At 43.1% G+C, this 72089-nt stretch overlaps 1 protein-coding gene across 1 annotated transcript; it reads left to right on the top strand.

Annotated features, from left to right (window-relative positions):
- Window positions 1–30373: 30373 nt before the first annotated feature.
- Window positions 30374–67884, top strand: NXT2 (nuclear transport factor 2 like export factor 2). The gene is made up of 4 exons (XM_069211523.1): window positions 30374–30510; window positions 48567–48653; window positions 51718–51862; window positions 66994–67884. Exons 1-4 carry the CDS (start codon window positions 30499–30501, stop codon window positions 67170–67172), a joined length of 423 nt encoding a protein of 140 aa, XP_069067624.1. The 5' UTR covers window positions 30374–30498; the 3' UTR covers window positions 67173–67884.
- Window positions 67885–72089: the final 4205 nt, after the last annotated feature.

Genomic DNA, 72089 nt, shown 5'->3' with positions numbered 1-72089 from the left:
TTTTTAGGATTAGTTGACTACTGTTGTCAGTGAATTTCAAATTTTCCCTTTTTGCAAAGCCTTTACTCAGGCTCACTCAGCGACATTCCATTTGTTAGCAAGTGAATGAAAGCCTTCTGAGAGCTCAGAGAAAGTTTTCATAGTGCACAGCCTCTCAGAGTGCCTGATTATTACAAGGAGTTTTACCTGGAGTCTTACTGTCATAAAAAAGAAGAAGAGTGTGCTTTATAAGTATTTGTTCAGTAGCACTGTGAGATAAAGTGACATGCTTCTTACTTCTCTACTACGTTAGATCCATTAGACATAGCTTTTGCTGGTTGTTTGAAATCAGTTGCAGCTATTTGTCTTGCACTTGAACAGGAGTGAACTGTCAGGGGTCATAGACTCATTGTGTTAGCCCCTCATTCAATTGAAATTCTGCTGACTCATACTCAAACTCAGCATTTGTCAAACACCCATCTTACTAAGTATGAGCAAACAATATTAGCAGCTGAAAATGCTTCAGTCAAGAGATGCAATATTTTAAATCCTGCAACGTTGCTGTAGAGTCAAAATGATAATAAAGATGATGATGAAGATCCCGACCATAATTTCATTATTGTGACGGATTTGTGTGCCAAACCAATACCAGGTATTAAGAATGATCCCCTTGAAATGGCTAATTTGACTTTGTGTATCATTTTTGTTTAGCATACTTTTAGCACAAGTAGCAAGGCTAATCACCCTAACAAGAGCCTATTGCTTTGCTGATGAATTTAGGGTGACAGTCCATATAGGCAGTCAATATGGATTTGGAGTGGTAGGCGATTTTGGGCAGTTATGTTATAAAAACGCCTCATGACATCTTTGAGTACTCTATATTGGATCATATACTGTATTTTGGAATTATTGAAAGCTATTCAACAGCCTAGAGAGATATTGGTTGTAAAGTATATTGTTCACAGGTCTGGAGATGACATGGTCACATTTGGCAATCACTATGTGTAGAAGGCTGGCCTGGCTTGTAGTGGGTACCAAAGGTCCTTACACCTTGTGCCAGGTCCAGTTATCCCTTATTAGTAGAGAAGAGGTGTTTCTAGCAGCTTAGACTGATAGAAGGTAGCTATGGCAAAGCAGCTTAGGCTGAACTAGGAGACATGCAAAGCTCCTACTATACCACTTATATCATATGCACAATATCATAAGAAAACACAAAACACAGAGTTACTAAACATAAAGGCACTTTATTTTTATGACAATATGCCAAAAGTATCTCAGTGAGTACCCTCAGTAAGAGGGTAAGTACTATATACAAGTTATATGTACACAAACCAAAATTAGGTAAGTAAGAGCAAGAAAAGTAATGCAAACAGTGTAGAATTACAATAGGTTGCAATAGGAGCACATAGGGATAGGGGCAACACAAACCATATACTCCAAAAGTGGAATGCGAACCACGAATGAACCCCAGACCTATGTGAGCTTGTAGAGAGTCGCTGGGACTGTAAGAAAACAGTGAGGGTTAGAAAAATACCCCACCCCAAGACCCTGAAAAGTAGGAGTAAAGTACACCTACTACCCCCAGAGAGCACATAAGTCGTGATAGGGGGATTCTGCAGGAAGAACAAACACCAGCAGTGCACTGACAACGGATTTCCGGACCTGAGTACCTGTAAGACAAGGGGACCAAGTCCAATAGTTGTGACAGTGTCCGGGGGGGGCAGGAGCCCAGGAAACCCCAGATGAAGGTGCAAGGAAGCTGCCACCAGTTGGAAGAAGCTTGGAGTTCTGCAAGAAAGAAGAGGACTAGGAACTTCTCCTTTGGGAGACGGATGTCCCACGTCGCGATGAAGTTTGTAGAGGTGTTCCCACGCAGAAAGACCGCAAACAAGCCTTGCTAGCTGCAAGGGTCGCAGTAGAGGTTTTTGGGTGCTGCTGAGGACCAGGAAGGACCAGGATATCGCCTTTTGGAGGAGGAGACAGAGGGGGTGCTCAGCAACTCAGAGAGCCCTCACAGAAGCAGGCAGCACCCGCAGAAGTACCCCAACAGGCACTTAGAAGAAGAGTGAACCAGAGTCCACACGAAGTTACAAAAGGGGGTCCCACGACGTCGGAGGACAACTCAGAAGGTTGTGCACTGCAGGACGGAGTGCTGGGGACCCAGGCTTGGCTGTGAACAAAGGAAATCCTGGAAGAGTGCACAGGAGCCAGAGCAGCTGCAAATCACGCTGTACACAGCTTTGCAGTCTAGCGTGGGGAGGCAAGGACTTACCTCCACCAAACTTGGACTGAAGAGTCACTGGACTGTGGGAGTCACTTGGACAGAGTTGCTGTGTTCCAGGGAGCACGCTCATCAGGATGAGAGGGGACCCAGAGGACCAGTGATGCAGTCTTTTGGTGCCTGCATTAGCAGGGAAAAGATTCTGTCGACCCACTGGAGATTTCTTCGGAGCTTCTGGTGCAGGGTGAAGGCAGGCTACCCCCAGAGCATGCACCACCTGGAAACAGTCGAGAAAGCCGGCAGGATTAGGCGCTACAATTTTGCTGGTAGTCGTTTTGCTACTTTGTTGCGGTTTTGCAGGCGTCCTGGAGCAGTCAGCGGTCGATCCTTGGTAGAAGGTGAAGAGGGAGATGCAGAGGAACTCTGGTGAGCTCTTGCATTCGTTATCTGAAGAATTCCCCAAAGCAGAGACCCTAAATAGCCAGAAAAGGAGGTTTGGCTACCAAGCTAGGAGGATTGGCTACCAAGAGAGAAAAGAGCCTATCAGAAGGAGCCTCTGACGTCACCTGCTGGTACTGGCCACTCAGAGCAGTCCAGTGTGCCCCCAACACCTCTGTTTCCAAGATGGCAGAGGTCTGGGACACACTGGAGGAGCTCTGGGCACCTTCCCTGGGAGGTACTGGTCAGCGGAGTGGTCACTCCCCTTTCCTTTGTCCAGTTTCGTTCCAGGGCAGGGGGATTCCTGAACCGATGTAGACTGGCTTATGCAGAGATGGGCACCATCTGTGCCCATAAAAGCATTTCCAGAGGCTGGGGGAGGCTACTCCTCCCCAGCCCTTCACACCTATTTCCAAAGGGAGAGGGTGTAACTCCCTCTCTCAGAGGAAATCCTTTGTTCTGCCTTCCTGGGCCAGGGCTGCCTGGACCCCAGGAGGGCAGAAACCTGTCTGAGGGGTTGGCAGCAGCAGCAGCTGCAGGGGAGACCCCGGAAAGGCAGTTTGGCAGTACCCGGGTTCTGTGCTAGAGACCCGGGGGATCATGGAATTGTCACCCCAATACCAGAATGGTATTGGGGTGACGATTCCATGATCTTAGACATGTTACATGGCCATGTTCGGAGTTACCATTGTGCCACTATACATAGGTAGTGGTGTCCCCGCACTCACAAAGTCCGGGAAATATACCCTGAACGATGTGGGGGCACCTTGGCTAGTGCCAGGGTGCCCACACACTAAGTAACTTTGCACCCAAACTTCACCAGGTGAAGGTTAGACATATAGGTGACTTATAAGTTACTTATGTGCAGTGGTAAATGGCTGTGAAATAACGTGGACGTTATTTCACACAGGCTGCAGTGGCAGGCCTGTGTAAGAATTGTCAGAGCTCCCTATGGGTGGCAAAAGAAATGCTGCAGCCCATAGGGATCTCCTGGAACCCCAATACCCTGGGTACCTCAGTACCATATACAAGGGAATTATATAGGTGTACCAGTATGCCAATGTGACTTGGTAAATTTTGTTACTAGCCTGTTAGTGACAAATTTGGAAAGCAGAGAGAGCATAACCACCGAGGTTCTGGTTAGCAGAGCCTCAGTGAGACAGTTAGGCATCACACAGGGAACACATACAGGGCACATACTTATGAGCACTGGGGCCCTGCCTGGCAGGGTCCCAGTGACACATAAACTAAAACAACATATATACAGTGAAATATGGGGGTAACATGCCAGGCAAGATGGTACTTTCCTACACAACCCCCTCCCCCAAACGAAGGACAATAAGACTAGCCATGACCTGATGAGTCTTCATTGTCTAAGTGGAAATTTCTGGAGAGTCCATCTGCATTGGAGTGGGTACTCCCAGGTCTATGTTCCACGGTATAGTCCATTCCCTGTAGAGATATGGCCCATCTCAACAATTTAGGGTTTTCACCTTTCATTTGTTTTAGCCAAAGTAGAGGTTTGTGGTCTGTCTGAACAATAAAGTGAGTGCCAAACAGGTATGGCCTCAACTTTTTCAGTGCCCAGACCACAGCAAAGGCCTCCTTCTCTATGGCAGACCAACACTTTTCTCTAGGGGTCAACCTTCTGCTGATAAAAGCAACTGGTTGATCCTGGCCCTCAGAATTCAGTTGTGATAAGACTACCCTACCCCTAATTCAGATGCATCAGTTTAAACAATGAATTTCTTGGTATAACATGGGCTTTTTAGGACAGGTGCAGGGCACATGGCCTGTTTGAGCTCCCCAAAAGCTTTCTGACAGCTAGCTGTCCATAATACCTTTTTAGGCATTTTCTTACTTGTAAGATCATTAAGAAGGGCTGCTATGGAGCCATAGTTTTTAATGAATCTCCTGTAATACCCTGTGAGGCCTAAAAAGACTCTCACCTGGGTCTGAGTAGTAGGGGGAACCCAATCCATGATTGTCTGGATTTTCCCCTGTAGTGGTGCAATCTGTTCTCCACCTACCAGGTGTCCCAGATAAACCACCTTACCCTGCCCAATCTGGCACTTTGAGGCCTTGATAGTGAGGCCTGCCTTTTGCAGGGCCTCCAAAACTTTCCAAAGGTGGACCGGGTGCTCATCCCAGGTGGAGCTAAAGACAGCAATATCATCAAGATATGCTGCCCTGAAAGCCTCCAACCCTTGCAGGACTGTGTTCACCAACCTCTGAAAAGTGGCAGGTGCATTTTTCAAACCAAAGGGCATCACTGTAAATTGGTAGTGCCCTCCTATAGTTGAAAATGCAGTCTTAGGTTTAGCATCTTCTGCCAATTTGATCTGCCAATAACCTGCAGTCAAATCAAAAGTGCTAAGATACTTGGCAGATGCCAGTGTATCAATGAGCTTATCTACCCTGGGTATAGGGTGAGCATCAGTTTTTGTTACCTGATTGAGACCTCTGTAGTCTACACAAAACCTCATCTCCCTCTTTCCATCTTTGGTGTGAGGTTTTGGTACAAGCACCACTGGGCTAGCCCATGGGCTTTCAGAAGGCTCAATCACTCCCAGATCCAACATTTTCTGCACCTCTTGTTTAATGCAGTCCCTGACATGGTCAGGTTGCCTATAAATTTTACTTTTGACGGGCAAGCTGTCTCCAGTATCAATTGTGTGTTCACACCAGGATGTTGTACCTGGCACAATTGAAAAGAGGTCAGAAAATTGTCCAAGGAGATTGATGCAGTTGTCTTTCTGTTCTGTAGTCAGACAATCTGCCAAAACTACTCCCTCCACTAAGGCATCTGGTTCAGTGGTGGAAAAGAGATCAGGGAGAGGGTCACTCTCTTCTTCCTGTCCCTCATCTGTTGCCATGAGCAGGGTGAGATCAGCCCTGTCATAGTAGGGTTTCAGGCGGTTGACATGAATCACCCTAAGGGGACTCCTGGCAGTGCCCAGGTCTACCAAATAGGTAACCTCACCCTTTTTCTCAACAATTAGATGGGGTCAACTCCATTTGTCTTGGAGTGCTCTTGGGGCCACAGGCTCCAATACCCACACCTTCTGTCCTGGTTGGTACTGGATCAGAACAGCCTTCTGGTCATGCCATTGCTTTTGCAGCTCCTGGCTGGCCTGGAGGTTTTTACTGGTCTTTTTCATGTAATCAGCCATTCTGGATCTTAGGCCAAGTACATAATCCACTATGTCCTGTTTAGGAGCTTTTAAAGGTTGTCCCAACCCTCCTTTACAAGAGTGAGTGGCCCTCTTGCAGGGTGTTCAAAGAGGAGTTCAAAGGGGCTGAAGCCCACTCCTTTCTGGGGTACCTCCCTGTAAGCACAAAGGAGGCAAGGTAACAGGACATCCCATCTCCTCCTGAGTTTTTCAGGGAGTCCCATTATCATAACTTTGAGAGTTGTATTAAACCTCTCTACCAGACCATTAGTCTGTGGATGGTAAGGAGTGGTGAACTTGTAGGTAACACTGCACTCCTTCCACATTGCTTTCAAGTATGCAGACATGAAGTTGCTACCTCTGTCTGATACTACCTCTTTAGGGAAACCCACCCTGGAAAAGATTCCCAGGAGGGCCTTTGCCACTGCAGGGGCTATAGTGGTTGTTAGAGGAATTGCTTCAGGATATCGTGTGGCATGGTCCACAACCACCAAGATAACCCTGTTGCCTGAAGCAGTAGGAGGGTCAAGGGGACCAACTATGTCAACCCCTAACCTTTCAAAGGGCACCCCAACCACAGGTAGTGGAATTAGGGGGGCCATTGGAGTGCCACCAGTCTTGCCACTGGCTTGGCAGGTCACACAAGACTTGCAAAAATCTTTAGTGTCCTCTGACATCCTAGGCCAGTGAAACAAGGGGACAAGTCTTTCCCATGTTTTGATCTGGCCCAAATGCCCAGCCAAACGAATGTCATGTGCCAGAGTTAGGAGGAACTCTCTGTACTGCAGGGGAATGACCAATCTCCTGGCTGCTCCAGGTTTTGGGTCCTTTGCCTCTGTGTACAAGAGGTTGTCCTCCCAGTAAACTCTATGGCTGTCACTGCCATCCCCATTTTGCTGTTTGACAGCTTGCTGTCTGAGACCCTCTAATGTGGGACAGGTTTGCTGTGTCACACTCAGCTCTTCCCTGGCAGGCCCCCCTCCACCCAAAAGCTCAGCAGTGTCTGCTGCCAGCTCATCTGGTGAAGGTTCTGCACAGGGAGGAAATTCTTCTTCCTCAGAAGGAGAATCATCTGTAGAGGGAGGGATATTGGGTAGGGATTTACCCTTGCTACCCCTAGCTTTAGGGAGCACTTGGTCCATTCTTCCAGGATCCAAGTTACCCTGTCCTTTTTGCTTTTTGGCCTGAGCCCTGGTTAAAGCAAAAATATGCCCAGGAATGCCCAGCATTGCTGCATGAGCCTCCAACTCCACTTCTGCCCAAGCTGATGTCTCTAAATCATTCCCTAGTAGACAGTCTACAGGTATATCTGAGGCAACCACAGCTTTCTTTGGACCAGTAACCCCCCCCCCACCCACCCCCAGTTGAGATTCACAACAGCCATGGGGTGGCTAAGAGTGTTGTTATGAGCGTCTGTCACTTGGTACTGCTGACCAAGTAGGTGTTGTTCAGGTTGGACCAGTTTTTCTATGACCATAGTTACACTGGCACCTGTGTCCCTGTAGGCCTGAGCCTCAACACCATTTATTAGGGGAAGTTGCTTGTACTTATCCATATTAAGGGGACAAGCAGCCAAGGTGGCCAAATCAATGGCACCTTCAGAGACTAAAACAGCCTCTGTGGTCTCCCTAACAAGACCAACTCCAACTACATTGCCAATAGTGAGCCCAGCTACACCCTTGGATTGGCTATTAGTAGGTTTCCCACCACCACTGCTATTACTAGGGGTACTAGAATTTGCAGCAGGGGTTGTGGTAGTGGGAAGTTTGGTGTTTTTCTTTGGACAACTGGAATCAGTTGCCCAATGGCCTCTGACTTAACACAAATAACACCAAGGCTTTTTAGGCTGATTATTGGAAGAGGATTTGGACCCACCACCCCCACCAGAGGATTTTTGTGGGCCTGATGAAGACTCAGTATTTTTACCTTTGTCCCCACCCTTGTCAGAAGACTTACCATCCTTCTTCTTGCCATCCTTGTCACCCCCTGTATGAACTTTTCAGTTCACCCTTGTTCTGACCCACTTGTCTGCCTTCTTTCCCAATTCTTTGGGAGAGGTCAGATCCGAGTCCACTAGGTATTGGTGCAACAAGTCAGACACACAGTTATTCAGAATATGCTCTCTCAGAATAAGATTATACAGGCTTTCATAGTCAGATACCTTACTGCCATGTAACCAACCTTCCAAGGCCTTCACTGAACAGTCCACAAAATCTGTCCAGTCTTGAGAGGACTCTTTTCTGGTGTCTCTGAACTTAATCCTGTATTGTTCAGTGGTTAAGCCAAATCCATTCAAGAGTGCATCCTTCAATACTGTGTAATTGTTAGCTTCACTTTCTCTAACAGTAAGGAGCCTATCCCTACCCTTTCTATTAAAAGATAGCCACAAAATAGCAGCCCACTGCCTTTGAGGGACCCCCTGTACCATACAGACCCTCTCAAGTGCAGCAAACCACTTGTTGATGTCAACCCCCTCCTTGTAAGGGGGGACTATCTTGCGCAGATTCCTGAAATCATGCTCTCTAACAGGATTACTATCAGGAATACTGCTGCTGCCACCCTGGGGTCCTAACCCCAACCTCTGTCTTTCCTTCTCAATGTCTAGGGATTCCCTATCTAAGGCCAGCTGTTGCTGTTTAAGCTTCAGTCTGGTCTCTTCAACCCTCAACTTTTTGAGTTCCCTTTCTAACAAGTTATCCTCAGGGTGGGTGGGTTGGGAATGCTTTGACACAGATGACAAATTGGAAACTTCAGAGGGGGACCTGTCCCTAACTGTCTGGACCCTGGTAACTTAGCATCTAAGAATAAAGGATGCCCTACTGTGATGGGAACCTCCATTACTACCAACATTACTGGGTGTCCTGCTAGGGGGCAGACCCTGTTCAGAACCCTCCCCAGCTTCCTCAGGGGGTTCCTCTGAATCAGACTGGGAAGCTTCTATTAACCTCTCATTGGATGGACCAGACTGGTTCTGGTCATTCACCATAAGCATGTTATACAGAAACTCTTTTGTAGGGTTCTTTCCTATAACTAAACCTCTATCTAAGCAGAGACTCCTCAAGCTCTTGTAATTCAAAATGTCATAAGTAGCATTGACAGTTTTGGGAGCAGAATCTACCACAGACATGATAGCAGAAGGTTTAGAGATAGTGAGAAGAGAGAAAAAGTTTCAGAACTTTTTAAAGAACAGAGAAAAAAACTTTTTCTAACTTTTAGAAAACTTTTAGAAGTTTTTAGGAAACTTTTCAGAACTTTGTAAAAGGTTTTAGAGAAGAAAAGCAAACGTTTTTTTTTTTTTAAAGTGTACATACACTGAACTGTTTGGTATATGATTCTCTTATGAAAAGTACAAAATGACTAAGTGGTAAGTAGTTACAAGTACTTATCCCACCGCTGCACAACCAATGTAGGAGGCTGGCCTGGCTTGTAGTGGGTACCAAAGGTACTTACACCTTGTGCCAGGTCCAGTTATCCCTTATTAGTAGAGAAGAGGTGTTTCTAGCAGCTTAGACTGATAGAAGGTAGCTATGGCAAAGCAGCTTAGGCTGAACTAGGAGACATGCAAAGCTCCTACTATACCACTTATATCATATGCACAATATCATAAGAAAACAAAAAACACAGAGTTACTAAAAATAAAGGTACTTTATTTTTATGACAATATGCCAAAAGTATCTCAGTGAATACCCTCAGTAAGAAGGTAAGTACTATACACAAGTTATATGTACACAAACCAAAATTAGGTAAGTAAGAGCAAGAAAAGTAATGCAAACAGTGTAGAATTACAATAGGTTGCGATAGGAGCACATAGGGATAGGTGCAACACAAACCATATACTCCAAAAGTGGAATGCGAACCACGAATGAACCCCAGACCTATGTGAGTTTGCAGAGGGTCACTAGGACTGTAAGAAAACAGTGAGGGTTAGAAAAATACCCCACCCCAAGACCCTGAAAAGTAGGAGTAAAGTACACCTACTACCCCCAGAGAGCACAGAAGTCGTGATAGGGAGATTCTGCAGGAAGAACAAACACCAGCAGTGCACTGACAACGGACTTCCGGACCTGAGTACCTGTAAGACAAGGGGACCAAGTCCAATAGTCGCGACAGTGTCCGGGGGGGGGCAGGAGCCCAGGAAACCCCAGATGAAGGTGCAAGGAAGTTGCAACCGGTTGGAAGAAGCTTGGAGTTCTGCAAGAAAGAAGAGGACTAGGAACTTCTCCTTTGGAAGACGGATGTCCCACGTCGCGATGAAGCTTGCAGAGGTGTTCCCACGCAGAAAGACCGCAAACAAGCCTTGCTAGCTGCAAGGGTCGCGGTAGAGGTTTTTGGGTGCTGCTGAGGACCAGGAAGGACCAGGATGTCGCCTTTTGGAGAAGGAGACAGAGGGGGCACTCCGCAACTCAGAGAGCCCTCACAGAAGCAGGCAGCACCTGCAGAAGTACCCCAACAGGCACTCAGAAGAAAAGTGAACGGAGTCCACGTGAAGTTACAAAAGGGGGTCCCATGACGTCGGAGGACAACTCAGAAGGTTGTGCACTGCAGGACGGAGTGCTGGGGACCCAGGATTGGCTGTGCATGAAGGAAATCCTGGAAGAGTGCACAGAAGCCGCAGCAGCTGCAAATCATGCGTTACACAGCTTTGCAGTCTAGCGTGGGGAGGCAAGGACTTACCTCCACCAAACTTGGACTGAAGAGTCACTGGACTGTGGGTGTCACTTGGACAGAGTTGCTGTGTTCCAGGGACCACGCTCATCAGGATGAGAGGGGACCCAGAGGACCAGTGATGCAGTCTTTTGGTGCCTGCGTTAGCAGGGGGAAGATTCCGTCGAACCACACGAGATTTTTTCGGAGTTTCTGGTGCAGGTGAAGGCAGGATACCCCCAGAGCATGCACCACCTGGAAACAGTCGAGAAAGCCGGCAGGATTAGGCGCTACAATGTTGCTGGTAGTCGTCTTGCTACTTTGTTGCGGTTTTGCAGGCGTCCTGGAGCAGTCAGCGGTCGATCCTTGGTAGAAGGTGAAGAGGGAGATGCAGAGGAACTCTGGTGATCTCTTGCATTCGTTACCTGAAGAATTCCCCAAAGCAGAGACCCTAATTAGCCAGAAAAGGAGGTTTGGCTACCAAGTTAGGAGGATTGGCTACCAAGAGAGGTAAGAGCCTATCAGAAGGAGCCTCTGAAGCCACCTTGTGGCACTGGCCACTCAGAGCAGTCCAGTGTGCCCCCAACACCTCTGTTTCCAAGATGGCAGAGGTCTGGGACACACTGGAGGAGCTCTGGGCACCTCCCCTGGGAGGTACTGGTCAGGGGAGTGGTCACTCCCCTTTCCTTTGTTCAGTTTCGCGCCAGAGCAGGGCTGGGGGATCCCTGAACCGGTGTAGACTGGCTTATGCAGAGATGGGCACCATCTGTGCCTATCAAAGCATTTCCAGAGGCTGGGGGAGGCTACTACTCCCCAGCCCTTCACAACTCTTTCCAAAGGGAGAGGGTGTAACACCCTCTCTCAGAGAGAATCCTTTGTTCTGCCTTCCTGGGCCAGGGCTGCCTGGACCCCAGGAGGGCAGAAACCTGTCTGAGGGGTTGGCAGCAGCAGCAGCTGCAGTGGAGACCCCGGAAAGGCAGATTGGCAGTACCTGGGTTTTGTGCTAGAGACCCAGGGGATCATGGAATTCATTGGGGGGTACAATTCCATGATCTTAGACATGTTACATGGCCATGTTCGGAGTTACCATTGTGACGCTGTACATAGGTAGTGACCTATGCACAGTGCACGCGTGTAATGGTGTCCCCGCACTCACAAAGTCCGGGGAATTTGCCCTGAACAATGTGGGGGCACCTTGGCTAGTGCCAGGGTGCCCACACACTAAGTAACTTTGCACCCAACCTTCACCAGGTGAAGGTTAGACATATAGGTCACTTATAAGTTACTTATGTGCAGTGGTAAATGGCTGTGAAATAACGTGGACGTTATTTTGCACAGGCTGCAGTGGCAGGCCTGTGTAAGAATTGTCAGAGCTCCCTATGGGTGGCAAAAGAAATGCTGCAGCCCATAGGGATCTCCTGGAACCCCAATACCCTGGGTACCTCAGTACCATATACAAGGGAATTATATGGGTGTACCAGTATGCCAATGTGGTTAGCAGAGCCTCAGTGAGACAGTTAGGCATCACACAGGGAACACCTACAGGGCACATACTTATGAGCACTGGGGCCCTGCCTGGCAGGGTCCCAGTGACACATAGACTAAAACAACATATATACAGTGAAATATGGGGGAAACATGCCAGGCAGGATCGTACTTTCCTACACTATGCCAATCAGGGTGTGAAATACTGTGCTCTTGAAAATTAAACAATCAAATCAGATTAACAAAAACAAACCCAAGAGTCAGAACAATGTGATTTTTATGTGAAAACTGATGATGTAAATAATTTGAACTGTTTTTTTTCTTAAAGGCAATACAGGCAACTCTGAATTAACTCCGAGAATTGCAGGATGAAGTCCCAGAGGATGAAAAGAAAAAAATGGGAATTAGCTGGTTGTAAGAGGGATTACACTGATCTCTGGGTACTGTCAGAGCATTGAACGTTTCCTCCAGATTCTATAATTCAGGGCATGTGAGATACTTGCACACATAGATTCACGTACGGTGACACAGTATGGCCAGAGCATTTAAGAACTATTGGCACAATACAAAATTCAGAAGTGTAGCAGAAGATTTATGTCAAAGATGTATTACTTGCCAGAAACGTAATCTAGGTAAATACACGTTGTTTACCCTGAGTCACATAGCAAATGTAAAGGTCCATTTAACAGACGACAGACAGACTTCATAGAGATGCCTGTGTACAACGGGTTCAGATATGTTCAAATGGCTGTCTGCCTGCACTCTAAATAGGGGGGTGGCTATCCAACCATGACAAGTGGCATCATGCATCTTATTGAGAGAATTAATAGCATGATCCAGCATCCCTACTTCTATTAAAACAGATCAATGGATTCATTTTAAATATTAGGTCCAAAAATTATTGAGCGCTGCCTTACCAATTGAGCAAAATTTCCACTGCAGTTACTGACCAGAGGTGTCAGGTGTGGTTAAGAAGATGAATGGCACTATCAAATCCAAACATGCCAAAGTGTGTGCCTCGACAAATTTGAGATGACTTAATGCTCTTCCGCCTATTCGCATGAGCATTAGACATACTTTACATTAAAAAGACTGGGCTTTCACCTCATGGAGCGCTCATGGGCAGAGCAATGTGAATCCCATATGTCCCGTCTGCAGGAATTGTGTCAATAACTGGTGATATTGTATTGGACTGTTGTAAACGTCTGGCTGATGTGGTCAAACCTGAGTCTCATCAGTTGGGTTAGGCAATACCATTATCAAAAGAAGTTCAGTGCACTGCGACAAGGCGACTGGGTCCTCATCAAGAAACATGTCTGCAAGATTGTCTGGAGCTTGTGACGAACACCGCTGTGAAATGCACAGGAATCCCACAGTGCATCCATGCAACTCACAGGAAAAGAGTGAAGATGGCTGATGAAGAAGTGGTGACAACAACCACTGATTTAGAGACAAGCTCAAATTTGCTGCATGGATTCAGAAGGGTGGAGGAGAAGATCTAAGTGAAGGTACAAGTAGCCAGTTTGAAAATCAGAAAGTTGAAAATCAAGAAAAAAAGTTGCAAAGAAGAAGCTGAAACTTTTCTAGTTTGTGAAAAGCTTCAGCTGAAAATCGAAGTCTCAAGAACCCTCAAGGGAAAGCAATTCACAGTTAGTTCAGGAGCTAGTGAAGAAGATTCCACATTAGTCATAAGTGAAGATACAGTGGTTGAAAAGGCACACCTAGGAGACAAGTGGCCTGTCCGTGGGAGAAGCAGTAATAGATTACACTGGAAGATCAGAATCAATCAGAGAGGAAGCCGAGAAAATTGAAATTGGTTCTGATAATAATAAAAAATAATCTGAATCACTTGTTGCTAAAAGCCAACCATGAAAAAGAGTGCCATGTAGAAAGTACACTGCACCTGAGTGAACCTACATAGCATCCTTGTCTGAAGAAAAAGTGTTCCAAGTGGAAATTCCTAATTTGACAAATTACTGCCAATTCACCTTTGAAGACAAACTAGTAAAAGAAAATCCACCATAAATCTTGACAACTTTGAACTAAAGATTTTTAACTTTGCAGAAATTCCTTGATGTTTATTAGCTGGTTTATTGTTATGTCTGATTCTCAGTTTGGATATGTCTCACTTTTACAAAGTAAATTAACAATTATACACAACATAAAACTATTGAAATTTACACACAGAGATAGGTCACTATTTATAGGGAAATTGGTATTCAAATGTTTTAAAGGAGTATATAAAAATCACTAATATTAGAGACTGTTTTGTGTAAAGATTTCTTCCCTCCTCAGCTGAAGGTTATTGTTTCCAGTTTCCTTTGCCCTATAGTCTGTCACGCAATGTTTCTGTTAGTGTTTCCCACAGGCAAGAGTTCTGATTGCCTTATCTTTCAGATTTCAACGCTTCACTGAAGGAACGTCCTGTTTCCAGAGAGTCTAAGGATCATAGAACTTATTCTAATTATTTGATGAAGATTGCTCAAAATAATTTTAAAGTTATTAAGACTATGTATGTACTTTTAGTGAAGAGGAGTGAGAGTTTGTTAGGGAATATAATGAGAAGATGGGGGAAAATCTTGAAAGATGCTAGTGAGATAAGAGAACAAATGAAAGCTGAAGAGAAATGTATAAGTTTGAAAGTGCAGCTAAGATTGAGAACGAAGATAGGAGAACTGTGTATGGCGTGAGAAGATTCTATGGGGACTAAATAAATGGAGTTTGTTGAAAAGAGCGATTGTGAAAGGAGTTATGTTGTTGTTTTTGGAATTATATGCTAATGAGGGTTAGAAGGGTGGAATATAAGGTAATGGTAGAGAACGTCCTAAACTTGGTAGCTGCTGTGGTGATCAGATAGAGGATATGTTTTGTGAGCTGAATAAACTTACCCTCTAATCCAAGATGTTCAGTCTTATTAGTGACGAAGAGTTGGTGTCCTCCAGTGTCCTGTTGCCTGACATGATGAAAAGTGCAGTGCATGCTTCTTGTTTGACCGCAATGATAGAATGTGACATAATCCTGAAGACGGCAGAGGTTGGCGTAGCCAAGTAATCTGCAAATCGGTGAAGTCGCCCAGTAACCTTCAAATATTTTAGCTCTCAGGTGGTTTAATTTGAGGTGAACCATTGCATGCTTTAGCTTGGTCATGCACTTCACCTGTGGTGCGTGTATTAAGACAAAGTGCGCTTCATCTGTGGGCACAGGTACCCTAACACCACATAAAGTATATTCTCCTGCTTGTGTGGCAAGTGAGCTGGACAAATAGGTTGGAGTCTGTGGGGTTCTGAGAGTAAGAGAGTATATACCGTCATCCTGGACAACAGTATTATGGTTTAAAAACACTGGAAAGGGCTTTAAAAAGGCTGGTGAATGATGTGATGGTCTGGGGGAAGCATGTTGCATGATATGTTAACCACTGGAAGCATTGTGTTAATTTGTGCAACAGTTCTGTTCCGTTTGCCTAAATTATTTAAAGTAATCATTTTTAAAATGGGGTTAAATTGTGGGATGCAAAGAGAAAAAGACACCAATGCTCAAAAGAAAGCACAGTGAATTGGAGATGGAATATGCCATGGTCAAGTATAATTTGACTTAAGATGTTGGAAGAATCAAGATGCACGACAGAGAAAGGGATGCATACCGTATTGTAAATCATTTGGGAATTAGTAATGATGTAATCATCCGGGGGCTAGAAAGATTTTTAGGTTTTTTTTGTGTTTAAACTGGAATGTTCATTAATATTAGTTGCTCTATACTTGAATTAACACATATATACTGACATAGAGCTATTGCGAAACTAATATTACGATCAGTTTGGGTGTGATTTTCTGGCTTAGGCTAACGAGGCCTCAATGCCATTTTGCTTAAAATGGAAGCTGCATCATGATGTTCATCTTGTGTTTATATTTCTTGTTGACACTACGTGCAGCAAGACGTGAATTATTGTTTCAGTATGACATATTGTTCTCAAAGAACTCCCTAAATTAAGCCTTTTGCTAGATCTCAAGGTTTTTCCTGTTAACACTGTGTTGCATTCATATACAATGATTCTCTGTTGATTACATAACTAGTTTGTTCTAACACATCCAGACAACATTAGGTCAGAAGGGGATATTCATGTAGTGGGCTTGTACTAAGGTGATAGGGATATGTGATGTTTTAAAATGAGAAAATATGATTTATTAGAGCAATTATTACACCATGCTCACTTTATAGTTGTATAATTTTCTATGTAAGATAACTTATAGAAACCCTTAAATGTGGGTGTGAGCCAAGGAGATCTTTCCTGAGACTCTAGAGATGGTGTCTGATTTCTTACTGATTTATCTGCACATTTGAAACTTACGGGCTGATTTCGATTTTGGCGGCCGGGTTACTCCGTCATAACAGTGCCCGTCCACAAAAATGAAATCCCAGTATATGCTATGGGATTTATATTTTGGCTTACGGGATATCTGTCACTATCCTGACAGAGTAACTGTCCGCTGAAATCTAAATAAGGCCCTTAGTCTAATTCTGTTTTACCCTTTATTGCTCTATTCATATTACTGAGAGACTTTGTGGCAAATTACTTCTATGTAATTCAATGAGATTACTGCTGCATCTGCATTTTACTATTTTTGTATTATATCTTTGAATGTTTGTAATTTATCTTCATAGTATCCCTAGATAATTGATCTTGAACTCACTTTTTGAGTCAGTCCTTTGTTATTGAATAAATTTCGAAATGCTATTTTAAATCTTGTTCCTGGGGACACATCACCCCATAGAATTTGAGGCTAGTGTTATCCCCGATCCACCTAATATTGGGCACACCACTGTCATGCAGAATATCTAAGTGTACAGCGTGTCCACTATAGTTTCTTAGGACTGTGGTCATTAATATCCTGTGGCTATGGGGTGGACTCAAGGAAGGGGATTACACAATCAAAGTGAGAGGTGTTAAGGTGTGGTAGTTGCATGTTGTACACTGAGGAATAAAGACGTTAAATACGAGCTCCGTGTGTTGTGTGTTCTTGTGCATGCTGCCGGACTGGGAAGTATGCAACAACTGGCTACGAGTAGGGGATACGTGCCCCAAAGAAACAGAACTGCTTTTCCTGAGAGTGTGCAAAGAAATAGCAAACTGCTTGTGTGTGCCAAGTGCACCCCAAGCCAATGCAAAGAAGCCTGCAGTTGGCCTATGTGGAGTGCATGCTCCACTCCTGCCAGTACAAGGCTTCGTGGAGAAGTTGAAGGTCTAGCAGTGAAGCACCATTTGAAAAGCCATTAGAAAAGCCGCCAAGACTTGCCAGCCAGGCTTATAAAAAAAGAAGGTGCTGCACCACAACACCAAGCCATCAGTCATATAAAGAAAGCGCTAAAGGCAGTGATAACCAGGTACAACACAGACAGCGGTAAACAGAGATGCTAGAAGGAAGTGACAACCAGATACAAATAGTGAACTTTACTCACCAGCCTTACAACCTCAAAATCGAACAAACTGACTCGGGAGTGAGCACAGGGGTTGTGCTCACAAGGTTGTTGGTCACCATAGAAACAATCCAAAGCTACCTTCAGAATCGTTAACTTTTTCAGTCGGCTGCCACAGAGACATGGAGTACTGTGCTGCTACATTTTTTAAACCTCTGCCGACATTTGATACTGTCAAAAAGCAGAATTTTTAAAAACAACAAGGTGATGAATGGAATGTTTGAATTAATCTCAGCCATTGGTAATTGTTCAGGCCACAGCCCAATCCATAATTTTTTTGCATAGCAACCATGCCACCACATGCTGGACCCGAAACTGGTCCCAGCAAGCTTGTTTCCGGTCAAGGGAGGAGGATCCTGGTAGTTCGGGCTGACCTGTTTCCATGGGAGGCAGGGAGAAAACTGATTTGCATATGGTTGGGTCCAAAGTAGAATGGTGTGGTGAGCAACAAAAATATGGATTTAGGCCTGGATCTGTGACTGGGGGTGAATGTTTGACATTGAACAGCATTCCATCATTGTTCTTTTTGCAACTGTCACCATAAGTCCATACGTGGATCTTGTGATCGCTATGCCGCCAGATTCAAGCTAGCTTGGTTGATGAGGGGTAATACCTTGAAACTGGTCCAGGATTGTTGTTTCCAGTCCAGGGAGGACCTGGCCTAGTAGTTCGGGCTGGACCATTCCCATGGTGAGCAGAGTCAAGAGTGAGTTGCATATTGCTGGGTCCAAACTGGAGTGGCGTGGCATGCAAAATAAAACAATGCATTTAGGCCCACATCTGCGACTGAGGGTTTATGTTTGACATTGTTCAGCATTCCATCCATCATCTGTTCTTTTTGCAAAAAGCAGAATATTGGAGCCAGATGGATCGAGACTTTCAATTAATTCATTAATGCCCTGGAAGAAGTAAATGATGAGAAAATCATCACTGGTGATGGAGTGAAAGAAGTAATAAAGAAGATCTCACAAGCTGAGACAATATCATACCCTCAAATCAATAAAGCTTTAGGAGCCAAGTTCAATGCAGTTCCAAACATCTACTATGAATGGTATATTTTCAAGCAAGTGAGACAACAAGTTAGTGAGATGATAGATGTGTTTGTTGAGAGACTTGATGTGCTCATCAAACATTGTAAATTTAGTGAATTTGATAATGAGGAAGCCATGCTCCTCAGATTCATTGATGGTTGCATGCCGGACTCATTCCAAAGACGCATGCTTCAAAAGACACTCAATTTAGAGGAAATACTGATGGCTGCCAGAGATGAAGAACGAGCAAATCAACAAGCCGCCAACATGAAAGCAGGAACAGGAGGAGAATCTGTATTAGCCATGAAAAGTAAACCCAAGCACTGAGCAGACACTCGTAAGCTGACGTCTCCAAAGAAAGAAATGATGTGTTTCTGAAGTGGATTTTCATTTCCACGTGAGGATAAATGTCGAGGCATCGGCGGTCAAATGTGCAGGGAGTGTGAATAGGAGAATCGTTTCATAATGGTTTACAAAGCAAAGGAGAAACCAAGTGCATCACAGCGAGACAAGAAAATGGACATCAGAAAATTCCAGAAGCAATCTCACCATACCCGCAAAGGCAAAAATTAACCTCAAGAAGGGACATGGCCAACCGACATGGCCACGTGGACGTGATTCGTATGTGCTCTGCCACCTTCATCTGAAAAATCGAGGTAACCGGCACGTAGCAACAGTCCTCTAACCCCAAATCTGTAGCAGAAACCGCCAAGAATGAGGGGTGGTGAAGTGGCGCCAGCTTAACCCCCAGAGGTGCCGGGCAATGACTACACCAATATCAACTGCAGCAGGGCTGCCGAACCCCATGGAGTCTGGGTGGACCACGGAGGCCTGCCTCGATTGAGAGCAAGGTCAAGTGCGATCCACATCAAGCTGAAGACCACAGGGGAGACCAATGACTAAAGAAGTGAGCGCAGTGCTCCCCCTTCCAAGCCCCCACCTTCTATTTAAAGCAGTGCCACAGAGCCAGGTGCCCGCAGCACAGAAATATTTCCATGCATCCCTTGTGGGGGGCCCACGGACTGCAGGGACCTGGATGCTTTCACCTGCTCCCACCCACTTTCGCTTTGCTAACTGCAGCCACAGATGAGGGCTGTCGGGCCTCTGAAGGGGCCATGCTGCGAGTCACGGAGGCCTTAAGATGCCAAGGAGGGGCCTGCTGCAGACGCACAAGATGGTGGCGAACATGATTAGTGACCAGGTGCTACACTCCCTAACTCACAGAGCAAATACCAGTGATTGAGAAAAGCAATGCTAGCACTGACACTACTACTGGGGGCACTTCGCTTCGTTGGCTGGTGATTCACCCGAGACTGGCTAATTTATATTTCTATAAGATAATTTCTTAGAAATAAATGTATATTACATATTGGGGTCTATTTACGTTCAAAGATCAGCAGTTTTTGCAATGTACATGCATTTCGAAAGGCCAATTTGAGTAGTTGGGACAATAAAGAAGTTTAACGGGTGTAAAAAATGGTAGGAGAGTACATGGGTCAGACGTTGATATTACAAGATAAAAATAGGTGAATTGGTGTTCTCATTTTTGGGCGAGGAAATAGCAAGCTATAGAGTAGAGAACCGCCAGAGTGTAGTGGCAAGTATGAAGGATGCAAGGGGGCCGGATTTCATGTTAATATCTTTTATTCTTGCCACAAGAAATAAGGCCCACGAGGAGCCGGCCGGCCGCAACACCGCGCTTTGTTCGCGCCTCTGCCTTTCCGCCGCGCCGCCCCCTGACGTCACGACCGTCCTCGCTACGGATTGGTCGTGGCGTCATGAGGTGCCTAAACATAGAAGACAGACCAGTTCTGTCCCTGCGGCCTCGTACGTTAACTCACGTACGACATCTCCCTTTTCAACAGAACAAGAAAACTTAAGGAACTTCACCTCATAACAAAATCTTCGAACCTCTTGGGGGCTCGGATACGCCTAATTGGCCTGCTCGGAGTAACATACTGAAGTGAATTCGCCTTGACGGCGCACGCACCCTCTCGGCTTGACACCATTACATTGTGACTGTCGCTCTCCACAGATTCGGGCCTGCAGCCATTCTGTCCTGAGGCATCCGTCAAGCCACGCCATGCCTTCTCGCATCGCTCTGCACTCCCCTGTCCACTTATTCCTCGCCTGGAAGGCGTATTCGCACATTCCTCCTCATCAATGACTACATCCCTGGCTTCGTGAGTTTGCCACTCGTCAACATCATCCGTGCATTCAGCCCCATCCACACGGACATCTTTCATGATGATTTTCTCTTGACCAGCCTTGAGCCTAACTATGTCGTCCTTGCTCCGCCACCCCGCTCCTTCCAGACAGACTGCCCCTCTTGTCACTCCTTGCACACGCACAGGGGTTTGAAACACAGACTCCCCCTTCATCACCCTGTTGGGTTTCTTCACCAATACCCAATCCCCTTGCGCTATATTTTTAGTTTTGGCTCTATTCGCCATGTCAGCGTACCGCTTATTGTTTTCCTGTTTGGCCACTATTCTTGCTTTGACTCTCAACCTCTCATCAGATTCTGCCTCAATTTCCCAGTTCATGTCATACCACTTATTGAATTTGGGGGTAAGCTCACTCATGCATCTTCTCCCTCTCATCAAATAAAACGGAGTGTGTCCAGTAACCTCACTGGGCGTGTTGTGGAAAGTGTGCACCTTGTTCGCCAGAAACGCTTTCACATTCATGTTGGAAGCGATCGCCTGTTGCACGCCCTCTTTGAGGAATCTATTCATACGCTCAACCTGCCCATTGCTCTTCGGGCTGTACAGCGGGGTCTTCTCCTGCTTAATCCCCAACCTGGACAGAAAATCCGTCATCTGCCTGGACACTAGCTGGGTGCCGTTGTCCGACACCATGATCTTCGGCTGTCCCTCAATCGCGAAAAGTTTTGTCAATGCCTTGATCACTCGTTCAGTGGTAACTTCCCTGACGAACTTGTAGTGAATCCATTTGGAGAAGTAATCCGTAAGGACGATGAGATGTCTACACTCGTCAGGTAGCATTGTAAATGGGCCCGCAAAATCAATGGCAACCTTGTTCCACGGGCCAGCAGGAATGTCCACCAGCTGCAACTCTCCTTTTGTCGTCTTCCAGTGCTTATCGGCCCTTAAGCACGGTCCACACCGATCAATGAATCTGCTGACGTCGCTGCACATCCCTGGCCACCAGTAGTACTGCTTGAGGAGATTCTTTGTAGCGGTATTGGCCGGGTGGCCCTTATGGGCAATCCTGATTAGCTTGTCTCTTAAACTTTCCGGAGGTACAAACAGCTCGTGTCTCTTCACAAAGCCGCCTTCGATGGTGAGTTCGGAACTAATCTGTTGGAAACTTCTGAGTGCCCCGTGCAAGTTCCGGATAGGGGGCCAATGAGCCTTCATGTGGTACATCACCCTCCGCATAGTCACGTCCTTCTCCTGAGCCGTCAACCATTCTTCCTCTGATATGGATCCCTCGCACATGGCACTAGCGTCAACCGTGATTACATTCCGGAGGTCCTTGTTGTACGGTCGTAATACTGGGGCCGCGGCGATTGCCTGTTTGACGGATTCGAAGGCAGTGCTTTGTTCCTGTGTCCACGTATATTTTTCGTTCTTCCGTAGCAGTTTCCTTAGAGGCTCCACAGTGGTTGTGTATCCTTGCATGAACTTGGAATAGTATTCGCTGAGTCCCAGGAACGATCGCAAGGCGTCTTTGTCTCCTGGGCAAGGGGCATCTCGTATGGCCCTCACTAAATCATCTTTCAGAACTATGGGATCTTCTGCCCCAGGGACTAGCATCACACCTAGCTTCGCCAGGTCCTTCCATCCCACAAGGCTCCTCCCATTTTCAGCCACATATATCTTTGTTCTCACAGTGCGCCCTCGAAAGGTGAGGGAGTCCCAGAAGTAACCTTTCATCACTATGTCGTGTTCCCCGAAGGCCTTTGGACTCACATCCGTCTCATGCAGTCGTACATCTTGCCATTTCGAATCAAATGTCCTATCAGAGATCAGGGTAAGGGGGGAACCAGAATCAGCCGTAAATGGCAATTTTATCACACCAATCATGACGGAGCCAATGGGACCCTTCACTCTACCGTCCTCACCATCAATGGACAACACAATGTCCGCATCCGCATCAGTGTCACTCTCGCTTACCGAGCTCACTTTCATGCCCGTATTATTTTTTTTTGCTTTACATACTGCCGCAAAGTGGCCCAACTTCCTGCATTTAGAACAGCTTTTGTGCACGGCAGGGCAGGCCCTGCTATCCGCTAAGTGATCCTTTGACCCACATCTAAAACAGACGAGCTGCCTCCTGCCTCCCCTTCTATCACTCGCCGCCCTGTCTGAAGCCTTGGGCACATGTTTACGGCTGTCCTGTACATAGAACACATTTGAAGCCTGACTAGTGTTCGCCAGTTCCTTGGAAGATACCATGGAGCGTTCCACTGCCTTTGCAATGGCTATTACGTCCTTCAGTGAAGGATTCCTGCATGAAAGCAAACGTTCCTGCACTTTCTTTGAATGGCAGTAGAACACCACCTGATCTCTAATGCACGTATCAGTCATCGCTGCAAATTCACAATCTTGAGCTAGAACACGTAGACATGCAATATACTCTTCGATAGTCTCTCCTTCCTCTTGTTTCCGCAGTGCGAATTTATGGCGCCCCACCATGATGTTGCACTCCTCCGCATACTGCAACTCAAGCCGCCGTACAGCCTCCTGGTACTCATTCAGCGGAGCTGTGGCTCCATGGGGATTCACATAAACCGGCATGCTATCGAAAACCTCTTGTCCAGCCTTCCCCAACAGTCCGAATAACAAAGACTTTTTCCGTTCGGGGCTATACCCCTGACCATCAATTGAGATAATATAGTTCTCAAATGCGCGCAGCCATCCTTTCCACTTCATGCATGGCTTACCAGGAGAGTCCAGGAAGAGAGGAGGTACGCAGATATGACCTGTCTGCGACATGGCCGGAAAGCGGGCGCCACACTTGGAAGGACCGCGTGATACAGGTGCAGCATCCACTATGGGAGGCTACTGGGCTGCGCAGAACGGTAGGAGTCGTCAAAATCAATCGTGTGGAGATCGCAGCATCAGCGCCTTAGGGGTTGCATGTAGTCTCACGTGAAGAGATATCAGCGCTTTCCACTGGCCTCCCGAAACACCAGGTAAGGTGGGCTACACTCGTGGGCCTTGGTAGAAGCTGTGACCCTCGTCGCCATTTGTAGTGGCAAGTATGAAGGATGCAAGGGGGCCGGATTTCATGTTAATATCTTTTATTCTTGCCACAAGAAATAAGGCCCACGAGGAGCCGGCCGGCCGCAACACCGCGCTTTGTTCACGCCTCTGCCTTTCCGCCGCGCCGCCCCCTGACGTCACGACCGTCCTCGCTACGGATTGGTTGTGGCGTCATGAGGTGCCTAAACATAGAAGACAGACCAGTTCTGTCCCTGCGGCCTCGTACGTTAACTCACGTACGACACAGAGTATCCTCAAGTAGAGTGCACTGAGAGGCTCTGAGGAAAAAGAAACAGGAGTTTGCTCTTTCTAGCTTTGGTCGACGGACAGCCAGCACAGGGTATGGGAAGGGATCCTTGTAATTCAGAAGTCATAATAATAACCGGGGGCGGGGGTTCTCTCCGCGCGTCACTAAACGTTATGCTTGTCCAAAACCAAAGAGGTGCATGAGTGATCAATCTAAACAATGCGCTAGAAAGACCAAGTTACAGAAGCTTCTAAAAGGAATAACAGGTGCCACTCATAAACGGGAAATACATTGAATTGTTGGAAGGACCACATACAAAGACGGCATCACTACACCTTCTGAGATTTAACCGAAACAAGTAGAAACAAATCAAGATTTGACCCTTTCTTTTGGTTTGTCGAGACATTATTGTGTAGGTCGCTGTAGCATATGTATCTAAGTTTTACTTGTTGTTGCCGCTACTTAATTTGTGTCTCATTTAGTTGTATTAACAATGCTTATTTGTTTTTATCTGGTTCATTCTCCACTTACTTATTGTTATTTAAATTAGTTAGTTTCACACTGTTACGTTAGTAGAACCTTCCTTCTGAGGTTCTGGAATCCTGGCTGTTGGGGAGTTGCTGATTGACCGTCATCCAGTTCAGTCGTGTATATGCCTGCCGTGGATCTTTAATAAACCTTTTCTTGAGAAACGACTCAACCTCGTCTACCAAGGATTTCTTTAGTGTTCCTCAGTGTTCCATACTACATATTTGGTACCAGGAGTGGGGCGAAGAAGAAGATTTCAAGATACATCGCGATTAAGAAAAAAAAAACTACGGAGCAGTTTTATTTCGGAGCCTAAATCTTCTTGAGGGATCCACCGACCGGCACACGGCCAAATACTCACATTGGTAACGTGCTAGCTTACCTTTTCTTGTGCTGTTGAGATTTGTGGAGTTTCAAGTCACCGCGCGCTGTCTATCTCGAGCTGATAGTCGTCCCGTGCTGTGATCAAAGAACTCAGGACGCGCGCTGTTAACGACGTGGTCGCCTAGGATACAGACGCGCTAGAGACGTTGTTGCCTAGGAAACTAACGCGTGTGCGTACAGCTGCATTTAAAGAAAAAAAAAAAAAAGGGGGGCGTAGAGAGTCAAGTTTTTACGGACGCGTATGTGCATATCTACACTCCGAAATCAACCTTTTTAATAAGAACATTGACATTTCATCGACGGGTCAAATACATGTAATCTATATTTTCAAATTATTTGTTATCTCTTCATGGCTTCTAATAACCTGGTAGTACAACCTCCACCGTTTTTATCCAAAACTGGTAAACCGGACATTAAGTGGAGGGAATGGATTAGAATTTTTGAAAATTACTTAGTGGCAATTGATGCCAATGACTTTTCTCCCTCAAGAAAGTTAGCTCTATTGTTTAATCACTTAGGTGTGGCTGGGCAGCGAGTTTTTGACAACCTGCCTATAATTTCTCCACCTGATGGAAGCGGTGGTGACAACGTAACATGGAATGTTTATATTGAAGCAAAAGAGAGAATTGGGAAGCAGTTCTCAGATGAGTACAATGTATTATTGGAAAGATTCAATTTTGTTATGCACAAGCAAGCTGTGGATGAGTCAGTGGAGGAGTTTGTGGCTAATTTGCGTGTGTTAGCTGCGAGATGTGATTTTGGTGCTCAAGTCGACATGCATATTAGGGATCAGTTTGTTTTCCATTGTTATTCAAAAAAAATTCAAGAACGTTTGTTAGCATGTCGTAACCCTACTTTGGAGGAAACACTAGACATAGCTAAAGCTGTCGAGAGATCCATTGTTACCTCTAAAGTAGTGTCTGGACACCTAGAAGGACTGGGAGTCAATCAACTAGGAGACTCAGAGGTCAATTATATTAAGGAAAGAAACACAAAATTTAACAAGAGTACACCGCTGTGTTTCCGCTGTGGCTCACGCAATCACTTAGGAAACAACCAGTTATGCCCAGCATTGGGCAAGAAATGCTTAAAATGTCAGAAACTGGGCCATTTTCAGGTTGTTTGCAGGCAGCCTAACCGTATTTACAAACCTCCCACTAGCAATAGTATGAGAGTGAGAGTTAGTAATGTGTACTCCAAAGGTGAACAGGCGGATGATGGAGTAAATGACTGTACTACTAACTTTTCTAATGTTGTTCTAACAGTGGATGTTACCACAGTTAGGAGTATCAAGGGGCCTGTATGTCAGGCAGTCATCGATTCTGTGGATATTTCGGTCATGGCAGACTCTGGTTCACCCATCACTATTATTGCAGAGACTACTTACCGCAGGTTCTGGCCCTCTTTTAAGGTTTTGATTGATGCTGACATTAGTCCCAAAGCCTTTGGGGATCATGACATTGAGCTTTTAGGGTATTTTTCATCTACTTTATCTATTTTGGGCAGGAGCACAGTGACAAAAATTTATGTAGCAATGGATGGCAGAGATATAATAGGGTGGAAAGATCTTGCGAAGCTAGGCATTATACTACGTCCTGGTTTTGACAATCCGATAGTCTTAGGAGAAATGCCCCTAGAAGTGTCAAAAATTTGCTTACCTGCTACCAACATCTCAGACACTTTTACAATGAAATACCCTGAAGTGTTTGCTGATGAAATTGGTGTAGTGAAAGGTTTTGAACACTGCATCAGACTCAAGAATGGAGTCATTCCTGTAGCTCATAAAGTAAGACCCATTCCTATCATTGTAAAAGGGCAACTCAAAGATCTTTTGGATAAACTGGTTGTTAACGGTATTATAACTCCTACAGACTCTTCTGAATGGGTTTCACCCATTGTTCTTACAAAAAAAAAAAAATGGGGACTTGAGATTATGTGTGGACCTAAGATCACTTAATAAAAACATAATTGTTGATTGTCATCCTCTTCCTCGTATACAAGAGATGATTGCTAGTTTGGGCACTTCAAAATTTTTCTCCACCATTGACTTGCACTCTGCATATCATCAGATTGCCCTTAGTGTAGATTCTCAAGAACGTACTACTTTTGTGACTCCTTCTGGGGCATACAAGTATCTCAGACTTCCTTTCGGACTAGCCTCTGCAGCGAGCGTTTTCCAGAAATTAATGGATTCTTTATTTGGTGATTTTGACAGTGTATGTGCCTTCCAGGACGACATTTTGATCCACACTAAAGACATGGAAGAACATTACATTTTACTAGACAAAGTTTTTTCTATTCTCAGAGACTATGGTATCACAATTAAAAAGGAGAAATGTAAGTTTTTGGTCCAGAGGGTAGAGTACTTAGGTCATTCTATTTCTGCTGATGGCATTAAACCTAAACAAGGAAACCTGGATGCCATCTGTAATGCGCCCTGCCCATCAAACAAAGATGAGCTTCGTTCATTTTTGGGCCTATGCGAATATTACTCTAGGTTCGTTGATAGTTATGCGATGATAGTACAACCCCTTAGAAATCTGTTGAAGAAGGGTAGCAAGTTCGAATGGGATGAACAAGTGATGGGGGCATTTAACACCATTAAAAAACTCGTATTGTCTGCTCCGGCCTTGAAACCATTTATACCATCTGCTAAATCTTTTATAGCAGTGGATGCTAGCATGAAGGGTTTGGGGGCGGTGTTTGGCCAATGGGTGGATGGTCGTGAACACACAATTGCATTTGCGTCGAGATCTCTCTCAGATACTGAAGTCAATTACAGCACCATTGAGAGAGAGGCTTTAGCCTGTGTCTGGGCAGTACATAAGTTTAAGACTTATATTTGGGGTATGGCCTGTACACTCTACACGGATCACAAGCCTCTGGTATTTTTGATGGATGGGAATGGATTAGGTAAAGCCTCTTCAAGGTTGGTAAGACTGTTGTCCAAGTTACAAGAATTTAATCTAGATGTGAAATATATTCCTGGAGGGAAAAATGTTAGGGCGGATTGCCTTTCTAGGTTGCCTTTACCTTTAACTGATACTGAACAGGAGGATACAGAGTGTGTGATTGGTGCGTTGGATATAGTTTCAACTTCTGAAGGTTTATTTTCTGAGCAAGATTGGATCTCTGCGATGTCAAGAGATTCAGTTCTTTCAGAAGTGATGTTTCACATTACTCATGGTTGGCCAAAGAATCAGAAATTCTGCGGGGAACTCAACACTTTTCGTCAGCTAGCCGCTGAGTTATCGAGTGAGAACGGTGTGTGCATGAGAGGTCCTCTCTACATTCCTCCTTTTGATTTAAGGCCCTTGCTTATAAAGGCTGCTCATGAAGGACATCTAGGCGTATCAGCCACTTGCAGAAGGTTAAAAGGAAAATACTGGTGGCCATGCCTTGATAAACAAGTGTCGGATTTTGTGGACCAGTGTACCTCTTGTGTGGTTTCTGACAAACATTGGAAGTGCCACGTTAAACCATTGCATAATATTCCGTTTCCCAATGGTGCTTGGGAAAGTATTGCTGTAGATTTCTCCGGCCCTTTTACCATTCTGCCTAGAATCATGAAGTACATGATTGTTGCTATTGATTACTTTTCAAAATGGATATATTACGATTTTGTGGAACATACTGACACGGAATCTGTTATTTCATTTCTGTCATCTCTGTTTTACTTAGAAGGTCCACCGTCCACAATTGTTACTGACAATGGGGTTCAATTCATTTCCAGTAAGATAGAAAATTTCTTATTGAAGTACAATGTTAAACATTCGTGTGTAGCTCTGTACAGTCCTTCTTCCAATGGACTGGTGGAGAGAGCTAATCGTATTCTCAAAGAAGGGGTTCAGACGGCTGTTGCTACCAACTGCAACGTGAAAGAATTTTTAAATGAAAAATTGTGGGCTTATCTCAATACGCCGCATTCCACTACAAGTTTTTCGCCCTTTGTGTTGCTCAGAGGGAGGGAATCTAGATCTAAGTTAACACCTTCATGGATGGCCCCCTCTCATAAGGACGTGAAGGTGGATATTAAAGAGTTGAAACAGAAAGTCTCTGAGAAACAATTCCTTCAAAAACGCGATTATGATTCACGCAAAAAAGTGAGTGAGGTGATTGTTAATGTGAATGACTGGGTTCTGATTAAGAAGCCTTGTAAAGTACCCAAGGGAGTTTCGGCATATTCCTTACCTGTAAAGGTTTTAAGAGTTTCTAAATCTGCTGTATTACTCGAAGGTAAGGGGTGGTGGAATAAAAACTCTATTATTCCAATTTCTACTTCACAAGCTGACATTTTCAAACAGGTCTATGCCGGACGTGAGGAGGTCAGTTCTGGTGCCACATTTATCGACGGATCTACCAATGGTGAAGACAAAATGTTCAACCTCACGCAAAGTAATTCCAGAGGTCAAGCAAGCATTCCATATCATCCGGAACTTTCCTCGTCGTTTGACCCAGCTTTATCGGGTACACGCAGTCATAGGATTGTTAAACTTCCTTCGAAATACAATGATTATTGTTTATATTAGTGTATGTATTTTTGAGCATATGTATCTAAGTTTTTGTTTTCTTTTGTTTTGGGGAGGAGGAAGATGATGTAGCATATGTATCTAAGTTTTACTTGTTGTTGCCGCTACTTAATTTGTGTCTCATTTAGTTGTAGTAACAATGCTTATTTGTTTTTATCTGGTTCATTCTCCACTTGCTTATTGTTATTTAAATTAGTTAGTTTCACACTGTTATGTTAGTAGAACCTTCCTTCTGAGGTGCTGGAATCCTGGCTGTTGGGGAGTTGCTGATTGACCGTCATCCAGTTCAGTCGTGTATATGCCTGCCGTGGATCTTTAATAAACCTTTTCTTGAGAAACGACTCAACCTCGTCTACCAAGGATTTCTTTAGTGTTCCTCAGTGTTCCATACTACAGTCGCTCTTTTTTACCAGGTTTGCAGAACTGTTTAGGCATTCCTTAGCCGAGTGTGTTTGGGATGACCTTTGGGAGCTCGCTCTTAACAACCAGAGCAAGCGTCTATGGGGTGTTCCCTATGTTTGCATCAGAGACTGCTAATATTACGCGTCAGCCAGTGGCGCCAAGATTGTTTCCTGACTTCCAGCGTCAAAAATCAGGCGGAAAAATCAACGAGTTAATTCGGCGACTGTTTCCCTCATATTACAATGCGCAGGCGCACTACTAGAGAAACCCGGAAACCGCCAACTCAAGGTTCGAAATCGACTGTCAGCAGTGGAACTGCCATCTTGAATTTTGTGCGGCCTTTGATTTTCACTTAAACTCTTGAAATATTGTGCTGAATTTGGACTGATTTTCATTTCAGTAGTAAATGTTATAAATAACCATATTAAAATAGTTTCTAATAAATTATCTAATTAATTATGTCTAAAAATATATTTATTTTCACTGGTAAATAATTCGACCTTCGTTTCTATTATTATCTAATTCGCTAGAGTAATTTCGAAATAATATGTGCTTCTGTGAATAACTTGTAGTGGTGTTCTCTCGTGCAGTGCTCTGTTTCAGTACAACCACCTGTTCCTACGATGTCGAAGTCCGTTTTTCCTTTCTCTGGAGTGACGTGCTCTTCGGAGCCCGCTGCTTGGTGATCCTCCGAGCGCGGCTGCTGTGTCTGGGTGCGCGGTACCGCTCTCATGGCCTCCGTAGTAAGTATTGTGTGGGGTCGGTAGAGTGTGGCTGCAGCGGCTTACTTATTTCACATTGTCCCGAGGCCATTCGTTGCTATACTTGGAGCCCCGGATCGTAATTTTCTTCAATTACGGTCCCACTTTTCTTAGACCCTGCGGATGTGGCATCTCTGCAGCGTAGATTGTGTGTGTTCTGGTGGGGGGAGTCGCAGTGGATTGTTTAGTGTGGCCCTCGTTTTGTTCCATGTTTCTTTCGTTTCTATATGGTTCCGTTTTGTTTACGTTTTAGTGCGCGAGGGATGGCAGCGTGTTTTGGCTTGTGGATGTGGCCCCAGAGTTTCGAATCTGAACTTGGTGACCGATTTAACGAATACCAGAAGGGTATCTATTTCCCTTCCAGGATTTTCATGTAACGGCCTAGTTCACTCTTAGTTGCAGTCGTGTTAGGCAGGCTTTGTAGACTAAGCATCTTGTTTTAAATTTGACCTTTGCATTAAATAGGAAGACAATTTAAGCTACTTAGTGTTTGAATGGCGTGTTTGATCGTCTACGTTGACGGTGCATGTTTTGCTTTGTGGTATTATAGCAACTTTTAGTTGGTTGAGCGAAGCTAGAAGTAATCCTAGGATGTAGAGCCACTTATAACCAAGAAATCGACCGCCAGTCTGAGGTGGGCAGGGGATAGTTTAGTGGTGCTCTGTAGCTGGTATGCTCAGTCGAAGATTTACATTGGCAATTCTTTTGTAAGCTGGACATTTTCGTATTACTTTCTACAAAAGACACCCCAACGGCTTAACTCAAACAGTAAGAGTTTATAATTGTGTGTGTTTTTTTTTTATTTAACTTTTAATCGGGTGTGGAATTTAATAAAATATCTGCTTGTCCATGGGACAGGTGGCTTCATAAATCTACTTGTCCCTTTGGTACCTTCTATTTGGGAGACTGATTATAGCAGCAATCTCAATATATAAGAGCGCTGATAATAGCCTCTCCAATTATGCCAAGTCTAATACTATAGTAGGGCTTGAATACTAGCGATTTCCTTATTTTGCCACCTTTCCACAGATCTACATACTAGGCCTGGAGGAAGCTGTAAGCAATAGTTCCAGGTTTGGAATGCCTTTGAATCTGTGCAAACCTACTAACTTGAATGTTTAAAGATTTTCACCAGCGCTTTTCTAATATTTTCTCATACCGAGGAAGGTTGAAAATGTACTCCTGCCAAAGGCAGAAGTGGAATTCCTTCAAGGGTTGAGAAAAAAGTGTTTGGATGGACCATGAACTTTAAATGCTAAATAGAGTTTGCATGAGCAAAACTACACATGCATATTTGGTCGTGCTAAAATACAATTCAATAATATTTTCTAGGAGTACGATTTCCGGGTCTACTTCTGTAAAGTCTTGTGAATTCACGAAAGCCATATATCTGCACTAATGCAAATTGGTTCACTTTTGTGACTTTAAGAATTAGGCCCCTAATTAGGTCTGGTGTCAACCAAGACCTTTTGTATTTATTAAAATTCTATTTCTCTCTCTAGCTACCATTCCACTAATGACATTTACTGTGAGTGCCCCCCTTCTTCTCTTCCACAAGGAGCATATTAACACAAAGTGGGTTTATTCAGTACCATAACTACTGTGGCAATGTGTGCTTTTAGAGACCAACAATTTTTTTTTTGCTTCTTGCCAATGTTTGTTACAATGGTGATGGCCTGGCAGCTCTCACAACAATAGCGTTTTACAAAACCCATGTCAAAACAAGACGCGCATTGACAAAACCAGCAAACTGACCATCTATGTCAGATCGGTTGGCTTTGCTAATGCTTGTTTATTTTTATGTTTCGCGTAATCTTGTTGAAACTGGTTGCACTGATTTTTCCATTGTGAATATTTTTTTGGAAATACTAGCATGCATTAAGGCATTTTACTAAATGTTGCTTCAAAGAGATAGTACCTAAAACTTCACAGTAATTTTGCAAAACATTTTTTCCTACTTGGATTTTTTTCTGAACGTTTTATTTTGAAAATAAAGAATCATCAACCTTGGTTGCAAGCTTCTGCAAACATTTGCATCTAATCAGAGAGCTATTTGGGAGCATTATACATAGCCTCATATTGTTAAACTTTTAAAATGTTTATTCACATTTTTTTACTTTATCTACTCAACAGAGCAGTGTGAGCTTCCAACATTTATTTAGAGCACTCACCCTAATAACAAAGGCTTTGCATTAATGAACCACAAATGCAAGTTTGAACAATATTAACATTCAGACACAAATTTACCTCAGTTGTACACAGTTCCCTTCCCTATAAACTGGCAGCCAAAGGGTTTGTCCCAAGGACAGAATAAACATTAAAACTTGTTGTCCTTGACCCCAAACAGTATGTCCTTGGCATCTGGCTATAGGAATTCCACACCTCTGAACTTTTATAGGGTTCTCCCAGGTAAGAGCAATTGATTGTCATTACACTATGCATCCACACAGACACATGTAAAGACAAATACAGAAAAAGGCTTTTGGACAGCCTTTTTCAGCTGGCTGGTACCGTGGGTGGTGGCTTTATACAATAGCAAACCAGCTTGTGTATCAGGACTGGTATGTCCTTGTCTTTCTATATATATTCGCGAAAAACCCACTCCTCCTTCGAGCTATTTTGCCAGCAAACACACATCCATCGTGACACACTAGTGACCATTTTAGTTGTTTTACTTTACCCTTCCAAAAAATATCATTGGGAAAGCCAATATGTTGACAGTCACTTTTTAAAGAAATACATGAACATTTGGCTTTGCCAATGCGTCAGATTAAAAAAAAATATATATATATATATATATAGTTCGCAACTTCTGAGGAATGAGTTCAGAAAGGAATGACTGCTGAACTGACAGTTTGTGAAATAGTAATATGTTATTTTATGACAAATCTTATAAGACAGGGCCTTCACTCTGCAAACTCTTCTGCTTTCGCTCGTCTGATTCACAAACTTATATAATCTACACCTAGAAAACAAGCTATTTTGGTGCATGTGAAAGAGGCACATCATTTACAGAGCTGAAAGCGTGATGGATCTGGCAGTGTGCATTTTCTTTGCATGGGCTCAAAAGGATACATGAAAAAAGTGGGAGGTCAATAGGCAGAATATTTGAAAAATAATTCACATATGCTGGATTGGAGTGCAAAATTGATCAGTCAGATGATTACAACAGAAGCAAAACCCACAAAATGTATGTTTGTTTAGTTTATGGACGTGTATCAAATGGTTACTTTTGATTCTCAAAGTGGTCTTTTTACAAGATGGAGGGAAACCGGCAAAGTTTAATAAAATGGCAATAGTGTATTCCTTTTGTCTTGTGCAAATAGCTTGATATCTTGGATGGTGACTGTTTTGTACTGAAAATCATTTTTTTAATAAAGAATTTATAATGAGTAAAGCGGGCCAGAGGCATGTCATGCCTGTACATCAAATACATTTCTCATTTGTGGCTCATTTTATACCTGATGCACAGAGAGACATTTGTTCATTAGAATCAAAGTCACAATCCACTATCCAAATTCAATACTGCTTGCCATTTAGGATAGCACTCATGTTGTGGTTTCTTTACCCTATCAGGAGGTTACATTTAGACTGACTACAATGCCAATGCTGACCGCTGGTGAAAACTATGTGCTTACTAATTACCTCTACCAAAGAATGTGGTAATTAGCAGGTGTCCAATTTGCCCATGATTCAGATTTTCATCACTCCTTGTCCATCACGTACCCTTTAAACTCCACACACTTCCACGTTCCTCGGATTTGGAGATGAGCTCAGTTTGTTTGAATTGAGCTCATTTCGTGCATCCCGACTAGGTTTGCGTATACTGGAATCACATTTTTTAAAGCGTAATTAAAAATTTTACCTGCCTCAAATTACAGGCACCAACTTTTGCTTTGTACCCAGTATGTGTTTGATTTATAATCCTGCTTCAGGCACAAATCTTGAATGAAAGTATGCCTCAAAGCAGGCTTGTGGCGTCTCTGTAATCATGGTCTTAGGACTTCAGTTTAAGTTGTGCATAATATCATAGTATTTCAAATTAAAGGGTGAACCTTTCCTGAGAAATGGGAAATTAATACGAGAATCACTACTCTTGCGCCTGATTCCCACATTTCAGGAGGTTTTTCCTGACGAAGTGTGTGGGCATAAGGAATGCAGTTTTACTGCATCGCTCAGAATTTTCATATTCAGCACTCGGAATGAGGACATATGTCTTCATGAACAGTTAGAAGAACTAATGAGTACAGCCTCAGAGTTAAGTTCCGTTAACAAAGTTTGAGGTCTGCTACATTGTTATACGGTTCCTACTGAGATACTAGGACTGCTATTAAGACAACTGACCATCAGAATGTTGTTGGGGTGGGGGGGGGGGGAAGCAAAGTCTGTCTATACAATCAGCAACTGTCAGCCTAATTCCTGACTAGTTCACAGTGCCTCACCCGAACCCTTAAACCTTCCAGAGTGTAAGGTGATTACGGCAATTTGAACATGACGCTGACAGGCGAAAACATAAGCGATATGAGAAGTTTTTCAGTATATTTATTGAAACAATTTTAATCTTGCCTTGAGAGAATGAGCTGGGATAATTAGGCACACGTAGCAAAGCAAAATAACCAGCATTATCAACATGGTAAAGACAATGAATAAGCCAGCCATGGTAAATGAGTCTTTAGAGGTTCCTACCTAACCTTGAGTCTATACTGAGAGGATAGCGGGTGTAGCCTTTTGCGTGGCCCGATGTAAGGGATTAGCCACATCCCCATATCTTTGGATAGTGTCAAGAGTCAGCCTGCGGTGTGGATGGTAGTCGTCTCAGGAAGATTGAACATTAGCCTCAGCAAAGCTGCATGTTGGATACAGCATTACTCCCAGGATGGTCCCAGCTGGAATGGCCCCTCTGCACCTTTCTGGTCAGTGCATCACTTAGATAATAAACCCATGCTGCCCTGGAAGCACCCTTCTGATGTAATGCTATGTCTGGATGTTAAGTTTTCTCCTGAATGGGGCAACACAAGAACCAGGATATTATGTGCAGTATTCTGGAAAATGTTCTGATTTACACGTCAAGAAAGTCTAACTTAACACGCGGTTTGTGCAGCATATTCCTAGAAAAAGACCATTCAAGGAACGTGTGTAAAATGTTATTGCTGAAAGTGATGCAGCTAAAATATTGTATAAACTAAAATATAAAATGAAGCTACAAATGGAGTAACCTACTCTGGTCCAAGAGGTCATCATGACAACATGGGAATGAATCCTCCAGCAGATCAAATTTTCATTTGGACTTCATTTCAACATTGGCTTGATGCGGGCTTTGAGTATTATTACATCTCTTTGATGGAGCCTTCTAATCAAGCCGCAAAGCTGAATTCACTTTCTGCTTCCTCCTTTCTAAGGAGGCATATGTAAGTTTTACTACAGAAGTAGGACTTGAGCTTTTGGCATCTCCTCTGTTTTTGTCTTAACTACTTTATAAGCACTGACTGAGAGTTGCAGTCCAGTCTGTGGAGGTATGTCACTTGGGTGTATCAATTTGAAGACCTTCACAAGTTGGTGGTCGCTGAATTGCTTATTACAAGGCAAAGAAACGTATAATCAACGTTCTGTTTTCAAAGGGTGAGATATAGGGGGTCATTATGACTTTGGCGGACGGTTTACACCATCCGCCAAAGTCTCGACGAGCAGGTTGCCGCCAGTGGGGTGCCTTCCCGTAGGCCCCATTACGAGTTTCCCCATGGCCCAGTGGGAAACAGCCTACAGCATTGTGGAGCCGGCGGCAATGTTGTAGTGTGCACTAGCACCCGTTGCAAAGTTCACTGTCTGCCTTGCAGACATTGAACTTTGCAATGGGGCTGGCACGGAAGGCTCCTGCTCTGCCCATGCCAAGAGTATGGACAGTGCAGGGGCAACCTACACCCCATCTCCACCAGCCTTTACATGGCGGTCCAGTTGCGGCACGACCCCGCGGTTATAATCTGGCGGTCAGACCACCGCTTTGGTGGTGGTCAGACCGCGACCGGTCAATAGACCACCAGGGTCGTAATGTGGCCCATAGTGTTTGACATGATTCCTAATGTGCACTGAAAACTATATTCACAGGATCTGCATTTTTGCAGTAGCGCAATACTTCTGGTCTCACTGTTTATCGTCTGTAAGCAGATGTTCTGCTCAGGAGTGTGTATAAGTGGGTAATCTGGCAGTACTCTCAAACGTTTGCCCAGGTTTAACTGCACGTGGCATAAAAAAGGGCAAGGTTACAAAAGAATGAGGCTCAAGCTACACATCCTCTACATCTCTTGGAATTTAAGACTCTGCCACCTCCACCAAGATTCTGTCTGCCTTCCAAGGAGGATGAGTCCAGCTATATTCCCCCATTGTCTCCCTAGGAACTCCATCTCACGTGAACGCCATCAAAATAAGGAATAATGGATTCTACCCATTTTGATCAAACATTGAAAGAAATTAGGGCTAGATGCACAAAGCTAATGAATAGCGATTACAAAATTGCAATTGGTTGCAAGTCGCAATTTGCTAATCCCTATTTGTCATGAGTGTGCATAAAATTTATCTAATCTGTATTTATTCGGTTAATTGTTTTATGAAATCGGAATTTGGGATTCTTTAAGTAGCGAATCGGATCACAAATAGCATACATCACATTTGGCATTGACATCAGAACCAGGAATTAGTGTGGTGTTTAAAACTGAATAATATTGTTGCTGAAGACTCCTAACAGGATCCAGGTGAAATCACTTTGTTTCCCATACGCCCTGTGTGAACCACAAAAAGTCGAGAAAGGACAGTGACCAGGATGCTGGGGGTGGGGAAAGAAAAAGGAAATCGAAGTTCTAAAAAAAGGAACTAGAAATCCTAACAGAAGAGTTTGGGATTTGAAACACTTTTTAGCAAGTCATCCCTGACAATGCCTGAACCTGAGGGGAAAAAAACATGGAATACAACGAAGGAAAAAATTAACTCTGTGGGAGTGACCCAGAGATCTATAGGGGAGGTATGCAAGAGATGATATGATTTCAGATCATATAGCAAGGAGAAGGTGGTAAGCCACCTAAGCGCGGCTGGAGGAACTGGAGGAGAACCTTCCCACCAACCACAGTTGAGGAACTGGTGCAAACAACACTGGAGCTAGACTCTGTCGGTGTATTGGTACAATATGACACCTCAGATGATCCAGGAACCTCGCAAGTAAGTTCAATATTGCATTGTAAAGCTAAACATGGTTTAGAACACGTTTAAGTGAGACACATATACCTTTAGACAACCATTAAGCATTTAGTAAGTCTCAATAGCTATAGTGTTCATAATAAAATGTACAATAGTAGTTTTCTATGTACTTTCAAAGTGCATTATGAGAGGTGTAGTTACAAATACAGGAAATGGCATTCTAAATATATTTATTGAAAACATAACAAATACAAATTACAGTTAAGTATAAATCACAAAGCAGTTGTTAATTCAGTTTGAAACTGATATCCGTGCTCAAGGATGTGACCTTCCTGAAGGGGAGTGCCATGAACATGTAAACATGCATGTAGATGAATCTAAAGGCAGTGGCCACCAGTACAGTCCAACACGTGCTGTAAATGTGAGTCCTGGTGTTATGTAGTGGACAGGCACAGTAGGTGAGCACATCACACTGAATGTAACACAGGAGACTAGCGGGGCCAAGACAATTTTGTGGGGAAGATTCAGAATTTGCACTCGTGCTTCACACACACAACTAGCAAAGTGTTGCAAATGAACGTACTGCAGAAAATCTTCAAATATTTGGAGAATTGGAAACCTCTATGCTGAAGATTCAGTGCCTGCAACAAAAGCAAATACAATTGTTTAGTCAGAAACTGATAATACTAGACAAAAAACATGACAAAGGGACTAAAAAGTGTTCCTAGTACTCTTGCAGAAAACCAGATCTGCAAGAATGAAAAATCTGAAAACTTGACTGATGTATTCAAGACATGATGGCAAGAAATACATAGTTGGAACACACATCAAAGACGTAGGAAGCTGCATAACTCATCCCATATTGGTGACTTAACTTGCACAATCAATTGTCTTGCACTAGCCACAAACACCATATCACACCGCACTGCAAGTTTACAAGTGGAAATGGGTCACTACAGCACAAATGTGGCTAGGGGGCTCATTCAAGTGAATAATGCAATAGAAACAATGCTAACTACCCACATTACAACTGGAACACAAGTTGGAGTTGGGGAAAGCAAGGATCAGTCCAGTCTCAGCAACATTTTAGCCACAGACAAAATTAATCTGCATTGAAGCAGGAGTCGCGGTAGGGCTGGGAAGAATGTAGGTGCAAAACATTTGCTCGAGGCAAGTTCGAACCATACATTATTGTAAACGTTTGTTTAATTTCATTGGCAAATCGAGCATGTTTTTATGTTTAACATACAAACGTGAAACCGAGATTTTCTAGTGTTCTTACTACATTACCTCACTTGAAAATAGATATATTATGGTTTGAAATTAATAAAGCATCTTTAAAGTTAATGCATTAAAATACTTATCTATGACACTTTGTGGAAGAAATAATGATCAGCAATTTTGCACGTCTTACTCACCCCCGAATACATGAAAAAAGCGAGAAAGGACACATCGTGACACTCCGCCGCTGCAGCAATGATACCTTGGTAGCTACCAGAGGCTAGAAGGTGCAGACTTGATAAAATCTGAACATGGGTTGGGATGGAATTATTGCGCAAGGTGTTACACTCAAGCTGTGGCTTTACTTCAGCTCTAAGTTCCAAGATTATAGTGTTACTTAGCTTCTACTGTGCATATATTCTTCCTATAGTTGTGCAAGTGGAGTAATTCTGATTCTGAAAGTCCTCTCATGTCATCTCCTTCTCTGCAGCCCAGCCAAGGTATGCATTCTTACATGTCAAGCCACTCATTCTGGGGCTGTTTTTAAAGTTTACACACACAATTACCACCAACTCTAAGCAGGTGATAACTGTGTGCAAACTGATGTTTTAGCAACTGTTTGCGACAGTGTTCAGCATAAGATAGTGATTTTTAAATAACAATTCCTTATTTGCGAGTTACTATTTGTCGCAAGAATACCTATTATTAATTCGCATCGCTACTAGATCAGCTGTCAAAATGTTTTTCATACATTCAAAAATGATGTTTTTGCAATGGTAATCAGTTTGCGACTGATTACAGGTTTGCTAACACTTCGTAAGTCCCTTTCCTAGTTCTGTAGTTGTGTGTGCTTTTCCTACATAGTGACAGTATGCGTGCTTTTATCATGTCTGATTGAAAAGTACCACAGTAAATGTTAATTTCTAAAAACTATTATTTGTTCAAGGGTACATTACTTGAGCATCATTGGGTACCCAGTACGTGACACAGTTTTGCATTCCTGTGCAAATGTTGTTTCTCTAAAGGAGTTTGCTATAGTTTGTTTACTGTTCTCCTTAATGCCAGCTTCTGTGTTAATCATGCTTCTTTTGAGACAAATCCAACATTTTAGCCAAAGCTTCTCACCACAAATGTCACATCACTGGTATTTGACGATTGGAGTTTTTGACCAGTTTGTATCGTTGCACATAAGGGTGGTTTTAATGTGGATATTCAAGTGGACTTTCTTGTTAAAGTCCAGGCCACGAGAAATGTATAAGTCTGCTTGCAACAGCGAGACAGATTTTATTAGAAGGGGCTATTTTAAGAGGCTCCTGGTCTAGGAAGAGACTCCAGCTGACAAAGAACAAATGTTCTGTTCATTCTTCATTCAGAAAGAGAATGAACAATAAAGATGCCTTTAAGTCTTTAAGTCTTGTCAGCTTATGTCTTACAAATTTCTGCTCATTTTATCCTGGAAATCTGTTTAAAAAATCCTCTAACTTTGCAGTCCGAGAAGGTAAAGTGAACCGTCTGGCAGTTATGCTGTGTGTAATGAAAGGATATAAGACGTCAGTTTTTTCCAATATGCATTTAAATAGCTTATAAATGAACAGTACAAATACTTCAAAATATATTTCAGTAGTTGGAAATCACTTTCTTTCATTCTGAAGTGACATGAAAACAAAGATTATAATAGAATCAAAACAAATCGGAGCACTTTACTTGATGGTGTGGAAATGATAAATATTTTCTGAAAAACGATTTCCACGTTGTATGCTATCCAGTTTTATCAGTAAAACTGGCTCTTTCAATGATAATGTGCTGTCTGTAACTCACAGTGCACTATCACATCATGCTTTAGGAATATATTTATAAAAAGGGAGAGTTTTGAAACATGAACTGAGAAGCATACCTACCCTGATGACAATGCTATTAGTGAACCAAGAACCCAGACAGGGGTCATGTGCACCCTATATGTGAGATATATTTTGAATATAGATGGAGCAAAAGTTTAGTCTATTAAATGAGGTTTTTTGTACATCAGATATTCTAAACTTACATATTTGAAGGTGGTCCCATATTTGATAATGAAGTAAAAGTTGACTCTAAATAAAATATTGGCCTACAATCACACAGTTTGAGGCCAATTTATGGTCAAGCGCATTACAGTTTGGTCAAGAAGGTTCTTCAGGTCCTAAGACGTACACGTCTGGTAACATTTATTTATAGCTTGTTTGAGGCCTGAAGTCCCTACCATGTTTTTAAACACTGAGCATGTGGTGTTTTTGTAGTTCTGTTATAGAGTTTATGCGGACTCTGCTTATTTCTTAAAGTACCCAATCTTTGAATTTGCTTTTATTGTGATGTTTTCTCCCTGTTTATTGGCTGCAGATACCTTAGTCTTTGCGTGAATAAGTCTTATCTGAAGTCAAGCATTTAATGTGTCTTATCAGCGGTCTACCAATTAGAGTATTTTCCTCACAAAAAATCACTGCCTCACCTCAACTCAAGTCCTTTTTGGACTGTTCAGTGCCCGATTGACTGGTCAACATGCTCATCATACTGTCTTCTTGATACCATGGTGCCAGCAGACCATGTATAACATTGAGATGAAGGCAAGGATGGGTTTGTGAGCGGCGTGCATGTAAGTTTCATTGATCTGTTCTTTGCCTTGCATTCTGTATTTAGTTACACATCCACTCTAGAGATGCCTTGTAATTGTCAAATTAGGTTCCAGTAATGCATTTCAATATTTTGGTGGCTGGTTAGCAACCTCTTGGGTGGGATGTGGTTCATTCAATAATGTTCTGTTTGATTAACTGCTAGCCTTGTTTTGAACTCTTACATGTTTTGGTGACTGGGATTTAATTGTATAGATGAGCCCTCAAGTGTGTGCCCTTATACTCTGTGGCTGTCCTTGGCCAACATGAGCCCATTACTTAAATGAGAAATAAAAAGTCATATACTCGGTTGTGTTTTAGAATTTGTATAGCGCAGACCATGTCTTATTGGATGATTGAGTACTATACAACAAGTCAGTTACTGCCAGAGTTTAATCATTTACATGGATACCCTTGGATTCAAACAAATGGTGGTCTTTATGTTGATTTGTTTTTCACAGCTACTGATCTCCATATACTTGACATTCTCCAGGTATCTTGGTTGGACCGTTTCTTAACTAGATTCACCTCAGTACCTTGCAACTCCTAAGATTAAGTCCTGCCCCGGATTTGGTCTAAACCCTCCCCCCACCACACCATAGCACAATCTGAACAAATCAAAGTCTGAGTTCCTTAATCAGGCACTCAGAGCCTTCACAGATTTCCCCCATCTCCCTAATCAATAACCTGAAGATAGTCAAAATCATCTGAGATCAAAATTGACTGAGGCATTGGGCCACTTCCTCATTTAAGAACCTCTGTCCCGCAAAACCAGGTACCTGGTTCACTAATTGCCTGCGTCAGTGGAAAAGGACCAGAAGAGCATTAAGGAGATGGTGGCTTATCCAATCACATTGCCTGTCTGCACAAAAGCAAAAAAAAAAAACTACTACGAATTTAGATGTAGGCAAGCGGCCTATGGGTTAATGCCAGGCTCAAACCAAAGGTCCGGCTCTGGCTCAGCTCGAGGTTGGACCATCGAGCCCAACAGAAGACCAGCTTTGATGTGGCTTCTGCCTGCCTCCACAGTCTACCATAATGGGCATAGAATGTAAAAACAAAGTATAAACATTTGGTGTTAAAAAGAGCTAAAGAGGGTGGGTATATTGCATAACGTGAAACCAGAATTCGTGGGACCAATTCTGGCTTTGCCACTTGACTAAGTTGTGTGATCCTAGGCAAGTATTTTTTTGAATTTTGTTTATGTAGCCTCATTTTTTGTATTTTTTATGGTTCTGCATGTTAAATACTTAAAAAAAAAAATGTAAAGACACCATCATGTTTTTACATTTGTTGCATGATTTAGACCTCCAACTATTTCAAGACTCAGCTCTTTCAACCCCTCCGAGGGGCTCTTCTGCATCTATGAGGATCGGGTTTCTAATACTACCTGCAAAACTAATCTGATCCTATCATCTGACTTCTGTAACAACTTATGCTGTTCTTAACTAACAAATGCCTCTCCTTTAAAATCTAGAGTCACAGATGTTTTTGGATACACCACAGAGAGCTCAATCACCTGAGAGTATCCACCTCTCAGGTGGCTGCACCTTAAGAGTTTGCAGCTGTCACAGAAACTAATCTCTGCATAATCCTTCATGAATTCTACATTGCCCTTGGAAATTGCTAATGCAAAGGTCGTCCAGGTTGGGTACTAATCAATACCCACCGTATAAACAGCTCATTGGCCAGTGGTGTTACCCTGCAGTCCTTCAAGCCTCCCATTGTAACTCCTAACTTCAAGAAACCAACATGAGACCCAACCAGTTTTAAAAATGATTGACCTGTCGCTGGTCTCCCATGTGTGTCCACAGTACTTGAAACTGTTGCCTCTCAACTGTTATTACACAACTTGGCATCTCAGTGACCTTCTTAGTCATTTTCCTTATGAAACATCAAACTGGTCTACAAAATATAGGTGGGCATCCCATCTACCCCATGATCATGTCTCTTGTGTGCACGGATATTGGTTGCATTCAACACATTGACCACTAGATGCGCCTGGTTACTCTTCTTCAGCGCCCAAAGGTGATACAGCTCTCACTTGGTTTGACGACATACCACAAAAAATGCACTCATCAAGTTGAATTTAGCCCTTTCTATTCAAGTATACATAACGTCCATTGTGGTGCACCTCAAGGTTCCACTCTTCCTAAAACTCTATTTAACCTTTAAAACCTTCTCCCCCTAAACCAAAGCCTGGGCCTCTACATTATTGGGTATTATATGTTTGCTGATAGCACCCTGCTCTTCCTAAAACTAGAATATGCCCCAAAGTGTCGGTCTGACTTTCACAAGGCTACTCCCATATTCACAGGTGGGTGCAGAATAACTGGCTGTGTTTTAAACCAGCCAAACCAAGAATTGAGCAAATGCACCCTAATTAGTGTCAGTCAGTTGGTGACAAAGACGGGGAGGCTGGATTGTACGGGTTGTCCAAATCCGTGTGATTGTGGGGAGGGGGGGGTAAAGGGCTATTTTAAATGGGAGAAACATCCAGTTTTGTGTAGCAACCCTGGGCGGCAGTTCGGCAGGTTGTGATGCTAGCTTTAATGACTGGTTCAAAATATGATTGTGTGACTTCTGCATACAGATGAGTGGCAGAACATGTCTTGCAATAGACATTGTCTTCTAACTGTGTACAATTTCTGTTGAGCATTATCTTCTATTGTCGTGTCCTGGCCTGGTCATACTGACATGCTCATTTCTGTGTCCTGCTGTCTACCACAGGTAATGCCCACGAGAAGCTAGCATTGAAAGTTCCAAAAAAAAAGAAGTAATAACTCCTATCTAAATCGACTTGTTACTTTTAATAATTGACATTTATACACAAACCTTTGAGTGATGCCCAGTGATCGGGCAGGAGCACAGAACACTTTGGGACCATTACAAAAATCCTGCATTCATTCGCATACAGAACCATGACCCTGCAGAGCTGAAGACAAAACAGAGTAGGAGTTTGGAAGCTAAATGGTAGGAGAAATACATGGATACAAACAAAATCCATTCTAAAGCTCTCCATTAGTTCAAAGCTGCCTCCGTAAGAGGTGTCCTATTTTTGACTGCCAATCCAAATGTTACTCCAGAGTGTCTTGATTCTGGCAATCCTGGAAGGTTCTGTTTCCTATTCATGGAATAGATTTTACGTTTGGACTAGCTCCTATTTCTGTATTGTGGACACCTGAGTATCACTCAAAGAATTGCCATTTGAGCCTGTGCCTGGTACTGAGGGCAAAGTCGGCTGGTGGCATGTACAATCAGCAATGCTTCTTGAACCCTTAGACATTCAGGAAAATAACCCTACAAGGCTGCCTTTTCTTTGATTCCTAAACTGCTTGAGAAAAACGTTATCCAGCAATTGGAGAACTTAATAGATCCAACATCTTTGTCCAAGTAGATCTTTTGATTTTGCCATAGTGCAGAAAAATCAACCTGGCTACACTGTTGCTCCTGCAGTTCTCTAATCCCTGGAACTTTTCCCTATTTCTCTCATGTGTTTGCCAGGGGTGACCACTGCTAACCCTGCTATCGCTTAGTATGGGCAATGGGCCATTATGGCTCTTTCCCACAGGAGCAAAATCGTCTGCAACTCTTGGACCCAATTGTGTTGCCATGAAGCTTTAAAAATCTGATTGGGAGTTATCGTCAAAGTTTCTGTCTCCAGTTTTGAATGATATTCTTGGCTCTGTTTTATGCTGATGCATAAAAAGAATTGCTATAAACAGACCAGTTAAATATAGCCTTTTATCTCTCCTTAAACTACAGTTTGTAGCTACAAATCTGTAAGTAAGGTGAATATTTAAATTTTAAAACGATCCAACATTTGAACACAGAACTAGATAATGTTCATTGTACATATCTGCAGACCACGTTCGTTTAGGTAAGGGATTTTCAGTGTTACCAGCACTTGGAAATGTAATTGGGTGTCTATTTGGTTTGTATGTTTAAAATGAGAGCTTGGAACTGTAGCTTAAGCTAATTTCAGACTATTTACTGGAATTGCTTCCTTGAGGATTAAAGAAGTTGGAGCACGTTTGGCTACAGTTGCCAGGGCATTTAAGAACCCAGTGAAACTAAACAAGAATTGCAAAGCCAGTGGATCTCACCAATGAAGCAAGAGCTGTTAGCTTTTCCGGTGTGTTTTAGCCATGTTTTACACCAGTACGGCTGCAGTTTCAGCATGGGTACTAGTTAGTGGCATAGAGAAGAGTTGTGTGGAGTGTCAGATTGGAATAGCGAAAAGTAGAGTGGAGTGACACTGTGTCATGTATTGGAGTGGCAATTGAGTGACTGAGCATAGAGTGGACTGGTGTAGAGTGTATTGGATTAGTCAAGCTGCGTAGAGTGCAGCAGCATATAATTCAGCTGTGTAGAATGCAGTGGCATAGATTTGAGTGTCAGAGTGTGGTGGTGCAGAGGAGAATGCAGCTCCGTAGAGTGGAGCAGATTGCGGTGGCATAGAGCAGTGCACAGTAGAATATAGTGCTGTAGAGTGCAATGTCGTATGCTACAGTGGCATAGAATGTAGAAGTGCATAGTGAAGTGGCATAGAGTGCATTGGCATAGAGTGTTGCGGGGTGTAGTTGTGTAGAGTGCAGCAGCATAGGCTTCAGTGGCTTCAATGCTCTGTCATAGATTAGAGCAGTGCATAGAATTCAGTTGTAGAGTGGCAGAGTGGAGTGATGCACAGTGAAGCAAAGTAGACTGGCGTAGAGTTCAATGGCAGAGAGTACAGTGTTGTAGAGTGCAGTGACATAAAATAGAGTACAGTGACGTAGAATGCATTAGCACAGAGTGGTACAGAGTAAAGTAGATCGGTATAGAGAAGCATAGTGGAGTGTTGCATAGTAGAGGAGTGCAGTGGAGCAGAGTGCAGTTGCATTGGAATGGTGCAGAGTCAAGAAGGTTGGAGTGAAGTAGGCATGATGTGGTAGCACACTGCCATTACCGACAACACATTTTCATTTGAAATCACCATTACATTTGCAAAGACATACAGATTTACTAATAAAACTATACAGCGCCCAAACGATAGCGTGGAAATGGCATCACCTAAGGTATTGATTTGTTTTGATCATATTAAAGTATTTGTTTCCAATACACTTCAGAATAGTGTGTGCTTCATTTGTGCTTTCCAAATTCTGATATATTGGGGAATTCTTGCAAAGTTAGTTCAAATGTTGTGTGCTATAAAAAATCCCTTTCATGCCCCCAGTATCCTGCAAGATTGCCACACAAATCCTTTCACTTTGACATCAGAAAAATAAAAATAAACACCAAGCTCCCTCCAAAGACGGAGCCTGACATTTGAGCGCTCTCTTAGAATGCCCAGCAAATGTGGCACTGTAACATGATTTGCAGGCCTGTTTGCAGAAAGGAACACTCATGGAAGAATACAAGGAGAGGTAGTGTGAGACGTCTTTGCTCCTAAGGAGGGACAGACTCGCACTGGACAGCCTAAAATAAAGCCTGCAGATAGAAAGCCAGAAAATGTGAGTTACAAACCACGAAGCAACAGGCGGAATGTATTCCAAGGGAAACATTCTTAATATTTCCAAGATGTCTTTAGCAAACCAGACAGCTGTGCTGTCTGGTAGACTTCAACCTAAAACACTGGCAATTTCTTTTGAAGAAGATAGGCAGTGCACAACCTAGCTACAATGTGGCCCGTATGCTGCATCATTATTTAAGTCCTTGTAATACAAAAATTATTTAGTGGCTTCCTTGAGACCCCAGACGTATTGCAACCCTTCTGGTTTAGGTTGTTACAAATAGATGCAATTAAGTTTCAATTTGTATGGTCAGGGGGAAGCTACAAGCAGGCCCACACTGGAGGCTAGGGTGGGAGTCCAAAGCAGAAACTGGGAGTAGGTAGTTTGTTTATTCATTTTTTGATTACATGAGGCTGGTAAGACATGTAACGCTGTTTAAGGGTAAAGCTGAATAGTACTAAATATTTGGCCAGTCCTTTTAGGGTCTATTAAAATGTGATCCCTTATGAACTGGGTATAGGCTACAGCAGTTCTCTGCACTTGGCATTTAAACCTTTGTTCTAAAGAGGAATTTGTAAGAGGTGAATAGCACTGTGTAATTATTTTCCGTATGTATCCTTTTTGTTAACTTTTACAATTTAGGGAGCAGTTCGAAGAAGTAAATTCCCATACAACGAGTGTGCCTCCAATTCTAACTGTATCCACGGGGGTGGGGGTGTCGACCACTGGCTTCTTGTAGACCCCAGATTGAAATTCGGATCCATTTCAAAATCATAGAGGCTTGGCATGGGCACACTTCTGTGAGCTGTGCATGGAGACCATTTTAATAGGAAACTCACTGTATTATGTTTCAAAGGTACAAAGTGGGCCAAAAAGTTACATTCCCCTCTCCCCACCCTCTCATGCCTTACTCTTTGTTGTTTGCTGCTATTATTGGATCATGGTAGCAAATGCAATCTTAACTCGGGTAGCAGACCCTTCTCAGAATATCAAAGCATATAGACAGGGTATTATTCTGTTGTGTAATCACTTAGCTGCATATTGGCAGGTTTTCCTTAGTGTCTTTGAACTATGCCCTAGACATTTAAGTGATATGTAAATTCTAAGATGAAAAGGAGATGCCACTCCTCCCCCCCCCCCCCCATCCCCCCCCCCCCCCCCCCCCCACCCCCTCGTTTCTCCCCACCCGCAACCAAGTGGCTCCTTACACAGTAGACGTTCTAGGGGGCATGTATTTTTATTTTATCCTGTGTCTCTGACCGAGATTGTTTAGCATCTAAATAATACTGAGCCCCTCTTGGGGACAGATGGAGATTACTGAGGAGTGTACTTGGCAGGTGTGGGGCTTTTCAGCAGTAGTTATTTGCCGTGTGACCAGTTTTAATCTTACTGGTTGTGGGTCTGATTGTGTGTTAAGAACAGAAATTTAACAGTACCTTTTCATTTGCAATCTAACTCCATGATGTTGTTTTTTTTTTTAACTGTTGTTCTCCTTCAGGATTTTAGGACACATGTGGACCTGGCTTGTAAAGCTGCAGAAGAATTTGTCAACATTTACTATGATACCATGGATAAAAGGAGAAGGGTAGGTCTGCAGTTGTATTCCTTTTTTTTTTTTTCTCTTCCATGAAGTCATATGCCTGTGTGCATGAGACGCAACTTCAATGTGACAGTCCATGTACTTCGTTCTTCAGCTTATGGTCTGGAATATATTATGTACTTGCTAGCTTTTGCCCTTTTTTACAGTAATGATACTGCCTCTATCCCTACTGCTCTTTCGAAAACTGTTGAAAAATAGTATCATCACCATATTTCGCAGGAAACGAAAAAATGAACTGTATAATTTGTTTGGATACTGACTGTTGCCGCGTGTTTCATAACTTGTCCTTAAGGTGTGAGGGCTTTATATTTTCCTTTATATTTTTTTTGTTCCAACCTTTGTGCTATTCGCAATACAATCTGCAAATCAAGAAACTAAGGTAATTGCTCTTAGTTTGATTATCTCTGACATTTATGAACGTCGGCTTCCCTCCCTTTAAACAATTAAAATCATCAGTGTGTGATTAAAACCAATTTAAAGTAGTGTCTGGACTTGTCAATGTCTGCATCGGGGAGCTGTGGGTATGTCCTGCATAGGTCAAAGTGAATTAGAATTATGGGGATTTTTCAGGATATCTGGATAAGATATATTTAGATTTATTGAACAATAGTTGGTGAGTTGTTATAATAAAAAAAAAAAAAAAAAAACCCTGACAAGGATCTGGCCCCACAGTGAACACCACGAATCTAGTTTGGAGGCTTGGAGACTAATGGCTATTTTTATCTACCATTTACTGCCTGTTTCCCTTATTTGTTCAGGTTCTCACTTCGAAAGATAGTTTGCTGAACTGAGGGAGGAGGGCAGCTTCTTCCAGCAGTTATTTGAACCACTAGGGGATGCAATTACATTGATTTAGTTTTTTTTACATCATAAAGTAGAAAGGGATTGTGTTTGTTCATTCCTTTGTTACAGATAATTGAGGGAGAGGGGTTAAGGGTTACATCACTATCGTCTAAATTCATTATAAGAGTCACAGAGGGTTTGTGTCTGCAACCCCTTGTGCATAGAACTAGTTTAGTGCCAAGAGGCAGGAATGCTCCAGCTCATGTAACCTAGAGCCACGAGACAAAGGACTTTGCTTCCTTGCATTTGCTTTAATGCTTAAAACCCTCCCTGCCACCAAATTAGATAAATAAGCTCTCATTCCTGCATTTAGCACAGTAAATTCATGGAAGCTCATTCAAGCAGCTTGCTTTCTTTAAGTTGTTTTCCCAGTTTCGCAGGTAGAGCAAGTGTCTACCCCCTCTCATTGCTGTCTTAGTAGATCTTTTCTTGGGTCTCGCTGGCTGCCTGCTAAGTGCAGGAACCTGCCTTGGCCTCTCCTGATATTGCTTCTCGTGCTAGACAAAATGGTATATAGAAGAGCAGTTTGCCATGTGCTGGTAGCCATTTTTGACTGATTATTCTTTTTAATACATTTGTGTGATATTTCATACACCTCTGAACTTCGGGGTTCATCTCCAGCACACTTTTTGTGCTGGTAAGTGCAAATAAAAGCGAAAGTCTGGTGCATGGCAATATATTTTTCAGCTCCAGATACAACACTTTTTGTGTACTACTCTTTAAATTGGAATCGTTGAACCTTTCTAATCACTTTTGAGTGCTTAGATGGAACTGTGATGGAAATGAAGACAATTAATTGGAGTGTTTGCATTAAAAGGATGCTCAGATAGTTTCTGTTGTAGTGTAGCCATTTTTAATATAGCTTCATGCACGTTAGTTTAGCATACTAGGCCGCTGTGCACTTTGCCCTAGATATATTTTATTCAATTTTGTACTGTTATTTTACAGTAACCAGTTTTACGGTCTTGTTTTAATTTCTTCTATCGCACTGTTTAGTTTAGTTCAGCACTGTGTTCTCAAATAATGCATTCTTGATCGCCCTGTGCTTCAGTCAAGGTTACAGTCTGGTACTTTGCCGGTAAACGTGGTAGAAGTTTAGTCTCCAGTATTCCTAGAAAATACACATCATTCCGTAGGGACATTTTCTTAGAACATCTGCGTGTTAGTATAAAAACACTTCCTAGTACACGTCAAGAGGGACATTCCGGACAGGAACCTACAACTAGATGCTGAATGGTCTGTTGCAAATGCTGATGCAGATTACAGGCCTTTGCTCAGGTATGAGGGTTGATGTCCTCCCGGGGGAACCTGAAAGGCAGGCTTAGAGCTTTACATGCTGTGCTCGAAATATAACTTGGAGAGAAAATAATCTAGCGGCATTATGGTAGCCTTATTCTTGTGCTTCACTCTCATCGTTACTATTTTAATCCTACTGTGTTGTGTAGTTCTGGTTTTTGCAGCTCACGCTTTGCTATCTAAGATGCAGTCGTTTTATTAAACCAATCTTTAAAACTTAAACTGCCTTTGTCATTTATATATGAGACCGTACTGTGTAGGAGAGAACCGGTTGTGACCTGAGTGACCACGACTTCCCTGGGAAGTGCTAAGATGTCATGCGCTCGGCTGCCCAATTGTCTCTCCCATTTGGGAGAGATGAGGCACTGCTAGTAAGCCGGAGCAAAACCCAGATTTAGAGTGAAAAGGGTCCTTCACTGTGGGTCAGACTTAGTCCCCCACACTGTGAACGATCTTGCCGCTCAAAATCCAGTAGTCTCATTAGGATAATAGGAGCCTACGCGACACTGTTGTGTTAATCCGTGTAGCCTATCTCTTTATTGAGTTCTAAGATTATTTTGCAATACTGCCGGCAGCATTACTAAGCTTGTAAATTTTGCTCCTAATGGTTATTTGTTTCATTGTTTGCAATAAAGCCAAGTATAGAATGACTATTTTGCCACATGCTTTTTTTACTCAAACTCCAATTTTTTATTTTATTTTATAGTGTGGTGTGCTTTGTTATTTTTTTATTTTTTTTTGCATATTCAGAATTTGAGTCTAGTTTGGAAGCCTTGTAGCACAAACTCAACGTCTGACATCCCAGTACGGTTTAATTTGAATGTAAAAATTGCACTATGAAATCGATGATCTGTAAAGCGATACGTTTGTGTATGCCAGTATATAATCATTCTTCACCACCATCCCTTAGGTGCTAAGTAAACTCTATCTAGACAAGGCAACATTAGTGTGGAATGGAAATGCAGTGTCTGGACAAGAGGCTCTAATGGAGTTCTTTGACTTGCTGCCGTCCAGTGAGTTCCAGGTCAATGTTCTCGACTGCCAACCAGTTCATGGTAAGAATTTATTTAATTATTTGGTGCAACTGTTCAGTAAAGGGCTATTGCAAGACAATGTGAAGTACCATATAGAAGCGCAAGTATGCTGAAGTCACCCCAGTCCAAAGTGGCTGGTTACTTATGCACTTAGGGTGTGGGTGATGTGTCCTTCCTTCTGATATGTGGTGTTCTGCTTCACCCTCCCATTATACACAAACCTACATTTAAAATTGTAGATGGAAAATTAATTTTATCAAGATTGCATCATGAAAATAGACTATTTCATAACTGTTGTCTTTGTCAACTATTGCATTACCAGGCCCTAGAAGGTTGTTAGGAGAAAGTGGAAAACGCAACTGTTATATTATGTAAAGGGCACTCTACAAATCTACACATCACCCAGGAGGGTATTCTGGTGCTGAGCAGGTGCGAGCCTAGCCATACCTGTGACCTAGACTAGCCAAACCTGTGACCTAGTGGGACCACTCGAAAATCCAGGTTTTCCCAGCTTCTTGCGGAATTCAAGAAGTGAGAAGGTGACTCTTATGTGTAGCAGCAGGCATTCCACACTTTAGGATCGACGTAGGATAAGACTTGACTACCGTATCTGGTTTTCTGTATGTGTGTGATGTGTGCAACTAGGAGGCCTAAGGAGCAGAGGTGTCTGAAATGTTTATGAATGCAGATGTGATGGTTCAGGTGTGCTGAGCCAGTATTATGAAGTTCTTTGAAAGTGTGGGTGAGGAGTTTGAATTGTGCTTGTTTGTGTACTGGGAGCCAGTGGAGCTCATTCAGGTGTGGTGTGATGAGAGTGCGGCGAGGGAGGTTGATTGATTTGGCCATGATTCTGAATGGTCTGCAGCCTCTGGCTGAGGTATCTTTATTTTTTTTATTTTTTTATTATTATTATTTTTTTTTTTATTCTTACCCCCACACTTTGGCTCTTTATGGTCCTTTCTGATCAGCCAAGGAAAATTTACATTGGAATGCAACAGAAACAATAATTTGAACTGCAATAGGTCTAGTGTTCGCTTGAGTTTCAGCTATTGGCGTTTTCTTGCCACAAACTGAAAATAAAAAGTGAAACAGTTGACATAAGCATCCGGTTCAAAGCGCTGCTGAGAGCTCGCAGACAGACAAAAGGAACAAGCATTTGTAATGCAAGAACAGAAAATGTGCGAGGGAGAGTAATGAATGGAATAAACAAAGTCACACATCACTGCAGATGAAAAGTAAGTAATAGACTAGAGCCCTGTTAACAGAAATAGACTGGGGCCACTGAAGCATCCAGCGCTCTGGTCAAATGCTATTAGCCTTTGAACAAAGTAATCCCTAAGCACATGCTACATAGGCACAAGTGGAAGGGTACAAGTACTAGGACCATGCTCCAGGGGAGTGTACAACTGTGGAAAAGGTGGGACAAAGAGCAAGGATTGACCACTAGCAAGCAAGGATTTTTTATGTACACTGAAACAAACCAGTGAAAAAGCAGTGACCCCACAAAGAAGTATAGAAGTATATACTAAAGTATATACAAGAGGTCTTGAATGCTTGACCTAAAAATGGGTCTGTATGAGCTTCCCAAACCTGCCATAGAACAAGCGTCATTGAGGACGAAGTTCAAAAACAAATTCCAAACCACCTTAAGTGAATTCAAGGCCCGCTTGAAGGCAGTGAAAAAATCCTTCATTATGGAAGCTTTAAAATCTACATCTAATTGCCACTGGGAGCTACTTTAAATCTCTAATGAATTTAGTCATCCTCGCACCCACCTCAGGCCCCCCTACCCCATCCCCTTGAGGGCAGGGCTCCATTTACCATGTGCAAGTAGGAGGTTTTCTGACCTGTTTGTGTGACTTCTAACATGCCCCATCTAATACAGCATACCTCCCTAGAAATGCAGTGAGACACACTGCCAGTTATGGTTTTCTCTGAAAAGTGTGCCTTTCCTTTAGGGCTAAGGCGATCTACCTTTTGTAACCCCCCTATTAATTTTGGGATGAACACAGCAATCAAGCGTCACTTTTTAGTATTACACAACTAATAAATGAATAAACGAATTAAAATTTATGAAGTGCTACAGGCTTACTTGAGTAAATAATGTTTGGAAAAAAGTCAGATTTAAAATCTTTTACAGAAAGAGGGCAAATAAGTTTCAGACCTTACATCAAGTGGTAACTAGCATAATAAGAAATGAGCTCTAGAACAGAGGTACAAACGTCGGCTATTGGTCTCACACAAGGACAATGCAAATGTTTCAAAGTCTTATATATTCACATGGAAGTCGATATTCTTCGTTTTCATTCTGGCTACCTGACGTTTGCTGATTCTGTTAAGACTGGGTGACCCACAGCTAAACCAAAGAATTGACACAGGAGCAGATTATGACCTGCTCGATGGACTGATTCCATTAACGATCATTCTAAGAAGGTTGGATGGCTTCTAGAACTAACATGCCTCATAAGGGAATGCTAGTACAAGGGCTCAAAAAGTAATGTGCCTCTTTTTCAGGGGCTTCGGGGAGCACTGTATCCTGGAGGATATATACAGGTTTTTTTATTTAACACTTCAGGACAGGGAATTAAGACCCTGAGTCCTGTAATGACTTCCAGCAACATTTTTCTGATGTTACTGGCAGCCAGTCAGAGCTCTCGTTCTTGCTGGAGTCTGAGTCGAACAGGAGCAAATTGGTCCAATGGCGGGGGGAAAAAAAGCTCCCTGGACCAATCGCAATGCCCCTTTTTTAAATTGGCGCTCCTGCGAGAGTCTCTCGTGGACCCAACTGTCTTGATTTACAAATATGTTTAAACCTAATTTTTGCAAAAAACTACTGAACGGATTTACACCAAATCACAAAAAGCACAATGTCCCTACCAAAATCCAACTTTGTGCCAAATTTGGTGTAATTCAAGTTCAGCTGTTTTTGCTGAAGCCCTGTCTGATGAAGTCTATGGAAAATGCATGAGGATTTATGGTATAGGCTGTGAGAATTCTCCCCATCACTTTGATAGGTCAATCTTTGACAACAATCATGAGAATCCGATTGGTGAGAGTGCCTCATAAAATTCAGTGCTTCAGGATGATGTAGATGTATCTGGTGGCGGTTCCAGTTTGTCAGATGTGTCTTAGGGCACAAATTATTGGCAACGCTCTGATGATCCAGCACGCCTGCAGAAGGGTTAAAACTCTAGCACTAGACCTGGTTGCTTTTGTAAGTTACTAGACAAATAATTTTTATTAAGGTGTTATATTCTGATTCATGTCTCTTTTGCTTCATGTTCTCATTCATCCTAGAAAGTCATTAGTGAACGTATTTCCTGATGTTACTGGCAGCCAGTCAGAGCTCTTGTTCCTGCTATTACAGTCGCATGTATCTCAAGTGTTAACATCTGCCCCTCAAATGCAACGTATTTTTCTTATTTGACTGAGATATATATAATCAAACAAAATGGTCTAAGAGTTGCTGGGCGGCGCACTCCACTGCCGGTACCCAGTGACCGAGAGGACCAGTCTCGAAGTATATAAATTACCAAGAATTTTCACTGCACTCCACGAAGTATCAATGATGTGTATTTTATTCAAGTAACAGCTGTTACTTGAATAAAATACACATCATTGATACTTCGTGGAGTGCAGTGAAAATTCTTGGATATATATATATATATATATATATATATTTATTTTACCCAGTAGTAGTCCTAGTTAGGGCAGCTGTTTCAAAAGGAACTGTGACATTCTCAGTAAGAATGATACACAGATCAACATTTTAAAGAGTTTACACAAATAATTATTGAGCAAAACACATGAAATATATCATAAAATCTGGTTGGCAATAAAGAGTACAGATCATAAGTACAAAGTACTCAGTAAAGTTCGATGGAAACTCCAACATAGATTTGCCTTGTAAAGGTGGGAAAGGGGGTTCCTGGTTACAGAACAAAGGTATGTCCTTTTATAGTTGTTTAGACAAAGGATTTTGTACACTACTGCACAAGTACGTGGTCCCCAGAATAATACACCACTGAAGAGCAAGCCAGAAGAAACATTTTACTACAGAATACATACAATGATTCTTTCATAATACTGTTGATTGAATTCAATTGCTCTCGCAGTTTATTCAAGCACTATAATCAACACATTGTATAAACAGTAGTGTGAGACGGTTAGGATGTCCTTGGGTGGGTACGGTGTGGTGAGGAACCTCTAGGGATGCTCATTGTCTCTTAGTGAAGCATACAATTCTTTATTTAACGACAATAATTGTGGTATGCTGCAACATCAATCCAAGATGGAAGAAAGCATAAGCTTGGTTCATGTTGGCGCATGTTCCATCTCTAATACATTTACATCTAAAGAGAAAACCGCTCCCACAACTCTCTGATTTATAAATCATCACTTTACATCTTTATTATAGTACAGCAGTCATCAGCTTTGGGTTCTATTCCTTGGATTCCCCCAAGTCCTTCATGGTGTCTAAAAGATCACTTTGCATCTCTTCAACCTTTGCATCTGTTCTTTCTTTTTCTTCCGCTCATGCTGACAGCTTCTTAAATCCATAGTTCATCCCATTGCTTGATGAAAGTCCCATGCAGAATTTTAGAATGAGAAGCACACATTCAATGCCAATTAGTAAAGTCAAAAGAGTAGTTAACAGCAATTTCAGTATTCCTCCACTTATAATTCCTAGTCACTCACCTATCTCAGCAAATCGTCTTCCAGTAGACCCAAATACGGAGCCTATTCCTTACCAGGCACCTATCGCTTCAATTTGGTTAGTTCATGTGTGATATTCTTATTGTTAGCAACATAACTAGTAAGCCAGTTATCTACTTTCAGGATATAGACACAGCATTGCCTGGCATGAATAACCTTGCAGACTTCGCCTTCGTTCGCAAGAAGCAAATCTAACTTAAGGCAGTTCTTCATGATTATAGCTCTCTTAACAAGCAGTTCTTTATTTATCACAGTTAGAGCTCCTTCAGTATTAGTAGCAAGCCAGTCTACTTGGGTTAATTGCTTTCTAATCTTAACATCATTTGATGTCACTCCTGTCAAAGATCGAATATAGAAATGCTCCAAAAATATAATCTGCCTAAAGCTCTTTTTTTTCCTTCGTTTATATAGCGATGAAGGGGTGAATTTAGCTCACTAATATGTTAGATTCTACAGGGCACTAAAGCTGAATAACAGCTACTTGCCCATTAATGCGGTAACTGGAAATAAACTGACTTACATACACATAATAGATGTCTCTGGTACTCCCCTTTGATTCAGCAAAAGTCCTGCCTCTTACAAATTTACTCTGCTCATCTTCACAATGTTTAAACAAATTTGTCCCCCTCCTGTTTTCTTACCATACATAAAGTTCTCCTTTTAGCAAAGTCAGTGCTCAAAGTTGAGGGTGGTTCCTTCCTTTCCCAATAGCATATTTGAGACTGACATTCTTTTTTCCCTTCGTCTGATCTTATCCTGTCTTTCAACTCTCTACAAAAACTCTTTAGTCTTTGTTAATCCTGCGAGTTACATCATGCATGCTCTGATTAGTTGCTCGCATGTTAGTTACAGGAACAAAGAATTTCAGCATATACTCATGCTGATCCCTTGATTTAAAGGCTTTGGAAGAACGATGAACATGTTTAGTAGCCCACAAATACATATTTGCATCAGTCATGATTGGTACATTTTCTAAAGGCCTTTCATAATCAGAATAGAACAACTTAATAGAATTCTGTTGATGATATAGATTCAGAAAGACAGAGCAGGAAAAACAGTGAGACAGAGGCAAACAGAACTATGCCGCCCGTTGAGCTGCAAAGGCTGAAAAGTAGGAGCAGGCAGAAATATTTTCTACCTGCATAACGTGCACATACTCTGCTAACATCTGACAGTACATGTTATCACTATAAGGGGGGGGGTGCGCAAGTGCTTGCTGGGGTACTGCTCTGATTGTTATCAGTTAGGATGTTGATGCCTTTCATTGTGATGTGGGAGGTGGGGTTCCTGTGAACGCTGGTCCTTCTGGTGATGACCAATGATAGTTTGATCAGATTTTGAAATCCCAAAACCGGACATTTTGCAAAAATAGAAAAAGGACTACAACTCTACATCAACCACCGGACACATTACCAGCGCTCATCAATACAGAAACACCTACAATGAGGCACTAAGAAAATAAATACAAATCAGTTAAAGCTAGTATCACATCTGTTAAATTTCTGTCTATTAACAGCTGATACCTAGTACTGCTTTAGAACACATACAAACGTACATCGATTTGTTCTCAATTCTGAGCCAAATTTGCAGAAATCTGCTGGGATAGGTGGGGAAAAAAACGGAAATGTCCCTGCAAATCCCTGACACATGGTCATCCTAACCAATGAGAACCCTCGTTTTGGGCCAGAAGGTGAAGGTTTTAATTCTCCATTCTCTTGTGACTATTGCCGGGTGATACACGCCTGATTCATCAGCTTTACAGTTGTCCTTTCTTTCTTCAGGGGACCTTGCAGTGAATTTCTTAGATTTCAATTTTATAAGTTTCAGGATAGCTACCTTATCAATGATGCACATTATTGTGTTGTAATACATCATTAGGGAACTAATCTCTTGCCCTCATGATACATTTTGTAAATTCGATTAGATAAGGAGGATCCTGTATAATGTTGTGTGTCTGACAGTGTTTTAGTCTTTGTGGTAGACTATTTACTATTTCTTTTTAAAGTGGGGATGGGAAAGGAATTTAGAAATGGTTGGATCATTTACCTTGGTACAGACTGATGAAAAAATTCTTTAGCACTTAATACAACCATGGTTGTTTCTGTAACCTGTCGGAGCTCAGCAAAGTTGAAAGAAGTTATGAAGAAGACGGGCAACTTCAGCTATCACTGTTTCATTCAATAGCACCCCAGTCAGTCCATTCAACTTTCTGAGTAGTCCAGATGGATGAGTAGATCCTTAAATGGCTGAGAATTCCTTCAGCCATGTTTCAGCCACCAAAAGAATGTGTGTATTTTTCTTTGAGATTAAGTCTACAGCCTCCAGGCAATGTTTTTTCAGAAGTCTGCATTTGGGTAACCAGCAGTTCAAGAAGGATAAAGTAATGATTCTGATTATCTTCTAGGAAAAGTCTTGTGCTGCATTGTTCTCCTCCCAGCTAGGCCTGGGTATCCAGGGCATATGTTTAACATGTTTTAAGTATGTAAAGGTGCCATTCTTAAGGTAGAGAAAGACATTGGTAAGATGCTGTTTTAGTGTGTGTGTGTGTGTGTGTGTGTGTGTGTGTGTGTGTGTGTGTGTGTGTGTGTTGCTGTGTTTTCCTTTTTAAGGCTCTTGATCAGTACCTATCAAAGACAGTTGATCAATTCTTCCTTTTTGCTCTTACCTCACCTGCTTTTTTTGACCAGGATGGTCTTGAAGTTTAATCCCATAATTTACATCTTTATGCGCAAAGACTTTGTTTTGCATTCCATCTCACTTACTCCTCAAATTGGCTTTTTAAGCTTTAGGTTCCTCTCAACAGCTGGTGTATCTGCAAGAAGTTGTCAGCGGTTTTGGCCTTTAACATAAAAAGCAACTGGGTGGGGAAACGGAATACTGGTCTTTTGCAAAGGCAGTTCATTGGTGTTTAGCAGGGGCCTAGGAGGAAAAACCTGTTACTTGAGATTATTTGCTTTTTCACTCTTTTTTTTTTTTTTTTTTTGGTACTGTGAGAATTTGGAAATGTCGGTGCTACATTTGCATGGCCATTTGGAAGTCTGCTAGTTCATATTTATATAACCTTTTGTGCATATATTCCAAGGAACGTTTTCAAGGCAAGAGCTAAGTGGACATTTGCTCAGGGCTCTGTCCTTTAAAGAACTCGGGGAGGGGCAAAGACCAGTATCTTTGGCTTAAACTACAAAAACATTTTGTTTGATGGCATATGTGGCTGTAGATACACATGCTTTGCATACTCCTGCCATCTAGTGTTGGCTTTGGAGTTGAGCAAGTTGTTTTTCTTCAAAGAAGTCTTTTGAGTCACAAGGCCGAGTGACTTCTCTCTGTGATATTACGCATGGGCATCAGCTACATTGTTAGATTGTTTCTCGCTGCCGTCGGGTACAGACGTGCGTGCCTCCGCTTTGTTTCTTCGACTCCGTCTTACTGGTATTGTTTCGATCGTGCTTTTCCATTCCTGTGCTACCTGCGAATTTCACCAGTTCATCGCTGCCTGTCTCAGGCTACCTTCTACGTGACTCCAGCATCGACGAAAATGATCTTTTGATGGAACATGTACACCCTTTTGTTTTTGTCAGTGTTGCCACGCAAAATATCTGTACACTGGCCTGTACCTTGTGTGCAACCTCTGCCCAATCATCACAAAGCCCACTGCGACGCTTGCAAGTCGTTCAGGTCAAAAAAGACTCTTCGGGACTAGGGGGCTTGATGACTTGAAATATCCCAGAAAGCATCAGACGATGCTCCAGATTTCTTTGAAGAAGAGCATGCCCAGGAGGAGCCAACTGTCGAGGAGGAAGAAGCCTTCTCCATCCAATACAGCTCCGACTTGAATGTGGAGCTCAGCTTTGAAATGTAGTACTCGCCTTTTGCCCAGTACATGAGTACTGTGGCTCCTGCTCCACCACCCAAGCCCTCCAAAAAGTCTCCACTACCACTTTCAGAGGTCGCCGGAGCACCACTGCCTCCCGATCATGGTCTCTTCTGAAAAACTGTCTTGGCTGCCCTGCCTTCGGGCCGGGCACCAAGGATGGCCTCGGCCTCAGGCTCATCAGACCGAAAACTAGTTTCAGTATTGACCCGCCAGCTACCTCCTTTGACATCAGCATCAATGAAGCTTCACAAGCCCAAGCATTTGGTACCGAAAGCCTCTGGCCCATCTTTGACCTATCCTTCACGTGTTGAGACAATCTTCGCGACCATGGACACCAGACAGAAAATTCCACATTGAAGAAGGGACTGATCGCATTATTGCAACTCCTTCCTCTCCTTATCTTCCAAAAAGAAAGTTAACATTTGAGGAGGCTTTGGACATTCCTATCCCTCCAAGTAAGAAGACAAAGGACAAGGCCACAGCCCAGCCTATCATCCTTTTATTCCTCCACTACCAACACCATCACCTCCACCTCCTTGCCCGCCTCATACTCCACCCCCACAATCCCCTATACATGACCCACTTGATTATTCTCCTCAAGGGTGTCCAAGCTCTTACATTGGGTGGGGGGGGGAGAGGGACCATCGGATGACACTGTCCCATGGGACGTTTACGACCTAGATCCCACTACTCCGTATGATCAGGCCCTCTATCCAGCTCATCTCACCCCTCCTGAAGATACCACCTCATAATAACAGGTTGTCTCCAGAGCGTCAGCGTTCCATAATGTAGAGCTTCATACTTCACATACGGAACTCCTAAAACAGAACTTATTATTTGACACCCTTTCTTCCACCCACAGGGACACCCTATTCCTCCCCATGATTCCTGGCAGATGAAGCACTCTGAGGATATAGTCTAGTCAAAGAGCTATTCCATGCTAGGGTTATCAAACCCCCCCCCCCCCCGGTGGATAAGAAACACAAATTAGCTCCTTCAGATCCTCTCTTTATTAGGAGTTAAGTTCCACCTGACTCCATTGTTGCTACCACTGCCTGCAAATGGGCAAATAGCCCCCCCCCCCCCCCAACACACACACACACACACAAAAAGCAAGTTCACCGATGCTGCTAGGAAGAGGGTAGCGGTACAGGCCACAAACCATTAGCGCATTGCCAAAAAGCAGTCCCTCTTGGCTCGTTATGATAAGGCACATTGGGATGAGATGGGGGTACTGTTGCCGTACCTCCCAGAAGAACACCAGCAGAGGGAGCAGCAACTTGTCACTGAAGGACAGATTATCACCAATAACTCTATACGATGTGCCCTCAACACAGCAAATGTATCAGCCAGGGATAGTAACACCATCCTCCTACTAAGAACTTACGCATGGCTATGGTGTTCTGGTTTCAAACCAGAGGTCCAGTAGGCAGTTTTAAATATGTCTTTTGGTGAGGAGCACCTGTTTTGACCACAAGTAGATAAAACATTAGATAAATGTAAAAAGACATTGATACAGCCAAGGCGATGGGCGCATTACAAACTTCAGCTCACAGGGGCTCCTTTCGTCACCCAGGCTATAGAGGAACATACATGTCCTCCTTCACGGATGCCTCTACATCCCAACAAAAGCAAGCTCAGTCATTCTACACCAGAGGTTCCTTTAGAGGTGCAAACAACAAAGGTAGGGGGGAAAGGGTACCACAACACACAGATCTGCATCCCACCCCTGACCACACAACACCTTTTGGGGGGGAGGCTCCAGTACTTCCACAGAGTCTGGAACACTATTACCACAGACCAATGGGTACTAGCCATTATCCAACATGTCTATTGTCTGGAGCTCATTACAACCTATCCCCCAGCCCCCCAGCATCCTCCCTCGCACCCACACACTATCACAGGAACACATATCAAGCTAGGGGTCCAAGCCCTTCTCCTCAAGGGGGCCATAGAACCGGGCTCGGGAATATACTCCCTATGCTTCTTGATCCCCAAAAAGGATGGGTCTCTCAGTCCAATATTAGACCTCAGACCTCTAAACAAGTACATCCTTTCAGAGCACTTCCATATGGTCACTCTTCCAGATGTCATCCCCTTCTACAACAGGGCGATTTCATCACTACACTAGATCTCAAAGACACCCTATTTCCATATACCAATACATCCTCCTCACTGCAAATTCTAAAGCTTTGTCATAGCAGGAAAACGTTGCCAATTCAAAGTCCTTCCATTTGGGATGACTAACACACATCAGGTGGCCTAGCGGTGGTGGCAGCACATCTGCCAAGACAGAACATCCATGTATTTGCCTTCCTGGATGATTGGCCTATCAAAGTCCGCACACATCACCAGTGCCTACCTACACACTCAAATGACAACAGATCGTCTTCACAGCTTATCCTTCACCATTAACATACCCAAGTCTCCCCTACAACCATTGAAAGTCCAACCATACTTGGGAGCAATCCTAAACACACAGCTAGGACTAGCTTTCCCAGTCCTGAACAAATTCAGAATTTCCATTCAAGTGTGCCCCAGTTCCAATCAAACTGAATGCTCTCAGTAAGGAAAGTTACAGCTTATGAACTACCTGGAGCTTCAGGCAGTATACCTAGCACTGAAAGCTTTCCTTCCTCACCTATCTCAGAAAGTTGTCCTAGTCCGGACGGGCAATATGACAGCCATGTATTACTTACAAAAGGGGAGGCGGAGGGGCAGGGGGCACTGTCCTTACAGCTCTCACACCAGTCTCGCAGCATATGAAAGTGGGCTCTTCACCACAACGTTCACCTTTTAGCAGAATATCTCCTGGGAACGGACAACTTCTTTGTAGACCTGCTTAGCAGGATGCACAACAAGTCCACGAACGGGAACTCCAACGCAAGTCCGCCGCTCATACTTCCAGAAGTGGGATTTCCCTTAGATAGACCTCTTCCAAACACCAGAACATGCCAAATCCCCAAACTTCACCTTCAGCTACCCACACTCACTATCGCAAGGGCAACGCAGTATAGATGAATTTGTCAGGGATATTTGCCTATGCTTTCCCGTCTCTCCCTCTCATTCCATCTTTGGGTCGGAAGCTCTGGCAGACGTCTCACCATGATCCTTGTAGCCCCCTCACCTGGGCATGTCAGCCCTGGTTCACAACTCTTCTAGAGCTTTTAGTGGTCCCTCACTAGAAGCTCCCCAACAGGCTGGACCTTCTCACTCTGATTCAAGGACAAATCGGACCCTGACCCCAAGTCACTCAACCTTGCAATTTGGGTCATGAGGTCCTAAAGTTTGGCTACCTTGGATTGCCAGAAGAATGTATGTACATTCTCAAAAAAGGATGTAAACCTACCACTAGAGCATGCTACTCAGCAAATTTAGAAACGTTTTGTTTGCCCCTACCAACCCAAAGGGATTGATCCTGTCAAAGCCACAGTGCAGGACATTATCTGCTCCCCGATTTATTTGCAGAAAGCATATGTAGCTTGCACTTCCATAAGCTTACACCTAGCAGCAATAGCTGCCTATCTTCACAATAGACAGCATCTATCATTGTTCAGAATTCCAGTTATTAAAGCTTTCATGGAAGAACTCGAGTTATTCCGCCCTTCGGTTCCTCCAGCACCCTCCTGGAACCTTAACATTGTCCTTCCTAGACTCATGGGTCCCCCATTTGAGCCTCTTCACTCATGCCCAATTAAATTTCTGTCAAGTAAGGTGACATTCTTAGTAGCCATTACCTCATTCAGGTGTGTCGATGAACTCCAGGCTTTAACACTAGAATAACCTTTTTTTTCTTAATACATAGAAACAAAGTGGTTCTTCGTACTACTCCTTAATTCCTACCCAAGATAGTTTTGCAGTTTCACCTAAATCAAACCATTGACCTCCCAGTCTTTTACCTACAACCAAATTCTGTTGAAGAAAGAGCTCTTCATACCTTAGATGGAGCTTTCCTGTTCTACATAGGTAGAACTGAAACTTTTAGAAAAACACATCAACTCTTTTGAGTCTTTTCCCCTCCTCATAAAGGCAACATTACGTCCAAATAGGGCATAGCCAAATGGATAGTCGAATGTATTTAAACTTGCTACATTAAGGCCAGAAGACCTTTACCTGTTTCTCCACTCTTAAAAAGAAAGCTACTATGGCCTTTCGTGGAAACATTCCCATAGCTAACAATTGCAACTCAGCAGCATGGTCTACACCACACACCTTCACCAACCACTACTGTGTGAATGTTTTAGCACACCAACAAGGAAGTGTATGTCAGGCAGTGCTACATACCCTTTTTCAGACTACTGCAACTCCCACAGACTATCCACCGCTTCTAAAAGGGGGGGGGGGGGAACACTGCTTTACAGTCTATGCAGACCATATGTATCTACAGCCACACTTGCCATTGTATGGATTATGTTACTTACTCTGTAAGCACCTGTTTGTGGCATGTATTGCTGTCGATTCACATGCACCCTTCCTTCTCCCCGGACGCCTGTGGCCATTGCAGTTTCACTTTATACGTTTATTCTTTGCATGACATCTTTCCTTACACATACCTTTCACTGCTTTCTCACTCATCTGCGGGAAAACAGTCTGACAATGGTGTCGATGCCCAGGTGCAAAATCACTGAGAGGAGGTCACTCGACCTTGTGAGTCGAAATAATTATTCAAAGAAAAACAACTTGCACAACTCCAGACCCAACACTAGATGGCAGGAGTATGCAGAGCATGCAAATCTACAGCACTACATGCCACAAACAGATGCTTAAAGGGTAAGTAACATAATCCTTAAAGTTGTCTGTGGATGGAGGCCCATTGCAGAAACTTTGCTGAGATGTTTTCTGTATTTCTAGTGCAATTCAGTTTCTGCACATAGTTTTTAAGCACAAAGGAAAACCTCTACCGGTGATCAGTGCAAAATAAAGTGTAATTTCACTTATGGGTAAGGTGATGTGGGGAGGACTGCACATGTTTGTGACAACTCGAGCAGATAGCATTGTTACAACTAAATAGAAAAATCACACTTGCTATACATCCCAGCAGTACATTTATATACATCACAAATCACCCCCAGGACATGTGCTGCCATTTATAACATTGGTGTTTTAGCTTACTAAAAAACAAAAAATTCTGGTCAGCTTGCTCTGTTACCATGGCTTGGCAAACTGGATGCTGTTGTTTGGTTGCTTTAAAGTGCGCCTGTCGTGTTGATGGGAGCACTTTTGGCAAAAAGAATCCCACTGCCACGGTGGAGCAGCGTAAATGTGATGCTGGTGTAGAGTCTCTGGTGCCTGAAGTGCCTAGTAGCCGACATGGCCAAGTCCCTTTGGGTGTAAGAATTGCCTTTGTAATCCACTCCTGTGCGGGTTATAATGCACGAGAGAAACGGTGCAAATACCAGTTATGCATTTAAATGCTCACTCTTTGGGCTCTATGCTAAGCGGTTGCAGTATCACACCCAATACCCAGTGGAAACGTTAATAGAGTTGGAGTGTTTTTGCGCTCGTTACTATGTAGGCCGGAAGAAATACTGAAGTGTTTTGTGCAGGAGCACCACATTATATCTACACAAGGCTCCAGATACCCTCACTATGATACTGCACATTCAGTTAGCAGCACTGTATGATCTAAGCTCCAGTATTAGCAAAGCAGTGTGTGGCCGGATGCTTGTATTTAAATGGCTTCACCGTTTTCCAGTGTGAGTCCTGGTATGTGTAGGGTTGGAGGAGGTGGTGCTCTGCATGCTGAGATCTAATGAAGACTGGGAAGCTACTGAGTCTAAGAACACAGAGTTCAAACCAGCCTCCCCTCTCTTCCGCTGTTTTGTTTCTTCAAAACTTTATATCATGAATGCTGCGTGGTTATGATACCCCATGCAACGCAGTCCACGCCTAGCCTTGCTTATTACCAGCTTGGGTCTGAGCCCCTTCCTGTCATACAACTCATATCTCAATTATGTCTCCCCGTCCCCTATACACAATAGATGTATCCTTCTTCCACCCCCCCAATGCCCTCTTAGGGCTGTAGCCAACAACAGGAGTGATATTAGCGGTGTTTAGCTGTGACTTTATTTTTTATTTTTTTTTACATAGTTTCAAGTTGCATCTTTCACACTCCATTGCGCTGTACCAGTTCATAATTGTGTGCAAACAGATTGCAAAACTATTAATAGTAAACTGTACTGTTGTGTGTGCATAAAGTTTAATAAACAGATTTTTTTTTAAAAATGATACCCCATCCCAGATGTCTGACCTTAAAGGACAGTATCCTAATTTAAAACAAAGTAATTGGGTAGATAGCAGGAGACAGCAGGGGCAAAGCTTACCGCATTTTCTCGCGTCCTTGCTGCTGTGGGGGCCTGCTAGCTCATAAAGAGTTTCTTTTTTGTTTCCTTTTAGATAATCTAGTTATTTAGTCGTGAGCCGTGACCGCCTAATTTCTCCTCTGAGCCAAGTCCCCTTTGAGATGTATTGTGACATATAATCTGGGTTCCTGAAAAGCTTGTTGATGAATCGGAGATGACCCTTTTCTATGTGCTGATGAATTTTCTTCTCTTTATTAAAGACCAAGCTACCCAGGGCCAGACCACCGTCCTAGTGGTGACCTGCGGGACAGTCAACTTCGATGGGAATAGACCGCGTTACTTCAATCAGAATTTCTTGCTGACTGCACAAGTGTCACCTGACAATACCGTCTGGAAAATTGCAAGTGACTGCTTCCGCTTTCAGGCCTCCTTGAACTGAACGAGCATCTTCGGGATTGCGCTGGAACTCGAGAGCTTTGGCGCCATCCAGACAATTTTAAGGCCGTTTGCTGTATTTTTACCGGTGTTTTCCCTGCATCAATGTCTTACCCCATTTTATATTTTGTTAAGATTATTTGAAAACTAGTAATGGTTCTGGTTCAGTAGGTTTTTATATTCACTCAAAGTTTATTGCAGATTTCAACAGACATTGGAAACCTTTTGTACAGATCCTAAGGAAAGACGTATTTCCCATAAACAATTTCACAATTTTCGGCCTGATGGAGGGATTTGTGTGAGGACTTGTCACCAACGAATCCACCTCCTACCAGAATGCTTGGTTTTACAAGTTTGCACTGACGACCGATTTTTTCTTTTCTTTTTTTCTTTTTTTAATATATTCTAATGTTAGATTTTCACCATTGGGTGTTACTTCATTACTGCTACTCTGACCAGTTTACACACAGTCGGATCCTACTGTTCCTGGAGTGAGCACCTTTCTAAAATGCTACTTGGAGTAAAGAGTAGCTTGCTGATTATATTAGGATTTTTTTTGCATGTTTCTTTTTAATGCCAATGATCTAAAATTGTCATACAGAGGAATTGAAGACAGCAAAATATTTATGTAAAATAAACATGAAATGTATACCTTTTGGTATGGAACAAGATTTGAAATAAACTACATGACTTTGGGAGTCAATCTGTAAAAAGAACGACAGTTTCTTAAATAGGCCCCAAGGTAACTTGCCGAAAGAATGAACGTTGGTTAAATAGCTATTAACTGGCCATTAATTAAACGATTTTAGTTTTACACTGTTTGCTTGAGTGGTTGCCAGCATGTCAGTTCTCATCCATCATGCTACATAATTACTGGCTTCTGAAAATGGTTACTCAAAATAGTCAAAAAATGCGATTAGGCTCATGAACAAACATGGTGTAACCAACCCCTGCAACCCCTGCGTGTGCTTATCAGGCCAGTGAAAGCATCAATTGATGTATATCGGATATGGTTTGAGAGTGCTCAAATAAGAATAATTACTATTCATCTTGTGGCCTTGGTCAACAGCCTTTAAGACATTGTCACACTCTAGAAAATTGATCACGCTGGCTTTGCTGCCGAAAGGAGAGGTTGACTGTCTTTAATGAAAAGAAAAGTCTTAACTTGGTCTTGAAGGAGATGTAGAAAAATCTAACTGAATTAATCGTCCTAAGGTACAAAGTTAAAAATGGCAGTAGATAATGGTATGAAAGTAAAGATGCCACTGCAAGCGGCAGGAGTCCTACTCTCATGAAGTTGGTTTTGTATTGAAGTAGTCCTCCACAAAAGGACATTGGAGGCCCACTGGTGCCACCATTCGCGCCAGATGTACAACCATTTTTTTTTTTTTTTTTTGCGAGTCACAAACCAAACCGTCCAACATTGTCTCAGATACTGTTTGCGATTCGCAACTAGGTAATAAGGGACCAGCCTCATTAATATTCATGAGGCAGGTCGCAATTTGCGACCCGTTTGGGAATGGCCATAGTCACATGGATGGTGGCCTGCTGGGGTCTTCAGGCCACCGTATCTGTTACTGCTTTTTAAATAAAACATGGTTTTTTTTGTGTTTTTTTTTTTTTAAATGCATCCCGTTTTCCTTAAGGAAAAACGGGATGCATTTAAAAAATAAAGATTAAACATTTCAGTTTTATTTTTTACAGAGTAGGCAGTGGTCCGTGGGACCACTGCCTGTTCTGGAAAAACAAAATATTGCTTCCCCCATTCACAAAGGGGAAGGGGTCCCTTAGGGGCCGCTTCCTGTTTGCGAAGGGGCTACCACTAATTTGAAATTGGTGGTAACTGCAATTGTTTTGCACCACAAGTCATACATGGCCCTGCGAGTTGTTATTAGGAAGAAACGCCCTTGTGTTTACTTTGTGTGACCAATGTTATTCACCATTCACGATATGAAAGATGGGTGCCTCCAATACATATTATCACCGGCCCTTAACTGTTGTTCCTTCTCAGTGTTGTCCTTTGTCTGTCTCTAATGACTGCATAATATTGCCGCTTTAGCTTCAATCCTGAGCTATAATGTGACACACATGTAGTTTCAATGCATTTTCTGCTGGAAGTTGTTGTTTGCTAAGAGCTTGTTTGAATGTTACACATCTTTTACCAGACTTCATGAGCTGGCGTTCCTCGCATGCAGACAGTGTTGTTGCTTCAGATATGTTGGTGAGTGGAGACAGTAATATGAAGCGAAATGGGGAAGAGAAAGAAGCCATAGTAAGTACAACGTTTTTGTGGTGCTTGGTTTCCCTGCTTGTGAGCTGCATTGCTTCACTTGCTGTTTCTTTCTGATTTGCTTTAGGACCAAGCAAGGTAGGGAGTTTTAAAAACTTTTCTGGCCAACTGTCTCGTTTTATGTAACACTGTCCATTTATGGAGTGTCTTCATCACCCTGCTGTTGCATGACGCCAAACATCCCACCTTTTTACTCTTCGCACATAAATGTGTCAAGAACGCTTTTTTAAGGAGCTAGTGATACACAGAAATTGATCGGAAAGTATTTGGATGGTGCTCTTCCGAACCTGCACACTGAACAACATGAGGTGTAAGCATACAAGATAGGTTTGTATTTCAGGACCCTTGTTTACATTCCATTGTGATTGTTGGTATTTGTGGCAGCATAGAATATATGAAAATATGGCCATGACATGCAGAATATGGTTACCGAGCATATTCTATAGTAGTATGTACTCTGTAACTTTTCAGTCTGTGGTGATCGTTTTCTATGTGTTTTTCACCTATTAAAAAAAAAAAGGTTTTTTTATAAATGTACTTTATACCAATTATTAATTTATCCTTTTATTCATCTTCTCGTCCATCTTGCCTTTTTTCCAATATGTTGCTTTCTTTTTCTGCAAGGCCGGTGTTTACTTTAGTGCACTAGCTCCATGCCAATGTCGATTCACTATGCAATGGCCAATACCACTGCATGTTCCACTTTCGTTGTTCTTTAAAGTTATCAATTAGGTGTTATTTGTGTAGCGCAGCTTGTCACACTAGTGGGTATCCAGCCGCTTGTTGTAGTTGTTTATTAGAAAAGTCAGGTTTTCAGTCCCTTTCTGAAGTGGTTCAGTGAGGGTGCGGAGGTTGAGAGGGGGAAGGCGGTGCAGGCTTTGACGGCAAGGTGGGAGAAGGAGCGTCCTCTGGCGTGGCAGCGGCAAATTTGTGGCATCTTTGCTTTGACAATGTGTGCCGAGCTGAGGTTCCTGGTCAGTTGGAGGTGAAGGCAGTGTTTTAGGTAGGTGGGTCCTTGGTTAGGGAGGCCTTTGTAGGCATGGGTCAGGAGCTTGAGGTGGCATCTTTTCTGAATCAGGAGCCAATGAAGGTCCTTCAGATGCAGGGTGATGTGGATTCTCTTGGGCAGGTTGAGTGCCAGTCTGGCAGCGGCGTTCTAGAGCACCTGGAGGCTTTGCATGAATTTGGTGGTGGTGCCTGTGTTGCTGTAGTCCTGGCGGCTAGTGAGGAGGGCCTACGTCACTGTCTTTCTCATGCTGCTGGGGAGCCACTTGAAGATCTTGCGGAGCGTGTGGAAGCAGGCTGCGGAAAACGGTGTTGACCTGACATTTCATGGAGAGTTTGCTGTCAAGAATGATAGAGTTTGCGGGTGTGATCTTTTGGTGTGGGGATGGGTCGGAGCTCTGCTGGCCACCAGAAGTCGTTCTAGAGGGTTGAGTGTCTGCCGAAGATCAGAACTTCTGGTTTGTCTGCATTGTGCTTCGGGCAATTGTCCTTCATCCAGGCGGAAACATTCTTCATACAGTTGTGGAAGTTTGTGGAAGTTGGTCTTTGTGGGGGGGTCTGTTGAGAGAACGTGCTGCATGTCGTCAGCATAGGAGATAATGTTGATGTAGTGAGATCTCACAATGTCTGCGAGTGGTGTCATGTAGATGTTCAAGGGTGTTGGGTTTATGGAGGAGACTAGGGGGATGCTGCGGCTGGTGTACTTGACCTGTGAGGGGAAGGTGGACTCTGGGTGTGTCCTGTGAGGAAAGATGCCATCCATCTGAGTGAATCATCAGTGATCCCTGTCTGGTGTAGTCGGCTGATCAGTGTGTAGTGGGAGATGATGTCAAGGGTGGCAGAGAGGTCAAGCAGGATCAGGGCGGCTGCTTCTCCATTGTCGAGCAGGGCGAGGATGTAGTCGGTTGCAGCGATTGGCTCTGAAGCCTGATGTAAGGAAATGCCTCCTTGGCATGGTTGCCCCCTGACTTTTTGCCTTTGCTGATGCTATGTTTACAATTGAAAGTGTGCTGAGGCCTGCTAACCAGGCCCCAGCACCAGTGTTCTTTCCCTAACCTGTACTTTTGTATCCACAATTGGCAGACCCTGGCATCCAGATAAGTCCCTTGTAACTGGTACTTCTAGTACCAAGGGCCCTGATGCCAAGGAAGGTCTCTAAGGGCTGCAGCATGTCTTATGCCACCCTGGAGACCTCTCACTCAGCACAGACACACTGCTTGCCAGCTTGTGTGTGCTAGTGAGGACAAAACGAGTAAGTCGACATGGCACTCCCCTCAGGGTGCCATGCCAGCCTCTCACTGCCTATGCAGTATAGGTAAGACACCCCTCTAGCAGGCCTTACAGCCCTAAGGCAGGGTGCACTATACCATAGGTGAGGGTACCAGTGCATGAGCATGGTACCCCTACAGTGTCTAAACAAAACCTTAGACATTGTAAGTGCAAGGTAGCCATAAGAGTATATGGTCTGGGAGTTTGTCAAACACGAACTCCACAGCACCATAATGGCTACACTGAAAACTGGGAAGTTTGGTATCAAACTTCTCAGCACAATAAATGCACACTGATGCCAGTGTACATTTTATTGTAAAATACACCACAGAGGGCACCTTAGAGGTGCCCCCTGAA

This window comes from Pleurodeles waltl, chromosome 2_1 (genome assembly GCF_031143425.1).
Source record: "Pleurodeles waltl isolate 20211129_DDA chromosome 2_1, aPleWal1.hap1.20221129, whole genome shotgun sequence".
Classification (NCBI taxonomy): Eukaryota; Metazoa; Chordata; class Amphibia; order Caudata; family Salamandridae; genus Pleurodeles; species Pleurodeles waltl.
This window is presented reverse-complemented; position numbering and strand designations above follow the sequence as displayed.

Excerpts from the sequence above, each read along its gene's own strand:
- NXT2 (XM_069211523.1), top strand. Across the intron at positions 48,654-51,717 it reads CCATGGATAAAAGGAGAAGG|GTGCTAAGTAAACTCTATCT; the intron begins GTAGGTCTGCAG and ends ACCATCCCTTAG. Across the intron at positions 51,863-66,993 it reads CGACTGCCAACCAGTTCATG|ACCAAGCTACCCAGGGCCAG; the intron begins GTAAGAATTTAT and ends TCTTTATTAAAG.